This window comes from Hypanus sabinus, unplaced genomic scaffold (genome assembly GCF_030144855.1).
Source record: "Hypanus sabinus isolate sHypSab1 unplaced genomic scaffold, sHypSab1.hap1 scaffold_942, whole genome shotgun sequence".
Taxonomy (NCBI): Eukaryota; Metazoa; Chordata; class Chondrichthyes; order Myliobatiformes; family Dasyatidae; genus Hypanus; species Hypanus sabinus.
In genome coordinates, this window is record NW_026781796.1 from 55,561 (window position 1) to 126,848 (window position 71,288).

General features: G+C 52.9%; 2 protein-coding genes across 3 annotated transcripts in view; one reads left to right on the forward strand and one right to left on the reverse strand.

Moving 5' to 3' along the window:
• The first annotated feature begins 9,475 nt into the window (after positions 1–9,475).
• Positions 9,476–41,844, forward strand: LOC132390522 (UDP-glucuronosyltransferase 2C1-like). The gene is made up of 3 exons (XM_059963139.1): positions 9,476–9,738; positions 10,787–10,904; positions 40,228–41,844. The coding sequence occupies exons 1-3, from the start codon at positions 9,476–9,478 to the stop codon at positions 41,842–41,844; spliced, it is 1,998 nt and encodes a 665-aa protein (XP_059819122.1).
• A 15,630-nt stretch (positions 41,845–57,474) lies between these two features.
• The window catches only part of cenpk (centromere protein K), a 20,649-nt gene continuing 6,835 nt past the window's right edge, over positions 57,475–71,288 (reverse strand). For both annotated transcript variants that reach the window (XM_059963140.1, XM_059963141.1), the window contains 10 exons: positions 70,223–70,249; positions 69,454–69,591; positions 68,513–68,572; positions 66,516–66,588; positions 64,799–64,845; positions 62,594–62,676; positions 60,791–60,889; positions 60,246–60,378; positions 58,358–58,414; positions 57,475–58,146 (listed from right to left, as the gene is read on the reverse strand). In XM_059963140.1, the coding sequence (XP_059819123.1) occupies positions 57,988–58,146; positions 58,358–58,414; positions 60,246–60,378; positions 60,791–60,889; positions 62,594–62,676; positions 64,799–64,845; positions 66,516–66,588; positions 68,513–68,572; positions 69,454–69,591; positions 70,223–70,249 (876 nt within the window). In that variant the 3' untranslated portion in view covers positions 57,475–57,987. The remainder of the gene's footprint in view (positions 58,147–58,357; positions 58,415–60,245; positions 60,379–60,790; positions 60,890–62,593; positions 62,677–64,798; positions 64,846–66,515; positions 66,589–68,512; positions 68,573–69,453; positions 69,592–70,222; positions 70,250–71,288) is intronic.

The following is a 71,288-nucleotide window of genomic DNA, read 5'->3' on the forward strand; positions in this document are numbered from 1 at the left end:
AAACTCCCTCCAAACTGTCCCATAACACACTTTCGGGGTCAGACAGAGAGTAAATCTCCCTCCACACCGTCCCATCTCACACTCCCGGGGTCAAACACAGAGTGAAACTCCCTCCACACCATCCCATCACACACTCTCGGGGTCACACACAGAGTGAATCTACCTCTGCACCGTCCCATCACACACTCCCTGAGTCAGACACAGAGTGAAACTCCCTCCACACTGTCCCATCTCACACTCCCGGGGTCAGACACAGATTGAAACAACCTCCACACCGTCCCATCTCACACTCCCTGGGTCAGACCCAGAGTGAAACTCCCTCCACACCGTCCCATCACACACTCCCGGGGTCAGACACAGAGTGAAACTCCCTTCACACTGTCCCATCACACACTCCCGGCGTCAGACACAGAGTGAAACTCCCTCCACACCGTCCCATCACACACTCCCGGGGTCAGACACAGATTGAAGCTCCCTCCACACTGTCCCATCACACACTCCCGGGGTCAGACACAGAGTGAAACTCCCTCCACACCGTCCCATCACACACTCCCGGGGTCAGACACGGAGTGAAGCTCCCTCCACACCGTCCCATCACACACTCCCAGGGTCACCACAGCGGCCTTGGAGGAGTTTCGAGACCGTTGGGCTCCGCGGGGTGTAAATGCCATCGTGGATAGGGATGGCAACATTCTGGTGTAATGTCTATTGTCTATTTGTAGTGCAGTAATTGTGTTTGCCACTGTTTTGTATATATTGTATAGCACCGAAATTTGTAATAAAGGATTTTGTAATAAAAAAAAAGGGGTCAGACACTGAGTGAATCTCCCGCCATAACGTCCCATCACACACTCCCGGGGTCAGACACAGAGTGAATTTCCCTCCACACCGTCCCATCACACACTCCCGGGGTCAGACACAGAGTGAAGCTCCCTCCACACCGTCCCATCACACACTCCCGGGGTCAGACACAGAGTGAAACTCCCTCCACACCGTCCCATCACACACTCCTGGGGTCAGATACAGAGTGAAACTCCCTCCACACCGTCCCATCACACACTCCCGGGGTCAGACACAGAGTGAAGCTCCCTCCACACCGTCCCATCACACTCTCCCGGGGTCAGACACAGAGTGAATCTCCCTCCACACCGTCCCATCACACACTCCCGGGGTCAGACACAGAGTGAATTTCCCTCCACACCGTCCCATCACACACTCCCGGGGTCAGACACAGAGTGAAGCTCCCTCCACACCGTCCCATCACACACTCCCGGGGTCAGACACAGAGTGAAGCTCCCTCCACGCCGTCCCATCACACACTCCTGGGGTCAGATACAGAGTGAAACTCCCTCCACACCGTCCCATCACACACTCCCGGGGTCAGACACAGAGTGAAGCTCCCTCCACACCGTCCCATCACACTCTCCCGGGGTCAGACACAGAGTGAATCTCCCTCCACACCGTCCCATCACACACTCCCGGGGTCAGACAAAGAGTGAAGCTCCCTCCACACCATCCCATCACACACTCCCGGGGTCAGACACAGAGTGAAACTCCCTCCACACTGTCCCATCACACACTCCGGGGTCAGACACAGTGAAGCTCCCTCCACACCGCCCCATCACACACTTCCGGAGTCAGACACAGAGTGCATCTCCCTCGACACCGTCCGATCACACACTCCGGGGTCAGACATAGAGTGAAGCTCCCTCAACACCGCCCCATCACACACTTCCGGAGTCAGACACAGAGTGAATCTCCCTCCACACCGTCCCATCACACACTCCCGGGGTCAGACACAGAGTGAATCTCCCTCCACACCGTCCCATCACACACTCCCGGGGTCAGACACAGAGTGAAGCTCCCTCCACACCGTCCCATCACACTCTCCCGGGGTCAGACACAGAGTGAATCTCCCTCCGCACCGTCCCATCACACACTCCCTGAGTCAGACACATTGTGAAACTCCCTCCACACTGTCCCATCTCACACTCCCGGGGTCAGACACAGATTGAAACAACCTCCACACCGTCCCATCTCACACTCCCGGGGTCAGACACAGAGTGAAGCTCCCACACACCGTCCCATCACACATTCGCGTGGGTCATACACACAGTGAATCTCCCTCCACACCGTCCCATCACACACTCCCAGGGTCAGACACAGAATGAAACTGCCTCAACAACTTCCCATCACACACACCCGGGTTCAGACACTGAGTGAATCTCCCGCCATAACGTCCCATCACACACTCCCAGAGTCAGACACAGAGTGAAAATCCCCCCATACCGTCACATCACACACTACCGAGGTCAGACACAGAGTGAAACTCCATCCACACCGTCCCATCACTCACTCCCGGGGTCAGACACTGAGTGAATCTCCTGCCATAACGTCCCATCACACACTCCCAGAGTCAGACACAGAGTGAAAATCCCCCCATACCGTCACATCACACACTCGCGGTATCAGACACAGACTGAAACTCCCTCCACACCGTCCCGTCACACACTTCTGGGGTCAGACACAGAGTGAAACTCCATCCACACCGTCCGATCACAGACTCCCAGGGTCAGTCACAGAGTGAAGCTCCCTCCACACCATCCCATCACACACTCCTGGGTTCAGACGCAGAGTGAAACACCCTCCACACCGTCCCATCACACAATCCCGGAGTCAGACACAGAGTGAAACTCCCACCACCCTGTCCCATCGCATTCTCCCGGTGTCAGACACAGAGTGAAACTCCCTCCACACCGTCCCATCTCACACTCCCGGGGTCAGAGACAGAGTGAAACTCCCTCCACACAGTCCCATCACACACTACCGTGGTCAGACACAGAGTGAAACACCCTCCACACAGTCCCATCACACTCTCCCTCCTTCAGACACATAGTGAATCTCCCTCCACACCGTGCCATCACACACTCCTTGTGTCAGACGCAGAGTGAAGTTCCCTCCACACCATCCCATCACACTCTCCCGGGTTCAGACTCAGGGTGAAACTCCCTCCAGACCGTCCCATCGCACCCTCCCGGGGTCAGACACAGAGTGAAACTCCCACACACCGTCCCATCACACATTCACGTGGGTAATACACATAGTGAATCCCCCTCCACACCGTCCCATCACACACTTTCGGGGTGAGATACAGAGTGAAGCTCCCTCCACACCGTCCCATCACTCACTTTCGGGGTCAGACAGAGAGTAAATCTCCCTCCACACCGTCCCATCTCACACTCCCTGAGTCAGACACAGAGTGAAGCTCCCTCCACACCGCCCCATCACACACTCCCGGGGTCAGACACAGAGTGAAACTCCCTCCACACCGTCCCATCACACACTCCCGGGGTCAGACACAGAGTGAATCTCCCTCCACACCTCCCCATCACACACTCCCGGGGTCAGACACAGAGTGAAGCTCCCTCCACACCGCCCCATCACACACTCCCGGGGTCAGACACAGAGTGAAACTCCCTCCACATCATCCCATCACACACTTCCGGGGTCAGACAGAGAGTAAATCTCCCTCCACACCGTCCCATCACACACTCCCGGGGTCAGACAGAGAGTAAATCTCCCTCCACACCGTCCCATCTCACACTCCCGGGGTCAAACACAGAGTGAATCTCCCTCCACACCATCCCATCACACACTCTCGGGGTCACACACAGAGTGAATCTACCTCCGCACCGTCCCGTCACACACTCCCTGAGTCAGACACAGAGTGAAACTCCCTCCACACTGTCCCATCTCACACTCCCGGGGTCAGACACAGATTGAAACAACCTCCACACCGTCCCATCTCACACTCCCGGGGTCAGACCCAGAGTGAAACTCCCTCCACACTGTCCCATCACACACTCCCGGCATCAGACACAGAGTGAAACTCCCTCCACACCGTCCCATCACACACTCCCGGGGTCAGACACAGATTGAATCTCCCTCCGCACCGTCTCATCTCACACTCCCGGGGTCAGACACAGTGTGAAACACCCTCCACACCGTTCCATCACACACTCCCTGAGTCAGACACAGAGTGAATCTCCCTCCACACCGTCCCATCACACACTCCCGTGGTCAGAGACAGAGTGAATCTCCCTCCACACCGTCCCATCACACACTCCCGGGGTCAGACACAGAGTGAATCTCCCTCCACACCGTCCCATCACACACTCCCGGGGTCAGACACAGAGTGAATCTCCCTCCACACCGTCCCATCACACACTCCCGGGGTCAGACACAGAGTGAATTTCCCTCCACACCGTCCCATCAGACACTCCCGGGGTCAGACACAGAGTGAAGCTCCCTCCACACTGTCCCATCACACACTCCCGGGGTCAGACACAGAGTGAATCTCCCTCCACACCGTCCCATCACACACTCCCGGGGTCAGACACAGAGTGAATCTCCCTCCACACCGTCCCATCACACACTCCCGGGGTCAGACACAGAGTGAATTTCCCTCCACACCGTCCCATCACACACTCCCGGGATCAGACACAGAGTGAAGCTCCCTCCACACCGTCCCATCACACACTCCCGGGGTCAGACACAGAGTGAAACTCCCTCCACACCGTCCCATCACACACTCCTGGTGTCAGATACAGAGTGAAACTCCCTCCACACCGTCCCATCACACACTCCCGGGGTCAGACACAGAGTGAAGCTCCCTCCACACCGTCCCATCACACTCTCCCGGGGTCAGACACAGAGTGAAGCTCCCTCCACACCGTCCCATCACACACTCCCGGGGTCAGACACAGAGTGAAACTCCCTCCACACTGTCCCATCACACACTCCCGGCGTCAGACACAGAGTGAAACTCCCTCCACACCGTCCCATCACACACTCCCGGGGTCAGACACAGATTGAAGCTCCCTCCACACCGTCCCATCACACACTCCCGGGGTCAGACACAGAGTGAATTTCCCTCCACACCGTCCCATCAGACACTCCCGGGGTCAGACACAGAGTGAAGCTCCCTCCACACTGTCCCATCACACACTCCCGGGGTCAGACACAGAGTGAATCTCCCTCCACACCGTCCCATCACACACTCCCGGGGTCAGACACAGAGTGAATCTCCCTCCACACCGTCCCATCACACACTCCCGGGGTCAGACACAGAGTGAATTTCCCTCCACACCGTCCCATCACACACTCCCGGGATCAGACACAGAGTGAAGCTCCCTCCACACCGTCCCATCACACACTCCCGGGGTCAGACACAGAGTGAAACTCCCTCCACACCGTCCCATCACACACTCCTGGTGTCAGATACAGAGTGAAACTCCCTCCACACCGTCCCATCACACACTCCCGGGGTCAGACACAGAGTGAAGCTCCCTCCACACCGTCCCATCACACTCTCCCGGGGTCAGACACAGAGTGAAGCTCCCTCCACACCGTCCCATCACACACTCCCGGGGTCAGACACAGAGTGAAACTCCCTCCACACTGTCCCATCACACACTCCCGGCGTCAGACACAGATTGAAGCTCCCTCCACACTGTCCCATCACACACTCCCGGGGTCAGACACAGAGTGAAACTCCCTCCACACCGTCCCATCACACACTCCCGGGGTCAGACACGGAGTGAAGCTCCCTCCACACCATCCCATCACACACTCCCAGGGTCAGACAGAGAGTAAATCTCCCTCCACACCGTCCCATCACACTCTCCCGGGGTCAGAGACAGAGTGAAACTCCCTCCAAACTGTCCCATAACACACTTTCGGGGTCAGACAGAGAGTAAATCTCCCTCCACACCGTCCCATCTCACACTCCCGGGGTCAAACACAGAGTGAATCTCCCTCCACACCATCCCATCACACACTCTCGGGGTCACACACAGAGTGAATCTACCTCCGCACCGTCCCGTCACACACTCCCTGAGTCAGACACAGAGTGAAACTCCCTCCACACTGTCCCATCTCACACTCCCGGGGTCAGACACAGATTGAAACAACCTCCACACCGTCCCATCTCACACTCCCGGGGTCAGACCCAGAGTGAAACTCCCTCCACACCGTCCCATCACACACTTCCGGGGTCAGACACAGAGTGAAACTCCCTCCACACTGTCCCATCACACACTCCCGGCATCAGACACAGAGTGAAACTCCCTCCGCACCGTCCCATCACACACTCCCGGGGTCAGACACAGATTGAATCTCCCTCCGCACCGTCTCATCTCACACTCCCGGGGTCAGACACAGTGTGAAACACCCTCCACACCGTTCCATCACACACTCCCTGAGTCAGACACAGAGTGAATCTCCCTCCACACCGTCCCATCACACACTCCCGGGGTCAGAGACAGAGTGAATCTCCCTCCACACCGTCCCATCACACACTCCCGGGGTCAGACACAGAGTGAATCTCCCTCCACACCGTCCCATCACACACTCCCGGGGTCAGACACAGAGTGAATCTCCCTCCACACCGTCCCATCACACACTCCCGGGGTCAGACACAGAGTGAATTTCCCTCCACACCGTCCCATCAGACACTCCCGGGGTCAGACACAGAGTGAAGCTCCCTCCACACCGTCCCATCACACACTCCCGGGGTCAGACACAGAGTGAATCTCCCTCCACACCGTCCCATCACACACTCCCGGGGTCAGACACAGAGTGAATCTCCCTCCACACCGTCCCATCACACACTCCCGGGGTCAGACACAGAGTGAATTTCCCTCCACACCGTCCCATCACACACTCCCGGGATCAGACACAGAGTGAAGCTCCCTCCACACCGTCCCATCACACACTCCCGGGGTCAGACACAGAGTGAAACTCCCTCCACACCGTCCCATCACACACTCCTGGTGTCAGATACAGAGTGAAACTCCCTCCACACCGTCCCATCACACACTCCCGGGGTCAGACACAGAGTGAAGCTCCCTCCACACCGTCCCATCACACTCTCCCGGGGTCAGACACAGAGTGAATCTCCCTCCACACCGTCCCATCACACACTCCCGGGGTCAGACACAGAGTGAATTTCCCTCCACACCGTCCCATCACACACTCCCGGGGTCAGACACAGAGTGAAGCTCCCTCCACACCGTCCCATCACACACTCCCGGGGTCAGACACAGAGTGAAGCTCCCTCCACACCGTCCCATCACACACTCCTGAGGTCAGATACAGAGTGAAACTCCCTCCACACCGTCCCATCACACACTCCCGGGGTCAGACACAGAGTGAAGCTCCCTCCACACCGTCCCATCACACTCTCCCGGGGTCAGACACAGAGTGAATCTCCCTCCACACCGTCCCATCACACACTCCCGGGGTCAGACACAGAGTGAAGCTCCCTCCACACCATCCCATCACACACTTCCGGAGTCAGACACAGAGTGAATCTCCCTCCACACCGTCCCATCACACACTCCCGGGGTCAGACACAGAGTGAATCTCCCTCCACACCGTCCCATCACACACTCCCGGGGTCAGACACAGAGTGAATCTCCCTCCACACTGTCCCATCACACACTCCTGGGGTCAGACACAGAGTGAAACACCCTCCACACCATCCCATCACACACTCCCGGGGTCAGACACAGAATGAATCTCCCTCCACACCATCACATCATACACCTCCGGGGTCAGACACAGAGTGAATCTCCCTCCACACCGTCCCATCACACACTCCCGGGGTCAGACACAGAGTGAATCTCCCTCCACACTGTCCCATCATACACTCCTGGGGTCAGACACAGAGTGAAACACCCTCCACACCATCCCATCACACACTCCCGGGGTCAGACACAGAATGAATCTCCCTCCACACCATCACATCATACACCTCCGGGGTCAGACACAGAGTGAATCTCCCTCCACACCGTCCCATCCCACACTCCCGGGGTCAGACACAGACTGAATCTCCCTCGACACCATCACATCATACACCTCCGGGGTCAGACACAGAGTGAATCTCCCTCCACACCGTCCCATCACACACTCCCGGGGTCAGATATGGGTCGAAGCCACAAGTCGATGTACGAAACAGAACAAGATAAGCTGATTCCGAGCGGCACATCAGAGACAAACATATGAGGGTAGTGTTATTGTTTTGTAGGGGATTCCCCTGTCGAAGTTGTGTTGATGACAGATTGATGAGCCTTAATTGAAAAACAAGGAGAACAAGCCAGCTGATATGCTTACAAAGGTGTTCAAGCACAGAAACTGCTTTTAATCAACTCGGAATCCTGTTCCCAGAACTTGCTGCCTAACTCTGGGTACTTTGCTTGAGGTTGTCTGGGTTCCTCTTCAAAGCTGTGTCTGTGTGCACTTGCGACCCCCCCCCCCCCTCCCCCACCTACCCCCCAATCTTTGATGCAAAATAATATCACAACCTCCTTCTCTAAATCAATCAAAAGCCAGAGGAGTTCTGGGTGAAAGGCCAGAGGCAGACTGGAGGTCGTGATCAAGTCGTGAAGGCTGGTCGGAGGCCCAGGTCAAGGCCCAAAGCCTGATAATGTTAGGATCTCGGCCTGAAGGCCAATCAGAGGCCCAGATCAAGGCCCGAAGGCTGATAAGAGGTCTAGATTGAGGCCCAAAGTCCAGTCAGCGGTCCATATCAAAGGCCACTAGCTGATCAGAGGCCTAGATCAAATCCTAAAGGTTGATTGGAAGTCCAGAAGTTGTGGCCCGAAGGCTGGAACCTCAGGTCTGTGAATCTCTGCAGCTCAGCCAGAAAAACTGGGGCCCATTCTGTGTGAATCCACAGATTTGCTGGAGGCTGGAAGCTGAAGGAGGCCTGTACAGGGTTAGAGGACTGTTTCTCTGTGTGTGCTGGACAGAGGACTCGTCTGGCTGTTGTTACTTCGTATGTTCTGCATTTGTTGTGCTTGGTGGTGTTTGTCGAGCATTTTGGCACCAGAATGTGTGGCGGCCCTTGGCGGGCTGCCCTCCAGCTCGTCCTTGGGAGCGTTGCTTGCAAACGCAAGTGGTAAACTTCATTCGAGATTCATGCGTGTTGGCATCGGAGCCGACGGGTCTGGGGTCCACAGGCGGGCAATTTTGCGGTGATGAAGGGTTTCGGCCCGACGCGTCGTCTCTACCTCCTCCCGTAGATGCTGTCTGGCCTGCTGAGTTCTGCCAGCATTTTGTGTTTTTATTGGTACACTTCATTGTCAGTTTTAACGCACATGCAATGAATCGCCCGAGTCTGAAACTACCAGGGTGCAGCGAAAAGCCCGTCTTGGGGACCGCTCATGCAGATGAGGTCATTACGCAGAGCAGTGAGGTAGACCAATGAACTACCCGTTGCCCCATGAGAGCCTGGTGCACAGGGACACCCTGATCCCCCCCCCCCCCCCCCCCGCCGGTACAACGACACAACGCAACCTCGCCAAATCACTGGCGTATGCTGTTTTGTGAGAGCAGTGCATGATTTTTAAAAAGACTACGTATTACAATTAAGACATATTCTTTGAAAAAATAAATTAAATAAGGAAGCAACATGGGAGCGCAGTGCAGGCAAGATGGCGACGAGGTAGACCATGAGGTCAGGACTCCGTCCTTGGGCGGCATTTGGTGGAAGTTGTCCGTGAGCCGGGTGGGGCGTGCCAGCAAGGCTTTTGGGAGAGGGGCAGAAGCGGGTGGCATCTTTGAAGGGGGTGGGGGGGGGGGGAGCGGTCGAGGGGACGTTGGGCGTGCCCTGAAGTTGTCTCTGTTACGATCTTGCTGTGAGCGCTCGTTGGAGGAAAATGTCTCTGGTGGCAGGTGAGTTGGAACAAGTCATTCCAGTCATTCCAGTAGTCCTTAAACTACTCAGGGATCAATCTAACCCTTCCCTCCTACATAACCCTCCATTCTTCTATTATCTGTGTGCCTACTTAAGAGTCTCTTAAATGTCCCGAATGTACCTGTCTCCACCAGCACCTCCGGGAGGGCGTTCCTACCACCTTCTGTGTAACGCAAAACCTACCTCGATACTTCCCTTCAACCACCTTAAAACTGGGCTCCCTCGCATTAACCATTTCTGTCCTGGGGGGAAAAATCTCTCTGGCAGTTCACCCTATTGATGCCTCTTACGATCTTGTCAACCCTCAGCCTGCTTTGCACCAAACAGAAAAGCTCTTTTTTTTAAACAAAATACACTTTATTCAAAAATAAAATTAGGTACAATAAACCATTCAATGACTCTCAGTCCTTTACAAATGTTTCCATTGCAGTCTTTACATTCCCACACTTTTGCCACCCACGTGGCCCTCTGTTACTTCATATTTACATACACTTGTTCAGGGGTATACACCCCGCCCCCCTACCCCTCAACTCCCAGTGGAGAAGAACCCTAGACTGTGGTCCTTCCCCACCGGGCCTTCGCAGTGGCTACACCGAGTTTGAGTGCGTCCCTCAGCACGTACTCCTGCAGCCAAGAATGTGCCAGACGGCAGCACTCCGTGTGCTGGTCGACCGTCAAGTTTCAGACAGAAAAGCTCTAACTCGCTCAGCCTGCCCTCATGAAATGTGCTCTCTAATCCAGACAACGTCCTGGTAAATCTCCTCTGAACCCTCTCTAAAGCTTCCACATCCTTCCTGCTGCGAGGCGACCAGAACGCAACACAATACTCCAAGTGTGGTCTGACCAGGCTTTTATAGAGCTGCAACATTACCTCACAGCTCTTGAACTCTGAGCTGTTAGTCAGCCTCTCATCAAATTTCTTGAAGAGTCACACCCCCTCAGTGTAGAGGATTAACAACCTGACAACTCCTTTGCAGAGACTGGATTGGCACTGCTGCTGTTGCTCTCTCTCTCTCTCTGTACCAGGTACGCGACTACTAGTGACTTCTCTGTAACCGCTCATGGATGCCCGGCGACGGGCTCTAAGACACCCGTGGGGTCTGAAGGTGGCAGGGTCTCCGTGTCACTGCCCAGGGCTCTCCGGGTAGGGAGGTGGAGGGTGGTTGGAAGGAGGCAGCGGGTTCCTACCTCATGAGCGGGTCTCCGGCAAGAAGAGGGAACGAGGAGTTGGGTGCGCCACGCTCTCTGACAGTCTGAGCTGTCCATGCAGTCAAAGGAGGCAAGTGGGCTGCACTGAATTTCAATGGGATGGGTAGAGCTGATGCCTCACAGCGCCAGAAGCCCTGATTCCAGCCCAAATTCCACCTCTCACCCTGAGTGTGTGTCTCTCTCTGTCTCACTCTGTGTGTGTGTGTGTGTGTGTGTGAGATTCTTTCTCACTGTGTGTCTGTCTGTCTCACTGTGTGTGTGTGTGTGTGTGAGATTCTTTCTCACTCTGTGTTTCTGTCTGTCTCACTCTGTGTGTGTGTGTGTGTGTGATTCTCTCTCACTCTGTGTTTCTGTCTGTCTCACTCTGTGTGTGTGTGTGTGTGTGTGTGTGATTCTCTCTCTCACTGTGTGTCTGTCTGTCTCACTCTGTGTGTGTGTGTGTGTGTGTGTGTGTGTGTGAGATTCTCTCTCACTGTGTGTCTGTCTGTCTCACTGTGTGTGTGTGAGATTCTCTCTCACTCTGTGTTTCTGTCTGTCTCACTCTGTGTGTGTGTGATTCTCTCTCACTCTGTGTTTCTGTCTGTCTCACTCTGTGTGTGTGTGATTCTCTCTCACTCTGTGTTTCTGTCTGTCTCACTCTGTGTGTGTGTGTGTGTGTGTGTGTGTGTGATTCTCTCTCTCACTGTGTGTCTGTCTGTCTCACTCTGTGTGTGCGTGTGTGTGTGTGTGTGTGAGATTCTCTCTCACTGTGTGTCTGTCTGTCTCACTCTGTGTGTGTGTGTGTGTGTGTGTGTGAGATTCTCTCTCACTGTGTGTCTGTCTGTCTCACTCTGTGTGTGTGTGAGATTCTTTCTCACTCTGTGTTTCTGTCTGTCTCACTCTGTGTGTGTGTGTGTGATTCTCTCTCTCACTGTGTGTCTGTCTGTCTCACTCTGTGTGTGTGTGTGTGAGATTCTTTCTCACTCTGTTTCTGTCTGTCTCACTCTATGTGTGTGTGTGTGTGTGTGTGATTCTCTCTCTCACTGTGTTTCTGTCTGTCTCACTCTGTGTGTGTGTGTGTGAGAGATTCTCTCTCTCACTGTGTTTCTGTCTGTCTCACTCTGTGTGTGTGTGTGTGTGTGTGTGATTCTCTCTCTCACTGTGTGTCTGTCTGTCTCACTCTGTGTGTGTGTGTGTGTGTGTGTGTGATTCTCTCTCTCACTGTGTGTCTGTCTGTCTCACTGTGTGTGTGTGTGTGTGTGTGTGTGTGAGATTCTCTCTCACTGTGTGTCTGTCTGTCTCACTGTGTGTGTGTGTGTGTGTGTGTGTGTGTGTGATTCTCTGTCTCACTCTGTGTGTGATTCTCTCTCTGCCTCACTTTCTCTCACTCTGTGTGTCTGTCTGTCTCACTCTGTGTCTGTGTGTGTGTGTGATTCTCTCTCTCTGCCTCACCCTCTCTCTCACTCTGTGTCTCTCTCTGCCTCACTCTCTGTCACTGTGTGTCTGTCTGTCTCACTCTGTGTGTGTTTATGTGTGTGTGTGTGATTCTCTCTCTCTCTCTGCCTCACTCTCTCTCACTCTGTGTGTCTCTCTCTGCCTTACTCTGTGTGTGTGTGTGTGTGTGTGTGTGTGATTCTCTCTCTCTCTGCCTCACTCTCTCTCACTGTGTGTCTGTCTGTCTCACTCTGTGTGTGTTTATGTGTGTGTGTGTGATTCTCTCTCTCTCTCTGCCTCACTCTCTCTCACTCAGTGTGTCTGCCAGCGTGTTTCTATGTCACTGTGTATGTGTCCGCCTCTCTCTGAGGGTCAGACCGGACGATACGTTCACGCTGGGTACACAACATTAAAGTTCTCTTCAGGCGGAACTCGGCCGATGCAGGAATCCGAAACACAGTGCACACGCTCGCCTGGCGGCTGAGTTCGTCCAGCCCGTTCTCCCCCTCTGCCCGGATCGGGTTCGCTCAGACAGCCCCTCCCCGTCTCCTTGGGCAATGCCCAGCCGTCGCTCACAGTCTGACCCGCCAGGACAGGCTCGGGAGATCTCTCCCTCTTCCACGGATGAGAGTGGGGAAGCTCAGACCGGATACCAGAGAACAGAATGAGGCCATTTGGCCCATCGGGTCCTTTCTGTCTTCAGGGCTGATTTGGTCATGAGGGATAATATTCTCCCTGTAACCTTTGAAGCCCTCACTAATCAATAACCCATCAACCTCCGATTTTAAAATACCCAAAGACTTGGCCGCCTGTGACAGTGACTTCCACAGATTCCCCTCCCGGTGATGCCTCTAGATTTTCTTTGACAGCTAGCAACATTGCACGGGCCAGGAAATTTTTACACGGCTTGGAAACTGGGTGGGGGAGGGGCAACTTTCAATGATTTTCTTTGTGATATGCATATCATGATTATTGAGAATGAAAATTAGAAAAAAAATTCATCAAAGGGTATGGTGAAATACAGGGCAACCAAGAAATCTTACATGTTCCAAGAACCCTTTTCTCGTCCGTCTTCATTCCAGCAACAAAGGCGACGTGCACGGGAGCACTTCAGTTACTGCGCTACCGCGCACCCACAACTCATCTGCCTAAAGAAATGTCCCCCTTATCTCCTTTCTAAAGGGATGTGCTCCTGTTCTGAGGCTGTGCCCTCTGGTGCTGGACTCCCCCCAACTATCGAAAACACCCTCTCCACATCTGCTCTGCCCAGGCCTTTCAATGTTCAATATGTTTCAACACCCCCCCCCCACCCCCAGCTCTTCTGAACTCCAGTGAGTACAGGCCCAAGCCCATCAATGGTCCTCAAATGTTAACCCCTTCAGTCCCGCGCACCTCCTCTGGACCTTCTCCAAGGCCAACACATCCTTTCTCAGACAAAACCTGGGGAAATCCACTTAAGAGGGGGAACAGGGGTATGACTAGAGACCCAGCTCCGTGTGACCCTGACCCTGTGTGACCCCTGCCCCTGTGACCCCTGCCCTGCGTATCATTTAAAAAAAACTAACGATTGGTCGCGCATACATTGAAACACCGCACGAACCGTGAAGCGCACCATTTTGCGTCAATGCCCAACACAGTGCGAGGGAGGGGGGTGGCAGCCTGCGACTGTCACCACCATTCACCAATGGGCATGTCTCCGGACTGTGCGGGGGAGACGGGGGCACCCGGAGGAAACTCACGCAGTCACGGGCAAGAGCGGACAGACTCCTCAGTTGGGGCGGCGGGAATTGAACCTGGGTTGTGCTAACCGTGCCGCCACATCCCGGCTCCGAGGGTTATATGGTTCCCCTGGTGTGTGGCTGGGAGCCAGAGAGGGCAGTGGAACTGAGGCAAATGTAGAGAAGCTTTAAGATGAGATTGGATGGTCTGGGTGTCTGGTAACATTACTGGGGATTTGGATGTACTGGTGTGCCTGGGATTCGGAGAGTGGCAGGGTGGTGCTGAGGGGTTTACAGACAGAGAGGGTACTATAGGGGGCTACAGATATGGGGATGGGTGTGGGAACTGAGGGCAGTCTCAGAGACAGTGAGGATTGTAGGGGAGACAGGGTTACAAAGACATGGAGGGTTATGGTGAAAGAAGGGGTTACAGAAACTGTGGGGCGTATAAAGAAGGTGTTACAGAGACTGGGAGTGGTGTAGGGAGAGAGGGTTACAATGACAGGGAGGGGTGTTACGGAGAGGGGGGTTACAGACATGTGGAGGGGTGTAGGTACTGGAGGAGGTTACAGAGATGGGGAGGGGTGTAGGGAGAGATTATGGAGGGGTATGGGGAGGGGGTTACATTACAGACAGGGAATGGGTAACAGATAGGAAGGTCCCTTCTCCAGGCAGAGCCCCAGCTTTATTCACCCTCGGTGTGGAAACTGTCAATGCCTCCCAAGCCTCACCCTTTCCCGGGCAGCCCGGTCTCCCTGAATGGTCCTAATGGTTGACTTCCTAAGACCTCCTCACCCCAGGATCGTCCTGTGCATGGGAGGTGGGAAGAACAAGGTGATAGCTGTGGGGAAGGGCCACTGACCTTCCTTGCCCTCCACCCAGCCTCTGTACCCCTTCCGAGAAGTACATTCCTTGGCCCACACCCTATTGCCTCGGTGGCCAGCCTTATCACCCCCATCATCTGAGAGGAGTGTCTGTGTCGCCAGTTGGCCGGGATTGTGGAATCTTCACCTCTGCCTGAACCTGCATTCCAGTCCTCCAGCCCCGACACCCACCTCCGCGTCCTCCAGAAACCCTCCCTTCTCTCATCAGCCCTTCTCCCCCCGCCTGCCGGCTGAGATGGACCCCGGCTAGCCAGGCATTCCAGCTCCCTCTCCCTCTCGCCCTCGTCCCCCATCCGCCACTCAGCGAGGCACCTCATCACTGCCTTCCTGCGTGGACCTCACTTCCCCCACAGAATCCAGAAGGTTCGGTCACTGAGATCCACAGTAAAGCTACAGCCTCTCAGTGCCAGAAATCCCAGTTCGATCCTGACCACTGTCTCTGTATCTGTCTCTCCCTCTCTCTCTGTAACTGTCTCTCCCTCTCTCTGTATCTGTCTCTCCCTCTCTCTCTGTAACTGTCTCTCCCTCTCTCTGTAACTGTCTCTCCCTCACTCTCTGTAACTGTCTCTCCCTCTCTCTCTGTAACTGTCTCTCCCTCTCTCTGTAACTGTCTCTCCCTCACTCTCTGTAACTGTCTCTCCCTCACTCTCTGTATCTCTCTTCCTCACTCTTTGTAACTGTCTCTCCCTCTCTCTGTAACTGTCTCTCCCTCACTGTAACTGTCTCTCCGTCCTCTCTGTATCTGTCTCTCCCTCTCTCTGTATCTGTATCTTCCTCACTCTCTGTAACTCCCTCACTCTCTGTAACTGTCTCTCCCTCACTCTCTGTATCTGTCTGTCTCTCTTTGTATCTGTCTCTCCCTCACAATCTGTATCTGTCTCACTCTCTCTGTATCTGTCTCTCACTCTCTCTGTATCTGTCTGTCTCTCTCTGTGTAACACTTACCCAAAAGGCTGGTATATGTCTCGGGGAAATGGAGTTCCAGCCACTCACCAATCCACTTCCCGTACACGCAGGTGCTGTGAGAATCGAGTTTATGCCTCGCGCCCGCCAACAGTATCAAACCCACAACAAATACTGTTATGAAATACACTTTAAAGAGTTTACTAAAATTAAAAGAGTAGTAGGCAATACAATATATGTATATATATATAAAAGGAAAAAAACAAAAGGCGCCAACATATCAAAGTTCAGTCTGTTTTGTGCACTCGTTGGAGCTCAATCAACGAACCATTCGACCCATCCGGCCGTCGCACCTGGGACCACCCCGGTGGTCTTACGAGCAGTCCAGCGCACGTCCACCTTCCTCGGCGTCTTCCTCGGCCTCCCCCTCACACCAAAAACCTGCGAAAACCCCTCCCCCAAGTTCCCAGCCTCTCAAGACACAATGACATTCCCCATTGATTAACAAATGAATGCAATTACCATATCAGCCATTCTGAAGCAAAACGACGGCGAGAGAAACACTTATCCGACAAAGAAGCATTCCTGCTCGAAACAAACCAAAGAAGCCATTTTGAGTAACATACACAGGACATTGTACATTCTCTCCCCACCAGCAAATGACATGCCCTCATGGCATTACCAGAGTTCCCCAACGCTTCTTGCAACACACAAAACCCAACCCAGGTGCAGAAAGCAGTGACATAACTACCCAGAGCAGTAGAAATCACACTCGATTCTCCCGGTACCACATATGTCAACCACTCCGGGGGGCGCCTAATCCTCTGAGATCTCCATACCCCTTCTGTCTCACTGGGCTCCCTCGTCACCTGCGACCCCACTGTCTCGGACACCCCAGGTTTACCTGACAGACCCGCACCCCCTTCCTCACAGGGGTCCTGCCTCACCTGAGATCTCTCCGGCTCACGCTCGGGTTCCACCCTCTCTCCCACCAATGTAGGCTGCCTCTCCATCTGACCCTCAAGACCTTCCCTCCTCTCACCCAATTCAGTATGGGAAGGGCCAGGAGTCTCCTCTCCTGGTACTGGAGCACCAGCGAATGGGAACAGGGCCCACTCATCTGACTCGTCCTCCTCTGAATCGGTAGCCATTCCCGGGTGAGGGACCCGTCCCCGCTCTTCAGCAGCGGGCTCTTCCCGTTCTCCGCGCCCTCGCAGAGTCCTTGTACTGGGCGTAACCTCCCACTCGGGCTCCTTATCCACCTGCACTGCTTGACCCAGTGGCAGCAGGTGATTCCTATGGAGTACCTTGATAGGCCCTTTTCCATCCTCGGGTTTCACCCGGTAAACTGGCAGGTTCGGCATCTGGCTCTCTATTACATAGGGGCTGGCCGCCCATCGATCTGCCAACTTGTGCTTACCAGGGAGTCCCAAATTCCGTAAAAGGACCCGGTTGCCCGGTAATAATTGGACAAGCTTCACCTTTCGATCATACCGCATCTTATTCCTCTGATTTTGTTTGGTAGCCGTCGCCTCGGCCAACTCGTACGCCCGCTGTAACTCCCTCTTCATGTCGGACACGTACTTTAGATGGGACTTCCCGGGAAATTCACCCACTCCACCTCCAAAACACACGTCAATGGGCAACCTCGCTTCCCGCCCGAACATCAGATAATAGGGCGAGTACCCTGTAGCATCATTGCGAGTACAATTGTAACAGTGAACCAATTGTCCAAGATGACGACTCCACCTGCTTTTCTGCCCAATCTCCAGCGTCCCGAGCATATCCAACAGGGTCCTGTTGAACCTCTCTGGCTGAGGATCTCCCTGTGGGTGGTAAGGGGTAGTCCTGGATTTCTCAACCCCAAGCATAGTCAGTAATTCATGGATAAGGCGGCTCTCAAAGTCCCACCCCTGATCACTATGGATTCGCCTGGGAAGCCCGTAATGCACAAAATACTTCTCCCATAACACCTTCGCCACTGAGGTCGCCGCCTGATCCTTGGTGGGAAATGCCTGAGCATAGCGAGTGTAATGATCGCTGATGACTAAGACATTCACGGTGTTGTTGGTGTCAGGCTCAATCGACAGGAAATCCATACATACCAGGTCCAGAGGTCCCGCACTCTGCAAGTGCGATAGTGGAGCCGCCAACGCTGGCAGGGTCTTCCTCTGGATGCAACGACGGCATCCCCTACAGTATTCTTCGACGTCCCCCCTCATCCGGGGCCAGTAGAACCGGTCTTTGAGTAATCCATAGGCCTTTTTCACCCCCAAGTGTCCAGAATCATCATGTAAGGCCTGGAGTACAGCCTGGCGATACTCCTCCGGCAGGACCAGTTGCCAACAGCGGGGTTGGTCCGGAGGCGTCGTTACCCGGTACAAGATTTTGTTCTTTAACTTCAACCGAGACCACTCCTTCAACAACAGAGACACGCATGGGTGTTTCGCCTTCTCAGCCAACGCCCCATCCCCCTTCTCGACCGCTCTCCACACTGTGCCAATGCCCGGGTCATTTTGCTGAGCAGTTGCCACTTCCCCCGGACTCAGTTCCGGCAACAGTTTAGTCCCCAGTGCGGTCAGGTCACAGTAAACTAGGGGTATGGCGTCATCAAAAACCCCCAAATGGTCCACGGCTCGTTCCAGCCTCCCTCTTCCCTCGGCCTTCACGGTGATAACAAACTGACACATCGCCTTCACTCCAGGGGCAGGGACACTCTCCCACTCCTCGTCCCTCTCCTCCTCCCCCGGCTCCCGACGAGACAATGCATCCGCATCGATATTCTTGCTTCCGGGGCGGTACCTCAGGCTGAAATCATATACCGACAAGGCCGCCAGCCACCGATGTCCTGTGGCATCCAGCTTCGCCGAAGTCAAAATATAAGTGAGAGGATTGTTATCCGTTCTCACCTCAAACTTGGCTCCGTACAGGTAATCGCCCAGCTTGTCCACCACCGCCCACTTCAGCGCCAGGAACTCCAACTTGTGAGTGGGATAGTTTCTCTCCGATGGCGACAAGCTTCGGCTGACAAAGGCTACCGGCCTCAATGCTTTGCCACGCTCCTGGTACAGAACAGCCCCGAGACCCTCTCGGCTGGCATCCGTGTGCAGCACATATGGCTTCTGGGGATCGGCAAAAGCCAACACCGGGGCCAGGGTCAGTGCCCATTTCAAAGATCGGAACGCCTCTTCACATTGATCATCCCATCTCGAGCCAAAAGGTTCCGCCGGGTTCCAGTATCCTCCAGTGTCCTGCCTCTGGTTCCCCGTCCTCTTCTTCCCCACCGGGGGATAGCCACACAACAGCTGAGTCAACGGGTGACACACTTTGGCGTATCCTTTCACAAATCGCCGGTAATACCCACAGAACCCCAAAAATGAGCGCAGAGCACCCACTTTCTGGGGTCTCGGCCAGGTGGTCACGGCCTCTATCTTGGTTGGATCAGTAGCCACTCCCTCTCGCGAAATGATATGGCCAACGTAGCTGCCCGACGACTTGCAGAACTGGCATTTGAAAACTTCAACCCTTCTTCATTAAGCCGGCCCAACACCTTCAACAGCCTCTCCTCATGTTCCTCCAAAGTCGATCCAAACACTATCAAATCGTCCAGGTACACCAGCACCTCCAACAGATTCATATCCCCCACAGTTCTCTCCATGAGCCTCTGGAAGGTGGCTGGGGCTCCGGATATGCCTTGGGACATTCGTTCGAACTGAAAGAACCCCAGGGGCAGATAAAAGCGGTCTTCTCTTTATCGGCCGCACTCATCGGGATCTGGTAATACCCACTTCTTAAATCCAGCACACGGAACCACTTCGCACCGCTCAGGCAGGCCAACGCATCCTCGACTCTTGGGACAGTATATTGATCAGGGACAGTTCGCCGATTCAACGTCCTGTAGTCAACACACATGCGCACTCGCCCATTCTTCTTCCATGGAACCACTATTGGGGACGCATAAGGACTTCGAGACTCAGCTATGATTCCGGCCTCTTTCAACTTGCACAAGTGCTGTCGCACGTCCTCAACATCTGCCGGAGCCAGCCGCCGGGATCTCTTTCGGAACGGGGTGTCCTCCATCACCCGGATGGTGTGGCGAGTGCTTTTGGCGCAGACAACATCAAACTCGCCCCGAGATAAAAACAGCTTCCATCTTCAGCATCTTCTCCACTAGCCGGTGTTTCCACTCCGGCGACACAGGGGAATCCCCGAAGTTAAAGGCTTCAGCGGTCAGCTCCCTTCGATGCTCCGATCCCTCCCCGTTAGGGGTCCTCACTGGTGCGCTAGACATTACCGTCACCGGGAACAGATGTGCCAGCGGCATTCCCCTCTTAAAGGTGATTTCTCTTGCCGTGGTGTTCCTGACACTTATAGCTATACGCCTCGCATGTACCACCCCTGGTCTTTTGCACTTTGGGCCTCACCAGCGCCCCCGCTGGAAATCGTGTCACCCCTTCAAGATCGCCTGGGGTGTCTACTAACAGGGCTTCTCCCGTCGGCACTCCTGGGAATCTGGGGGTTCCCATCACTAGGGCTACCTCCCCGGGTCGGATCACCTTGGGCCTCGCCTGCGTACACCACACCGTCCCTCGTTTACACTCCGGGTCCAGCCCTTGGGAGGCAACCCCTTCTGCGAACACTGCTCGAAACACTGGATGCACCGAGAGGGTCTCCAGAAAGTCTTCCCCCCTTTCTCCTTACAAGCTCCCAGGAGCCGTCGCACAGCTGGGGAGTTAGTCCCCACCAGGAGGGCAGCACCACCGGTTTCCACCGGGTCAGGACACACCAACACCAACGTCTCAATAGCTTCCGACACTCCCACATCGCCCTCCGAGAACTCCAATCTCACCGATAGGTACCCATCGTACGGGTAGTCGCCCTCGCTCACACCCCAAATCTGCAGGGCGTCAAATGGCGTTACAGGCAAATGCGTTAGATATTGGTTGTAGAAAGACCGGTACAATAAAGTCACCTGCGATCCCATATCAAGAACGGCTTTTGCGTAAATTCCCTCTATCCGTAGACCCACACTGGCACGGGGTCCTACCAGCCCATCCGGAATAGAGGCGTGGGCACCCGGTGGTCTTCCGGCTGATCTCTGGGAACGTGTCCCTCCAGAGGCTCCAGTCCGTTCCCTCACTGAGCCTCTCCTAAGTTTCCCGACACCTCTCCCTTTTTAGTCATAGGGGGGCTTGTCCTCCGCGGGATTCCTTGTCTCTCACAATCCCACCTAAAATGTCCCTCCTCTCCACAGCTATAGCACACCCTCGGCCTTCCACAGTCCCACCTGAAATGCCCCTCTTTCCCACAGTTAAAGCACACGCTGCCGGCCGCCCCTCCTCTTCCAGGACGGCTCCCGCTCCCTACCCACTGCACTGATCGCCCCTGAGAGTAGGAACCTCCCCTGTCCCTCCCCTCCAGAGGGGGTTCCCTACTTCCCGGGGGGGGTTGTCATTCCTACACCCAGCCACCACTTCCTGTATCGCTGAGGATCGCTCCTGTAGGCCCGCGCCCCTTTTCCGCCCCAATGCTCTCTCTTCCTCTCGCACCTCTCTAATCAGTTGCCCAAAGGATGGAGGGGGACCTTTCCTATAAGCTTGCCGGATAGTCCTCCTCCAGAGAGCCACTGAATATCTGACTCATCCTCACGCTAGCCATGTCAGTCGCCTTCACTACCCCCCAGCGCCGCAGCCCCGAGAGCATCCCCTCCATCCTAAATATGTACTCGGAGAGCTTTTCCCCTCTCCATTGTTCCAGGCGTTGAAACTCTGCTAAAAGCAGCCAGGGTTCCCCTGACAACCCAAACGCTCCCTCCAAAACTTCCATGCATTCCTCCACTGAGGCCCCAGGCTTCTCAGCTTTCAACTCCCGGACGGTTTTGGCTCCTAAACCCCTCAAACTTCCCACCAATTGCTGCCTCTTCTCCTCCTCTGAGCCTGGCCACTCCTCTAACATCAAAGACGTATGCTCGATCCAGGTCTCATAGTCCACCTCCCCATCCAGAGTAGACTTGGCTCCAGAAAACACCCCCAGCTTCAGCCGTGGCCTCTCGGCCACCCCCACCAGGGAATTAAGTGCGGCTGCCAGCTCTCCTGGGGAGCGGGGCTTAGTCACGGATCCCTCCTCCCTCCTCACTTTACTAGTGCCGGCCACATCTCGGGGGTCCAGCTCTAGCTCTAACTCCTCCTCCGATGTCTCCTCAGCCTCATCCTTGTAGAAGTGGAGCCCCCACGTCCCCTCCTCCCCCGGTACACTGACCGTCGCCGGCAGTTCCTCTGTCCTGACGTCAGCACTCGTACGAACCAACACCCAGATAGACTCCACCTCTTTACCACACCATCTAGCTACCAATTCTACCTGCCCAATACCCATCACCGAACTTAAGCCCCGCGCTATCGCGTCACCCGAAACTCGAACATCCACTCCGCTCACTACACATGTGTACTGTACCGGTACATCTTCAAACTGGCACCAACAAAAAAAATCTTATCTCTGTCCATTCCTCTTTGCTGCCTGCGCGATTCCACAGCCCCTGACAATCCAATCCGGGACGAGCCCCCACAAATGTAACACTTACCCAAAAGGCTGGTATATGTCTAGGGGAAACGGAGTTCCAGCCACTCACCAACCCACCTCCCGTACACGCAGGTGCTGTGAGAATCGAGTTTATGCCTCGCGCCCGCCAACAGTATCATACCCACAACAAATACCATTATGAAATACACTTTAAAGAGTTTACTAAAATTAAGAGTAGTAGGCAATACTATATATATATATATATATAAGGAAAAAAACAAAAGGCGCCAACTTATCAAAGTTCAGTCTGTTTTGTGCACTCGTTGAAGCTCAATCAATGAACCATTCGACCCATCCGGCCGTCGCACCTGGGACCACCCCGGTGGTCTTACGAGCAGTCCAGCACACGTCCACCTTCCTCGGCATCTTCCTCGGCCTCTCCCACCAAAAACCCGCAAACCCCCCCCCCCCCCCCGTTCCCAGCCTCACAAGACACAATGACATTCCCCATTGATTAACAAATGAATACAATTACCATATCAGCCATTCGAAAGCGAAACAATGGCGAGAGAAACACTTATCCGACAAAGAAGCATTCCTGCTCGTAACAAACCAAAGAAGCCATTTTGAGTAACATACACAGGACATTGTACATCTGTATCTGTCTCTCACTCACTATCTATATCTGTCGCTCACTCTCTGAATCTGTTTGTTTCTCTCTACATCTGTCTCTCCCTCACTCTGTATCTGTCTCGCACTCTGTATCTGTCTGTCTCTCTCTGTATCTGTCTCTCCCTCACTCTCTGTATCTGTCTCTCTCACTCTCTCTGTATGTCTCTCACTCTCTCTCTGTATCTGTCTCTCTCACTCTCTCTGTATCTGTCTCTCCCTCACTCTCTGCGTCAGCCTCTCCCTCTCTCTCTATCTGTCTCTCACTCTCTCTGTATCTGTCTGTCTCTCACTGTATCTGTCTCTCCCCCACTCTCTGTATCTGTCTGTCTCACCATCACTCTCTGTATCTGTCTCTTTCTCTCTCTCTAACTGTCTCTCTCACTGTATCTGTTTCTCTCCCACTTTCTGTATCTGTCTCTCCCTCTCTCTACATCTGTCCCTCACACCCTCTGTATCTGTCCGCCTCTCTCTCTCTCTCTGTGTATCTGTCTCTCCCACACTCTCTGTATCCGTCTGACATTTTTTGTATCTGTCTCTCCCTCACTCTCTGCATCTGTCACTCCCTCTATCTGTATCTGTCTCTCACTCTCTCTGTATCTGCCTCTCCTTCACTCTGTATCTGTCTGTCTCTCTCTCACTCTCTGTACCTGTCTCTCACTCTCGCTGTATCTGTCTCTCCCTCTGTATCTCTCACTCTCTGTATATGTCGCTCCCTCACTCTGTATCTGTCTCTCACTCTCCTGTATCTGTTTCTCCGGCACTCTGTATCTGTCTGTCTCTCACTCTCTGTATCTGTCTATCTCTGTATCTGTCTCTCAATCACTCTCTTTATCTGGCTCTCCCTCACTCCCGGTAGCTGTCTGTCTCTCTCTCACTCTCTGTATCTGTCTCTCACTCTCTCTGTATCTGACTCTTTCTCTCTCTATCTGTCTCTCTCCCACTCTCTGCATCTGTCTCTCCCTCATTCTCTTTATCTGGCTCTCCCTCACTCTCTGCATCTGTCTCTCCCTCTCTCTGTATCTGTCTCTCACTCTATATCTCTCACTCTCTGTATATGTCACTCCCTCACTCTGTATCTGTCTCTCACTCTCCTGTATCTGTTTCTCCGGCACTCTGTATCTGTCTGTCTCTCTCTTACTCTCTGTACCTGTCTCTCACTCTCTCTGTATCTGTCTCTCAATCACTCTCTTTGTATCTGTCTTCACTCTCTCTGCATCTGTCTCTCTCTTCTCTGTACCTGTCTCTCACTCTCTCTGTATCTGACTCTCTCTCTCTATCTGTCTCACTCCCACTCTCTGCATTTGTCTCTCCCTCATTCTCTTTATCTGGCTCTCCCTCACTCTCTGTATCTGTCTCTCCATCTCTCCCTGTAGCTGTCTATCTCTCTCTCACTCTCTCTGTATGTCTGTCTCTCTTTGTATCTGTCTCTACCTCATTCTGTCTTTCTCTCACTCGCTTTGTATCTGTCTCTCCCTCACTCTCTGTATCTGTCTCTTACTCACTGTCTGTATCGGTCTCTCCCCCACTCTCTGCATCTGTCTGTCTCTCTTTGTATCTGTCTCTCTGTCATTCACTATATCTGTCTCTCCCTCACTCTCTTTGTATCTGTCCACTCTCTCTGTATCTGTCTCTCGCACACTCTGTATCTGTCTGTCTCTCTTTGTATCTGCCTCTCCCTCTCACTCTATATCTATCTCTCCCTCACCATCTTTCTCTCATCTCTTTGTATCTGTGTCTCCCTCACTCTCTATATCGGTCTCTCACTCTCTCTGAATGTCTCTCTCTCACTCTCTGTACCTGTCTCTCCCCCACTGTCTGTATCTCTGTCTCACTCTCACTCTCTGCATCTCTCTCTCTCTATCTCTCTCTCTGTATCTGTCTCTCCCTCACTCTCTTTGTATCTGTCTTCACTCTCTCTGCATCTGTCTCTCTCTTCTCTGTATCTGTCTCTCCCTCATTCTCTTTATCTGTCTCTCTCTCTCTCTGTGTACCTCTCTCCCTCACTCTGTATCTCTCTTCACTCTCTCTGTATTTGTCTCTCCGTCACTCTCTGTATCTGTCTCTCCCTCATTTTCTTTATCTGGCTCTCCCTCCCTGTAGATGTCTATCTCTCTCTCACCCTTTGTATATGCCACTCTCTCTCACTCTCAGTATCTGTCTCTCTATATCTCTCTCTCTCTGTATCTGTCCCTCCCTCAGTCCCTGTAGCTGTCTGTCTCTCTCTCACTCTCTGTATCTGTCTCTCACTCTCTCTGTAAGTCTGTCTCTCTTTGTATCTGTCTCTACCTCACTCTATCTTTCTCTCACTCGCTTTGTATCTGTCTCTCCCTCACTCTCTGTATCTGTCTCTTACTCACTAACTGTATCGGTCTCTCCCCCACTCTCTGCATCTGTCTGTCTCTCTTTGTATCTGTCTCTCTGTCATTCACTATATCTGTCTCTCCCTCACTCTCTTTGTATCTGTCTTCACTCTCTCTGTATCTGTCTCTCGCACACTCTGTATGTCTGTCTCTCTTTGTATCTGCCTCTCCCTCTCACTCTATATCTATCTCTCCCTCACCATCTTTCTCTCATCTCTTTGTATCTGTGTCTCCCTCACTCTCTATATCGGTCTCTCACTCTCTCTCTGAATGTCTCTCTCTCACTCTCTGTACCTGTCTCTCCCCCACTGTCTGTATCTCTGTCTCACTCTCACTCTCTGCATCTCTCTCTCTCTATCTCTCTCTCCCTCTCTCTCTGTATCTGTCTCTCCCTCACTCTCTTTGTATCTGTCTTCACTCTCTCTGCATCTGTCTCTCTCTCCATATCTGTCTCTCCCTCACTCTCTTTGTAAGTCACTCCCTCACTCACTCTGTGTCTGTCATCACTCTCTGTATCTGTCTCTCACTCACACTATCTGTATCTGTCTGTCTCTGTATCTGTCTCTCCGTCACTCTCTGTATCTCCCTCTCTCTGTATCTGTCTCTCACTCTCGGTATCTGTCTCTCCGTCACTCTCTGTGTCTGTCTGTCTCTCTGTTTATCTCTCCCTCTCTCTTTGTATCTGTCTGTCTCACTCTGCATCTGTCTCTCACTCACTCTGTATCTGTCTCTCTCTGTCTGTCTCTCACTCTCTGTATCTGTGTGTCTCTCTCTGTATCTGTCTCTCCATCACTCTGTGTATCTGTCTCTCCCTCACACTCTGTATCTGTCTCTCACTCTCTCTGTATCTGTCTCTCTCTCACTCTCTGTATTTGTCTGTCACTCACTCTTTATCAGTCTGTCTCTCTCTGTATCTGACTCTCCCTCACTCTCTGTATCTGTCTGTCTCTCTCTGCATCTGTCTCTCCCTCTCACTCTCTGTATCTGTGTGTCTCACTCATTATCTGTCTCTCCCCCTCTCTCTGTATCTGTTGGTCTCGGTATCTGTCTGACTCACTCTGTATCTGTCTCTCTCTATCTGTCTCTCCCTCTCTCTGCATCCGTTTCTCGCTCTCTGTATCTGTGTGTCTCTCTCTGTATCTGTCACTCCATCACTCTCTATCTGTCACTCCATCACTCTCTGTATCTGTCTCACCCTCACTCTCTGTATCTGTATCTCAGTGTATCTGTCTCTCCCTCACTCTCTGTATCTGAATCTCAGTGTATCTGTCTCTCCCTCGCTCTCTGTATCTGTCTCTAACTCTCTCTGAATCTCTCTCTCTCTTTGTATCTGTCTCTCACTCTCTGTATCTGTCTCTCTCTCACTCTCTGTATCTGTGTGTGTCTCTCTCTCTGAATCTGTCTCTCCCTCACAATCTGAATCTGTCTCTCCCTCACTGAATCTGTCTCTCACTCTCTCTGTATCTGTCTCTCCCTCACTCTCTGTATCTGTCTCTCACTCTCACTCTGTATCTGTTGTTCTCGGTATCTGTCTGACTCTCTCTGTATCTGTCTGTCTCTCTCTCCGTATCCGTCTCTCACTGTATCTGTCTCTCCCTCATTCACTGTATCTGTCCATCTCTCTCTCTTTCTCTGTGCGTATCTGTCTCTCCCTCACTCTCTCTCTGTATCTGGCTCTCCCTCACTCTGTATATCTGTCTGTCTCTCTTTGTATCTGTCTCTCCCTCACTCTATATCTATCTCTCTCTCACTCTATCTTCCTCTCATCTCTTTGTATCTGTCTCCCTCACTCTCTGTATCGGTCTCTCCTCTCTGTATGTCTCTCCCTCACTCTCTGTACCTGTCTCTCCCCCACTCTCTGTATCAGTCTGTCTCACCCTCACTCTCTGCATCTTTCTCTCTCACTCTCTGTATCTGTCTCTCCCTCACTCTCTGTATCTGTCTGTCTCACCATCACTCTCTGTATCTGTCTCTTTCTCTCTCTCTAACTGTCTCTCACTGTATCTGTCTCTCTCCCACTTTCTGTATCTGTCTCTCCCTCTCTCTACATCTGTCTCTCACACCCTCTGTATCTGTCCACCTCTCTCTCTCTCTCTCTCTGTATCTGTCTCTCCCACACTCTCTGTATCCGTCTGACATGTTTTGTATCTGTCTCTCCCTCACTCTCTGCATCTGTCTCTCCCTCTATCTGTATCTGTCTCTCACTCTCTCTGTATCTGCCTCTCCTTCACTCTGTATCTGTCTGTCTCTCTCTCACTCTCTGTACCTGTCTCTCACTCTCGCTGTATCTGTCTCTCCCTCTGTATCTCTCACTCTCTGTATATGTTGCTCCCTCACTCTGTATCTGTCTCTCACTCTCCTGTATCTGTTTCTCCGGCGCTCTGTATCTGTCTGTCTCTCCCTCACTCTCTGTATCTGTCTATCTCTGTATCTGTCTCTCAATCACTCTCTTTATTTGGCTCTCCCTCACTCCCGGTAGCTGTCTGTCTCTCCCTCACTCCCGGTAGCTGTCTGTCTCACACTCACTCTCTGAATCTCTCTCACTCTCTCTGTATCTGTCTCTCACTCTCTCTCTATCTGTCTCTCTCCCACTCTCTGCATCTGTCTCTCCCTCATTCTCTTTATCTGGCTCTCCCTCACTCTCTGCATCTGTCTCTCCCTCTCTCTGTATCTGTCTCTCACTCTGTATCTCTCACTCTCTGTATATGTCACTCCCTCACTCTGTATCTGTCTCTCAATCACTCTCTTTGTATCTGTCTTCACTCTCTCTGCATCTGTCTCTCTCTTCTCTGTTTCTGTCTCTCACTCTCTCTGTATCTGACTCTTTCTCTCTCTATCTGTCTCTCTCCCACTCTCTGCATCTGTCTCTCCCTCACTCTCTGTATCTGTCTCTCACTCACGCCCTGTAGCTGTCTGTCTCTCCCTCACTCTCTGTATCTGTCTCTCCATCTCTCCCTGTAGCTGTCTATCTCTCTCTCACTCTCTCTCTGTATGTCTGTCTCTCTTTGTATCTGTCTCTACCTCATTCTGTCTTTCTCTCACTCGCTTTGTATCTGTCTCTCCTGCATTCTCTGTATCTGTCTCTTACTCACTAGCTGTATCGGTCTCTCCCCCACTCTCTGCATCTGTCTGTCTCTCTTTGTATCTGTCTCACGGTCATTCACTATATCTGTCACTCCCTCACACTCTTTGTATCTGTCTTCACTCTCTCCGTATCTGTCTCTCGCACACTCTGTATCTGTCTGTCTCTCTGTATCTGTCTCTTTCTCTCTCTGTATCTGTCTCTCCCTCACTCTCTTTATCTGGCTCTCCTTGTAGCTGTCTGTCTGTCTCTCACTCTCTGTATCGGTCTCTCACTCTCTCTGTATCTGTCTCTTTCTCTCTCTGTATCTGTCTCTCCGTCACTCTCTGTATCTGTCTGTTCCCCCCCCCCCCCCTACTCTCGGTATCGGTCTCTCCCTCACTCTCTGTATCTGTCTCTCTCTTCTCTGTTTCTGTCTCTCACTCTCTCTGTATCTGACTCTTTCTCTCTCTATCTGTCTCTCTCCCACTCTCTGCATCTGTCTCTCCCTCATTCTCTTTATCTGGCTCTCCCTCACTCTCTGTATCTGTCTCTCACTCACGCCCTGTAGCTGTCTGTCTCTCCCTCACTCTCTGTATCTGTCTCTCCATCTCTCCCTGTAGCTGTCTATCTCTCTCACTCTCTCTGTATGTCTGTCTCTCTTTGTATCTGTCTCTACCTCATTCTGTCTTTCTCTCACTCGCTTTGTATCTGTCCCTCCCTCACTCTCTGTATCTGTCTCTTACTCACTGTCTGTATCGGTCTCTCCCCCACTCTCTGCATCTGTCTGTCTCTCTTTGTATCTGTCTCTCCGTCATTCACTCTTTCTGTCTCTCCCTCACTATCTTTGTATCTGTCTTCACTCTCTCTGTATCTGTCTCTCGCACACTCTGTATCTGTCTGTCTCTCTTTGTATCTATCTCTCCCTCTCTCTCTATATCTATCTCTCCCTCACTATCTTTCTCTCATCTCTTTGTATCTGTGTCTCCCTCACTCTCTGTATCGGTCTCTCACTCTCTCTGTATGTCTCTCCCTCACTCTCTGTACCTGTCTCTCCCCCACTCTCTCTCTGTACCTGTCTCTCCCCACTCTCTGTATCTGTCTGTCTCACTCTCACTCTCTGCATCTCTCTCTCTCTCTCTGTGTATCTGTCTCTCCCACACTCTCTGTATCCGTCTGACATTTTTTGTATCTGTCTCTCCCTCACTCTCTGCATCTGTCTCTCCCTCTATCTGTATCTGTCTCTCACTCTCTCTGTATCTGCCTCTCCTTCACTCTGTATCTGTCTGTCTCTCTCTCACTCTCTGTACCTGTCTCTCACTCTCACTGTATCTGTCTCTCCCTCTGTATCTCTCACTCTCTGTATATGTCGCTCCCTCACTCTGTATCTTTCTCTCACTCTCCTGTATCTGTTTCTCCGGCACTCTGTATCTGTCTGTCTCTCCCTCACTCTCTGCATCTCTCTCTCTCTCTCTCTCTCTCTGTATCTGTCTCTCCCTCACTCTCTTTGTATCTGTCTTCACTCTCTCTGCATCTGTCTCTCTCTTCTCTGTATCTGTCTCTCCCTCATTCTCTTTATCTGTCTCTCTCTCTCTCTGTGTACCTCTCTCCCTCACTCTCTTTGTATCTCTCTTCACTCTCTCTGTATTTGTCTCTCCGTCACTCTCTGTATCTGTCTCTCCCTCATTTTCTTTATCTGGCTCTCCCTCCCTGTAGATGTCTATCTCTCTCTCACCCTTTGTATATGCCACTCTCTCTCACTCTCAGTATCTGTCTCTCTATATCTCTCTCTCTCTGTATCTGTCCCTCCCTCAGTCCCTGTAGCTGTCTGTCTCTCTCTCACTCTCTGTATCTGTCTCTCACTCTCTCTGTAAGTCTGTCTCTCTTTGTATCTGTCTCTACCTCACTCTATCTTTCTCTCACTCGCTTTGTATCTGTCTCTCCCTCACTCTCTGTATCTGTCTCTTACTCACTAACTGTATCGGTCTCTCCCCCACTCTCTGCATCTGTCTGTCTCTCTTTGTATCTGTCTCTCTGTCATTCACTATATCTGTCTCTCCCTCACTCTCTTTGTATCTGTCTTCACTCTCTCTGTATCTGTCTCTCGCACACTCTGTATGTCTGTCTCTCTTTGTATCTGCCTCTCCCTCTCACTCTATATCTATCTCTCCCTCACCATCTTTCTCTCATCTCTTTGTATCTGTGTCTCCCTCACTCTCTATATCGGTCTCTCACTCTCTCTCTGAATGTCTCTCTCTCACTCTCTGTACCTGTCTCTCCCCCACTGTCTGTATCTCTGTCTCACTCTCACTCTCTGCATCTCTCTCTCTCTATCTCTCCCTCTCTCTCTGTATCTGTCTCTCCCTCACTCTCTTTGTATCTGTCTTCACTCTCTCTGCATCTGTCTCTCTCTCTGTATCTGTCTCTCACTCTCTCTGTATCTGTCTCTCTCTCACTCTCTGTATCTGTGTGTGTCTCTCTCTCTGAATCTGTCTCTCCCTCACAATCTGAATCTGTCTCTCCCTCACTGAATCTCTCTCTCCCTCACTCTCTGTATCTGTCTCTCACTCTCACTCTGTATCTGTTGTTCTCGGTATCTGTCTGACTCTCTCTGTATCTGTCTGTCTCTCTCTCTCCGTATCCGTCTCTCACTGTATCTGTCTCTCCCTCATTCACTGTATCTGTCCATCTCTCTCTCTTTCTCTGTGCGTATCTGTCTCTCCCTCACTCTCTCTCTGTATCTGGCTCTCCCTCACTCCGTATATCTGTCTGTCTCTCTTTGTATCTGTCTCTCCCTCACTCTCTATATCTATCTCTCTCTCACTCTATCTTTCTCTCATCTCTTTGTAACTGTGTCTCCCTCACTCTCTGTATCAGTCTCTCCTCTCTGTATGTCTCTCCCTCACTCTGTACCTGTCTCTCCCCCACTCTCTGTATCTGTCTGTCTCACCCTCACTCTCTGCATCTGTCTCTCTCTCTCTCTGTATCTGTCTCTCTCTCTCTGTATCTGTCTCTCCCTCACTCTCTGCGTCTGCCTCTCCCTCTCTCTCTATCTGTCTCTCACTCTCTGTATCTGTCTGTCTCTCTCTGTATCTCTCTCCCTCTCTCTCTTTATTTGGCTCTCCCTCACTCCCTGTAGCTGTCTGTCTCTCTCTCACTCTCTGTATCTCTCTCACTCTCTCTGCATCTGTCTCTCCCTCTCTCTCTGTATCTGTCTCTCCCTCTCTCTCTGTATCTGTCTCTCACTCTCTCTGTATCTGTCTCTCCCTCTCTCTCTGTATCTGTCTCTCACTCTCTCTGTATCTGTCTGTCTCTCTCTGTATCTGTCTCTCCCTCACTCTCTTTATCTGGCTCTCCCTCACTCTCTATACCTATCTCTCCCTCACTCTATCTTTCTCTCATCTCTTTGGTTCTGTGTCTCCCTCACTCTCTGTATCTGTCTCTCCCACTCTCTCTGTATCTGTCTCTCATTCACTCTCTCTGTATCTGTCAGACTCACTCTGTATCTGTCTCTCACTGTATCTGTCTCTCCCCCGCTCTCTGTTTCTGACTGTCTCACCCTCACTCTCTGCATCTGTCTCTCCCTCTCTCTCTGTATCTGTCTCTCACTCTCTCTGTATCTGGCTGTCTCTCTCTGTATATGTCTCTCCCTCACTCTCTTTAACTGGCTCCCCCTCACTCCCTGTAGCTGTCTGTCTCTCTCTAACTCTCTGTATCTGTCTCTCACTCTCTCTGTATGTCTGTCTCTCTTTGTATATATCTCTACCTCACTCTATCTTTCTCTCACTCGCTTTGTATCTCTCTCTCCCTCACTCACCCTCTGTATCTGTCTCTTGCACACTCCGTATCTGTCTGTCTCTCTTTGTATGTCTCTCCCTCACTCTCTGTACCTGTCTCTCCCCCACTCTCTGTATCTGTCTCTCTCTCTCTCTCTGAATGTCTCACCCTCACTCTCTGCATCTGTCTCTCTCTCTCTCTGTATGTCTCTCCCTCTCTCTCTGTATCTGTCTCTCCCTCACTCTCTGCGTCTGCCTCTCCCTCTCTCTCTATCTGTCTCTCACTCTCTCTGTATCTGTCTGTCTCTCTCTGTATCTGTCTCTCCCTCTATCTTTCTCTCATCTCTTTGGTTCTGTGTCTCCCTCACTCTCTGTATCGGTCTCTCACTCTCTCTGTATGTCTCTTCCTCACTCTGTACCTGTCTCTCCCCCACTCTCTGTATCTGTCTCACCCTCACTCTCTGTTTCTGTCTCTCACTCACTCTCTCTGTATCTGTCAGACTCACTCTGTATCTGTCTCTCACTGTATCTGTCTCTCCCCCGCTCTCTGTATCTGTCTGTCTCACCCTCACTCTCTGCATCTGTCTCTCTCTCTCTCTCTCTCTCTCTGTATCTGTCTCTCACTCTCTCTGTATCTGGCTGTCTCTCTCTGTATATGTCTCTCCCTCACTCTCTGTATCTGTCTCTCACTCACTCTGTATCTGTCTGTCTCTCTTTGTATGTCTCTCCCCCACTCTCTGTATCTGTCTGTCTCACCTTCACTCTCTGCATCTGTCTCTCTCTCTCTCTGTATCTGTCTCTCCCCCACTCTCTGTATCTGTCTGTCTCACCCTCACTCTCTGTATCTGTGTCTCCCACTCTCTCTGTATCTGTCTCTCACTCACTCTCTCTGTATCTGTCAGACTCACTCTGTATCTGTCTCTCTCTGTACCTGTCTCTCCCCCACTGTCTGTATCTCTGTCTCACTCTCACTCTCTGCATCTCTCTCTCTCTATCTCTCTCTCCCTCTCTCTGTATCTGTCTCTCCCTCACTCTCTTTGTATCTGTCTTCACTCTCTCTGCATCTGTCTCTCTCTTCTCTGTATCTGTCTCTCCCTCATTCTCTTTATCTGTCTCTCTCTCTCTCTGTGTACCTCTCTCCCTCACTCTGTATCTCTCTTCACTCTCTCTGTATTTGTCTCTCCGTCACTCTCTGTATCTGTCTCTCCCTCATTTTCTTTATCTGGCTCTCCCTCCCTGTAGATGTCTATCTCTCTCTCACCCTTTGTATATGCCACTCTCTCTCACTCTCAGTATCTGTCTCTCTATATCTCTCTCTCTCTGTATCTGTCCCTCCCTCAGTCCCTGTAGCTGTCTGTCTCTCTCTCACTCTCTGTATCTGTCTCTCACTCTCTCTGTAAGTCTGTCTCTCTTTGTATCTGTCTCTACCTCACTCTATCTTTCTCTCACTCGCTTTGTATCTGTCTCTCCCTCACTCTCTGTATCTGTCTCTTACTCACTAACTGTATCGGTCTCTCCCCCACTCTCTGCATCTGTCTGTCTCTCTTTGTATCTGTCTCTCCGTCATTCACTATATCTGTCTCTCCCTCACTCTCTTTGTATCTGTCTTCACTCTCTCTGTATCTGTCTCTCGCACACTCTGTATCTGTCTGTCTCTCTTTGTATGTCTCTCCCTCACTCTCTATATCTATCTCTCCCTCACTCTCTTTCTCTCATCTCTTTGTATCTGTGTCTCCCTCACTCTCTGTATCAGTCTCTCACTCTCTCTGTACCTGTCTCTCCCCCACTCTCTCTCTGTATCTGTCTCTCCCTCACTCTCTGCATCTGTCTCTCACTCACTCTGTATCTGTCTCTCTCTCTCTCTCTGCATCTGTCTCTCACTCACTCTGTATCTGTCTCTCTCTCTCTCTCTGCATCTGTCTCTCACTCACTCTGTATCTGTCTCTCACTCACTCTGTATCTGTCTCTCTCTCTCTCTGCATCTGTCTCTCACTCACTCTGTATCTGTCTTTCTCTCTCTCTGTATCTGTCTCTCCTTCTCTCTCTGTATCTGTCTCTCACTCACTCTCTGTATCTGTCTGTCTCTCTTTGTATCTATCTCTCCCTCATTCACTCTTTGTATCTCACTCACTCTCTGTATGTCTCCCCCTCTCTCTGTATGTCTCTCACTCTAAGTATCTGTCTTCACTCTTTCTGTATCTCTCTCACTCTCTGTATCTGTCTCTCCGTCACTCTCTGTGTCTGTCTGTCTCTCTGTTTATCTCTCCCTCTCTCTTTGTATCTGTCTCTCCCTCACTCTCTGTATCTGTCTCTCATTCTCTCTGTATCTGTCTCTCTCTCACTCTCTGTATCTGTCTCTCTCTCACTCTCTGTATCTCTCTCTCTCTCTCTCTGTATCTGTCTCTCCCTCATTGTCTGTATCTGTCTCTCACTGTGTATGTCTCTCCTTCACTCTCTGTATCTGTCTGTCTCTCTCTCTCTCACACTCTCTGTATCTGTCTGTCTCTCACTCTCTCTGAATCTGTCTCTCTCTTTGTATCTGTCTCTCACTCTGTGTCTGTCTCTCACTCTCTGTATCTGTCTCTCTCTCTGTATCTGTCTCTCCTTCTGTCTGTATCTTGCTCTCCCTCACTCTGTATCTCTCTCACTGTGTATACCTCTCCATCACTCTCTATATCTATCTCTCCGACTATCTTTCTCTCATTCTCTTTGTATCTCTGTCTCCCTCACTCTATCTGTCTCTCCCTCACTCTCTGCATCTGTCTGTCTCTCTCTGTTTGTTTGTCTCTCCCGCACTCTCTGTATCTTTCTCTCACTCTCTCTGTATATGTCTCTCCTTCACTCTCTGTATCTGTCTCTCCGTCTCTCTGCATCTGTCTCTCACTCTCTCTGTATGTCTCTCCCTCATTCTGTATCTTTCTCTCACTGTCTCTGTATCTGTCTGTATCTCTCTGTATGTCTCTCCATCACTCTCCGTATCTGTCTCTCTCGCACTCTCTCTGTATGTCTCTCCCTCACTCTATCTTTCTCTCAATCTCTTATCTGTCTCTCCCTCTCTCTGTGTATCTGTCTCACACTCTCTGTATCTGTCTGACTCACTCTGTATCTGTCTCTTACTCACTTTATCTGTCTCTCCCTCACTCTCTGCATCTCTCTCGTTTTGTATCTCTCTCCCTCACTCACTCTCTGTATCTGTCTGTCTCTCTGTTTATCTGTCTCTCCCTCTCTATCTGTCTGTCTCTCTCTGTATCTGTCTGTCTCTTTGTATCTGTCTCTCCCTCACTCTCTGTATCTGTCTGTCTCTCTGTTTATCTGTCTCTCCCTCTCTATTTCTGTCTGTCTCTCTCTGTATCAGTCTCTCACTCTGTATTTGTCTCTCCCTCTGTCTGCATCTGTCTCTCACTCTCTCTGTATGTCTCTCCCTCACTTTGTATCTTCCTCTCACTGTCTGTCTCTCTCTGTATCTGTCTCTCCCTCACTCTCTGTATGTCTCTCACTCTCTCTGTATCTGTCTCCCCCATTGTATCTGTCTCTCTCTCTTTCTGTATCTGACTCTCCCTCACTCTCCGTATCTGTCTCTCTCACTTTCTCTGTATCTGTCTGTCTCTCTTTGTATCTGTCTCTCCCTCACTCTCTGTTTCTGTCTCTCCCTCTCTCTCTGTATCTGTCTGTCTCTCTTTGTATCTGTCTCTCCCTCTCTCTCTGTATCTGTCTGTCCCTCATTCTCTGTATCTGTCTGTCTCTCTCTCTGTATGTCTCTCTTTATCGGTCTCTCCCTCACCCTCTGTATCTGTCTGTTTTTTCCCAGAAATCCCAGTCAAATCCTGACGCGTGTGTGTTTGTGTGTGTGTTTGTCTCTCTCTCTCTCTCTCTCTCTCCCCCACATTGTTCGCCTCTCTGTCCCTCTATCTGTTTGTCTGCCTGCCTGCCTGCCTATCACTCTCACTTTCGCTGCAAGCTCATCCTCTGACATCCCAATATGCTTGTGGGTGTTAGGTACAATCATATGGGCGAGGGGTGGGGAGAACTGGTTGGAACATGGAGAGAATGAATTGGATCAGTACAGGATGTGCTAGCATGCACCCATTGGCTGAAGGGCCTTTTTCATATTGCCTCAAATTCTCCCTGGTTGTCATTAAATGTAAGTTCAATTCAACATTACCACTGTGGCTGGGGAGTATGCACAAAGTCTCACCAACACTGCCCTGCAAACCCCCACCCCAGGCGCCCCATGGTCTGCCCTTGGCTGGTGGCAATGACTAGCACTGAGCCCACCAGAACCAGGTGAGATACAGGAATATTCTCTCCACCCAAATGCCAGGCAAAGGCCACCTCCCTCCAGAGGGGCGGCCACAACCTGCACCCACCAAACCCACTGCCCAGTCCTTTTCACTCTCCAGTTCTGCCAGAAGGTCTCATCCCAAAACGTCAACTGTACTTTGTTCCAGAGGTGCTGCCTGGCCTGCTGAGTTCCTCCAGCATTTTTGTTTGGATCTCCAGATGTTTCTCCTGTTGTGCCAAGTCTTCCAACCACACTGTAAATGTTATGAAAACAACTGGACCTGTTGGGGAGCAATTTGCCCCCCCCCCACCCTTTCATCTACAAGCCATGTCAGGAGTGTGGTGTCCCTGGGTGGAGTTGTTCCATACACTCCCCATTGTCTCTCCCCCATCTACAAGTCAGGAGTGTGAGGGACACTCCCCATGTCCCTGGATGGATTTAGTCCATGCACTCCACATCCGCCACATTACCCCTTCCCCCATCTACATCAGGAGTGTGAGGGTCACTCCCCACTGGCTTGGCTGGAGTTAGTCCATGCACTCCACATCCACCACATTACCCTTTACCTATCTACATCAGGAGTGTGAGGGTCACTCCCCACTGGCTGGAGTGGAGTTAGTCCATGCACTCCACATCTGTCACATTACCCCTTCCCCCATCTACATCAGGAGTGTGAGGGTCACTCCCCACTGGCTTGGGTGGAGTTAGACCATGCACTCCACACCCGCCACATTACCCCTTCCCCCCATCTACATCAGGAGTGTGAGGGTCACTCCCCACTGGCTGGAGTGGAGTTAGTCCATGCACTCCACATCCGCCACATTACCCCCTCCCCCATCTACATCAGGAGTGTGAGGGTCACTCCCCACTGGCTGGAGTGGAGTTAGTCCATGCACTCCACATCTGTCACATTACCCCTTCCCCCATCTACATCAGGAGTGTGAGGGTCACTCCCCACTGGCTTGGGTGGAGTTAGACCATGCACTCCACACCCGCCACATTACCCCTTCCCCCCATCTACATCAGGAGTGTGAGGGTCACTCCCCACTGGCTGGAGTGGAGTTAGTCCATGCACTCCACATCCGCCACATTACCCCCTCCCCCATCTACATCAGGAGTGTGAGGGTCACTCCCCACTGGCTGGAGTGGAGTTAGTCCATGCACTCCACATCTGTCACATTACCCCTTCCCCCATCTACATCAGGAGTGTGAGGGTCACTCCCCACTGGCTTGGGTGGAGTTAGACCATGCACTCCACACCCGCCACATTACCCCTTCCCCCCATCTACATCAGGAGTGTGAGGGTCACTCCCCACTGGCTGGAGTGGAGTTAGTCCATGCACTCCACATCCGCCACATTACCCCCTCCCCGATCTACATCAGGAGTGTGAGGGTCACTCCCCACTGGCTTGGTTGGAGTTAGTCCATGCACTCCACATCCACCACATTACCCTTTACCTACCTACATCAGGAGTGTGAGGGATACTTCCCACTGGCTTGGGTGGAGTTAGTCCATGCACTCCACATCTGCCACATTACCCTTTACCTATCTACATCAGGAGTGTGAGGGATACTCCCCACTGGCCTGGAGTGAGTGTTGCCTTCAACAATCCTCAGTGTGCCCAACACCATCCAGGACAGTGGCTTGTTCAAACGGAACCCCACCCAACACTCCCTCCCTCCAGCACCAGCGTACAGAGGCTGCCCTGTGCACCATGTTTTAAATGCATCGCAGTTATTCACTCAGAATAACTCTGGCATTTACTCCTGAATCTCCCACCACTCCCAACAAAGGGAAAAGAAAAGGGAGAGAGAACATATCCCTCATCCCCAGAAATGGTTCTTCCTCGTCCCCCACACTTCAATGAACATAGTAACACGTACATTAAAATGTACCCCGAACAGCGACATTTAACATCAATATCGAACACAGTCCGAGGATGTCACAACTCTTCTGGTGCAGACACACTGTCCCACCACACACTCCCGGGGTCAGACACAGAGTGAAGCTCCCTCCACACCATCCCATCACTCACTCCCGGGGTCAGACACAGAGTGAATCTTCCTCCACACCGTCCCATCATACACTCCCGGGGTCAGACACAGAGTGAAACTCCCTCCACACCGTCTGATCAGAAACTCCCGGGGTCAGACACAGAGTGAAACTCCCTCCACACCGTCCCATCACACACTCCCGGGGTCAGACACAGAGTGAAGCTCCCTCCACACCGTCCCATCACACACTCCCGGGGTCAGACACAGAGTGAAACTCCCTCCACACCGTCCCATCACACACTCCCGGGGTCAGACACAGAGTGAATCTCCCTCCACACCATCCCATCACACACTCCCGGGGTCAGACACAGAGTGAAGCTCCCTCCACACCATCCCATCACACACTCCCAGGGTCAGACACAGAGTGAAACTCCCTCCACACCGTCCCATCACTCACTCCCGGGGTCAGACACAGAGTGAAACTCCCTCCACACCGTCCCATCACACACTCCCGGGGTCAGACACAGAGTGAAACTCCCTCCACACCGTCCCATCACACACTCCCGGGGTCAGACACAGAGTGAAACTCCCTCCACACCGTCCCATCACACACTCCCGGGGTCAGGCACAGAGTGAAACTCCCTCCACACCGTCCCATCATACACTCCCGGGGTCAGACACAGAGTGAAACTCCCTCCACACCGTCTGATCAGAAACTCCCGGGGTCAGACACAGAGTGAAACTCCCTCCACACCGTCCCATCACACACTCCCGGGGTCAGACACAGAGTGAAACTCCCTCCACACCGTCCCATCACACACTCCCGGGGTCAGACACAGAGTGAATCTCCCTCCACACCATCTCATCTCACACTCCCGGGGTCAGACACAGAGTGAATCTCCCTCCACACCGTCCCATCACACACTCCCGGGGTCAGACACAGAGTGAAACTCCCTCCACACCGTCCCATCACACACTCCCGGGGTCAGACACAGAGTGAAACTCCCTCCACACCGTCCCATCACACACTCCCGGGGTCAGGCACAGAGTGAAACTCCCTCCACACCGTCCCATCATACACTCCCGGGGTCAGACACAGAGTGAAACTCCCTCCACACCGTCTGATCAGAAACTCCCGGGGTCAGACACAGAGTGAAACTCCCTCCACACCGTCCCATCACACACTCCCGGGGTCAGACACAGAGTGAAACTCCCTCCACACCGTCCCATCACACACTCCCGGGGTCAGACACAGAGTGAATCTCCCTCCACACCATCTCATCTCACACTTCCGGGGTCAGACACAGAGTGAATCTCCCTCCACACCGTCCCATCACACACTCCCGGGGTCAGACACAGAGTGAAACTCCCTCCACACTGTCCCATCACACACTCCCGGGGTCAGACACAGAGTGAAACTCCCTCTACACCGTCCCATCACACACTCCCGGGTTCAGACACGGAGTGAAACTCCCTCTACACCATCACATCACACACTCCCGGGGTCAGACACAGAGTGAATCTCCCTCTACACCGTCCCATCACACACTCCCGGGGTCAGACACAGACTGAAGCTCCGTCTGCATTCTCTCATCCACACACTCTATCCCATCACAGTGCAGTGGGAACGTAATGAACTGGGCACAAGCTAACTAATTCTCTTCTTCGCTCTCTCTAGAACCCTGGGATGAGGACTGCGGGCAACAGCCTGCTGGGCCTGGCCGGCCTCCTGCTGGCCGTATTGGCTCCCGGAGCGGCGTGTGCCAATATCCTGGTGGTGCCAGTGGACGGCAGTCACTGGATCAACATGCGGATCCTGATGCAGGAGCTCCACGCTCGCGGGCACTCCCTCAGCGTGCTGCACTCCTACTCCAGCTGGTACATCCAGGAAGATGCTACCCTGTACCGCTCCATCATTGTGCCCACCGCAGAGAAGCTGGGCATCGTGGAGGACAGGGAGATGCTCTCCAACCTGGTGCTGCAGACCTTGGAAGTCTTCCGGGACGGCTACTCCCTCCGGGCCTTCCTGCACAATAACCGCAACCTCCACCGCATTCTCACCAAGACTCACGAGGCCGTACAGAGCTTCATCACCCTGCTGTTCGAGGACCAGCAGCTGATGGCCCAAATAAAGGAGGGTGGGTTCCAGCTGGTTCTGGCAGACTCACTGATCCCCACTGGTGCCATTCTCGCCTGGCACCTGGGCCTCCCTCTGGTCTACAATGCCCGCTGGATCACCAGCGGCGACTGCCACCAGCTGCTGGCCCCCTCGCCCACCTCCTACGTGCCGGTGGTGGGAAGTCGTCTGACTGACAGCATGACCTTCAGCCAGCGCCTGCTCAACACCGTCCTGTACTTCGTGAGCACCACCTTCTTGGGCATCATGGTGGAGAGTGGCTATGAGGAGATCTGCCAGCGGTACCTGGGGCCGGGCACCAGCCTACGGCAGGTGACGCTGGCCGCCGAAGTGTGGCTGATGCGGGTGGACTTCGTGCTGGAGTTCCCGCGGCCCAGTGTCCCCAACATGGTCTACGTGGGCGGCTTCCAGTGCCAGCCAGCCCAGCCCCTCCCTGCCAAGCTGGAGGAGTTCGTGCAGGGTGCTGGTGAGCCCGGCGTGGTGCTGGTCTCGCTGGGGACTCTGGTGACCCATCTCCCCGACTGGCTCTCTGAGACCATGGCGACAGCCTTCAGCCGGCTGCCCCAGCGGGTAATCTGGCGCCACCAGGGTGCCCGGCCCCGCGGGCTGGGCAATAACACCCTTGTTGTTGACTGGCTGCCCCAGAACGACCTGCTGGGCCACCCCAAGGTCGTGGCCTTCGTCACCCACGGGGGCACTAATGGCCTGTACGAGGCCATCTACCACGGGGTGCCGGTGGTGGGGCTGCCCCTCATCTTCGACCAGTTCGACAACATGGCCCGCCTGAAGGCCCGGGGGGCCGCGCGGGTGCTGGACGTCCCCAACCTGCAGGCCGACGAGCTGGAGGCCGCTGTGCGGGACGTGGTGGCGGGCCCGGGCCTCTCGTACCGCCGCCACATGCGTCGCCTCTCCGCCCTGCACCGCGACCAGCTGCAGTCGCCGCTGCAGCGTGCCACCTACTGGGTGGAGTTCGTGCTGCGGCACGGCGGCGCCCCCCACCTGCGGCACGCCGGCCTCGACCTGCCCTGGCATGTCTACCACGGGCTGGACGTGGTGGCCTTCCTGGGCGCGCTGGCCGCTGGCGGGCTCTTCTTGTCCGTCCTGCTGATCAAACGGCTCTGCAGGGCCCTGAGAAGAGGCAAGTGGAAACGGGACTGAGGGTGGAGAATCATGTGAGGGGTAGCCACATAGAACAGCCTACAGTATGGGGCAGCTGAGAAGAGCACTGCCGGCTCTCAAGGGACTGAGATAAAGGGGGAGGGTGGATAGACTTGGATTTTGTCCTTTAACGTATAGGAAAATGTCGGGTGACCATACAGAAGTGTATAAATTTATCGTGGGGGGGGGGTTGGCATGGAGATGGTGAATGGTCTCAGGGGGTAGGAGACTGAGGGGTGACTATATTAAAACATCAAGGAATCAACCTTTACACATATGGTGGATTCTGGTTAATTGGGACACTTCGGGGCCAGTGCATTTTGGCTGTCCAAATTAGCCAAAGTTTCATGGAAATAGTCAAGAATGTATTAAGCAGGACAAACTGAGTATCAAATTATGTATTTAAATATGGAAGGAATGAAAACACTACCAATTCTACTACAGCACTGTGTATTAGTTCCTAATAGTTATCAATGGAGAAATTCATCCAATGTACTCAATAAAAGGTGTAGACACCTACATCAGCCTTCATACAATACTTTCAACAATTGCATACACTCCAAATCTTCATATTCAGGTTGATTGTGGCTATTTTCAAATTCTTAGTAGTTCCTAACTTGTTGAAGTAGTGAAATCATTTCATTTTCACTCCTGGCTGTTCCTGCCATCTCCAAGCCCGAATGCTTGAAAACTGCAGAGAGCAGAACAGTTCCCAGTTGGCTTGACGCTTATTTCTCGCCAACTCTGTGACAAGAGTCACAAGCACGCACAACTGATGCTATTTAAAAACTGGTCACTCTTTAAGCCGAGCGTAGTGTCCAACGGCCACGCAAGTTTCTCGACGGTTTTCATTCCTTAAGAGTTCTCCCCAAGTAAGCACCTGCTCTGATGAACTGTTGGCGTAATGAACCAGAATTTACTGTAATAGGAATTGCTGTGGTGTGTTGGCAGGGCACAATTAACAACAATAAACAATATCCAACCTCATAGATAGGGTGAAGGCGCTCGGACCTTTTTCACTCCTCCCCAGAATTGGGGGGGTGTGGGGGGAGGAGTGAAACACTAGAGGCCGCAGCTCGAAGGCGAGAGGGGGCAGGTTGAGTAGGAACCCGAGGGGGGTAATCGTTGACGAGAGGGTGGAGTAAGTGGCTGGTTCAGAGGACTGTCTTGAAGGTACAGTCCTGATGAAGGATCTGGGCTGTTTATTCCCCTCCGTTAGGGGAATAATATACTGCCCGACCTGCTGATTTCTGTCAGCATTTTGAGGGTGTTGGGAAAGGCAACGGATAGGAGATGCTCAGAGGGATACAGGGGACAATGGGGTGGGGGCATCCTGGCCAGCATGGACCAGTTGGGCTGAAGAGCCTAATACCATACTAACTCCATGACCAGGACAGGCCATTCAGCCCACTAAATTTGCAGTGAAGACTATACTGGATCAAACCAAACCTCTTCCACCCATGTATGATCCACATCCCTCTATATCAGCCACTCTATATATTGTTCCTGCCAACCACAACCTCCCCCCCGCCCGCCCATGCTATAGGAGATAGAGAGGCTCACATCTTCTCCACACTCCTCCCCCAACACTCTGCTCGACCCACTGACTTCCTCCACATCTTTACCCCTGTCCTCCAGCCCTTTTGTAACGAAGCCCTGCGTACCATTTGCCTTCTAAATCGTTCACTGCTCCCAGGGGGGGGGGGGGGGCCTGGCCTGTAAGGGCTCCCTGGGTCCTTGACCTGCCATCTCAGAATCAGAATTAGGTTTAATATCATTGACAGAGGTCATGAAATTTGTTGTTACAGTGCAATACATAATCAAAAACAAATTACAATAATGTACCTATTTAAATAAGTAGAGCTAAAAAAACATATTGAGGTAGACTTCATGGGTTCAATGTCCATTCAGAAGTCGGATGGCAGAGGGGAAGAAGCTGTTCTTGAATCGTTGTGCGAGTCTCTTCAGGCTTCTGTACCTCCTCCCTGATGGTACCAATGAGTAGAGGGCATGTCCTGGGTGTTGGGGTCTTTAATTCTGAGGCATTGCCTTTTGAAGATGTCCTGGATACCGGGGAGGCTAGCGCCCACGGTGGAGCTGGCTGAGTTTACAACTTTCTACAGCTTTTTCCGATCCTGTGCTCCAACACATACATTTCCCTCCTTTAACTGGCACCTGCCGTGGTTTGGCCCACCCCTCCATGTGCCCGTGTCTCCTGCGTTCTCTCCTGAATCTGTCCAGTTTTCTGTCATCGACAGACTCTGGGGGAAATAAAAATCACATCTGGGACCCTCACTGAACGTGGATCAGTATAAGTCATAGCAAGTCAGCCCTGAGTCAGTCCATAAGACATAGGAGCAAAATTAGGCCATTCAGCCCTTCAAGTCCACTGCAACATTCCATCATGGCTGATTTGTTATCCCTCTCAACCCCATTCTCATGCCTTCTCCCCATAACCTTTGACACTGACTAACTAAAGAAACTATCAACCTTTGCTTTAAATACATCAAATGACTTGGCCTCCATAGCTGTCTGTGGCAGCGAATTCCACAGATTCACCACCCTCTGGCTAAAGAAATTCCTTCTCACCTCCATTCTAAATGGACGTCCCTCTACTCTGACTCAGTGCCCTCTGGATCTAGACTCCCCCACCATAGGGAACATCTCCAAGTCCACTCTATCAAGACCTTACAAAATTTGATAGGTTTCAATGAAGTTCCACACCGCTCCCCCCCCCCCTCATTTTTCTAAACTCCATCAAGTGCACCCCAGAGCCATCAAACGGTCCTCGTACATTAACCCTTTCCCCTGCTCAAAGAAACTTGCCGGAGACGACCTGCCAAGGCGCTAGAACATTGAACACGACAGCACAGCCCATGATGTTGTGCTGACCATTACACCTACTCCAAGATCAATCCAATCCTTCCCTTCCACATTCTACCCTCCGTGCACCATCACCCCCCTGGCAGGGAACACCATGCACGTACCACACTGTAAAAAAAACCCCTACATCTGACATTTTCCTTAGAAATATGCCCCCTCATTGCAACCTGGGGAGAAGTCTCTAGGGGTCCATCTGACACTCGCCCCTTACCATTTTGTATATCTGCATCGTCAGCTCTCAGCCTCTTTTGCCCCAAAGAGAAAAGCCTTTGCTCAACCTCTCCTCATAATCCTGGTAAATCTCCTCTGCATCCTTTAATGAGGCGACCAGACTGAAAACAATGTACCAAGTACCCTGTCACTCGACCAGACGACCTTACTGAACAGACCTCCTTGCAGGGTGGGGGTAAAACACGACCTGTGCCGGCTGCAGTCCTGACTTGGGGAAAATCCACTCAGGGGCCACAATATTAGACCCCACTCCTGTACCTCATGAAGAGGCCACAGAGTGTATGTTCCCGGTCTTCTGCTGCTGTAGCCCGACCACTGCCAGGTTTGACGTGTTCTGTGTTCAGAGATGCTCTTCTGCGCACCACCGTTGTAACGTGTGGTTATCTGAGTTGCTGTCACCCTCCTGTCTAGCCGTTCTCCTCGCTCATTAACAGAGCGTTTTCACCCAGAGTACTGGATTTTTTTTCTTCATTTTTCGCACCAAATCTCCATAAACTCTAGGGACTTTTGTGCGTGAAAATCCCAGGAGATCAGCAGCTTCTGAAATACTCAAACCACCCGGCCTGGCACCAACGATCATTCCACAAAGTCACTTGGGTCGCAGTTCTTCACCAGGGCTGAAATGGCTAGCACCAGAGGGCAAAGGTTTAAGGTGCTGGGGAGTAGGTACAGAGGAGGTGTCGGGGGTAAGTTTTTTACACAGAGTGGTGAGTGTGTGGAATGGGCTGCCGGTGACAGTGGTGGAGGCGGAAACAATAGGGTCTTTTAAGAGACTCCTGGATAGGTACATGGAGCTTAGAAACATAGAGGGCTGTGGGTGAAGACTCGGTCGTTCCAAGGTGGGGTCATGTTCTGCACAGCTTTGTGGGCCAAAGGGCCTGTGTTGCGCTGTATGTTTCTAATCTGATTGGTCTGAACAGCTGAACCTTTCGACCATGTCTGCCGCTTTTATGCATTGAGTTGCTACCACGTGATTGGCTGATGAGTTATTTGTATTAACGAAGTGCAGCTAATAAAGTGGCCACTGAGTGTACATTCCTGTCTTCTGGCAACCTGACGGCGACTATCTCTGCTCCTTGGCCATTGCCGGGTCCGTACCTCGTAATTCTTACCTCGCCGCTGCCCTGGAAGCCCCTTCCCCACGCAGACTGCGGCAGCTCAGCCCCACCTTCTTCGGGGCAGGGAGTACCCAGGGATACCAGGGTCAGAGGAAGGATATCAGGAAGGATGGCAGTGGCCATCTGTCCATTCATTCAGCCCACTCAGGGTTTGTCTGGGGGGGAGTGGGTAGTCCAGAACTTGTGCTGTCTCTCGTGTTCGTCACTCGCTGTTTCTCAATAAAACTGTGATATTAATGAGCCCTAAATACACTCCACCAGCCACCCACGACCCAAGGTCAGCATGGTAGCATAGCAGTCAGTGCATCACGAGGGACCCCGGTTCAATTCCCGCTGTTGCCTTTATAGTTTGTACACTCACTGTGACCGTGTGGGTTTCCACCGGGTGCTCTGGTTTCCTCCCACATTCCAAACATGTATGAGTTAGTAAGTTAATTGGTCGCATGGCTATAACTTGGCAGGCTCATTGGGGCTTGTCGCTGTGCCGTTTCACGGGGGAGAGGGTCTTCATGGGTTGAGCCTGCCTACTTCTCACTTCCTCGCCCTCGTCTGCCATCTCATAGAGTCGTAGAGCACAGCAGCACAGAAAGACCCTTTGGCCCATCCAGTCTGTGCTGGGACTGTTAATCCGCCTCGCCCCAGACCCCTCCCGTCCATGTACTCATCCAAACGTCCCTTACATGTTGCAATCGAAATCTTACCCACCACTTCTTCTGGCAGCTCATTCTTCACTGAGTGAAGAAGTTTCCCTCTGGTGGTCCCCTTAAATACTTCAACTTTCACCCTTAACCTATGACCTCTATTTGGAGTCTCAGCCAACTTCAGCGGAAAAGCCTTTCGCATTCACCCTGCTTATACCCCTCATAATTTTGCATATGTCTATCAAATCCTCCCTCATTTTCCTTTGCTCCAGGGGATAAAGTCTTAATCTATTCAACCCTCCCCTGTAACTCAAGTTGACCAGCGCCAGTAACATCCTTTTAAATTTTCTCTGCACTCTTTCAACTTTATAGATATCCTTCCCGTAACTAGGTGACCAGAACTGCACACAATATCCAAATCAGACCACAGCAACACCTTCTACAAACATCCTAACTCCTGTACAGAACTATTAATGAAGGCCAATGTGCCAAAAAGCTTTATGCCCCTACCTCCCTGTGATGCCACTTTCAACGAATTATGGACCTGTATTCCTTTCTCCTACTGCACTTCTCAGTTCTCTACCGTTCACATTATAAGACCTACCCTGGTTGGTCTTACTGAACTGCAAAACCACACATTTGTCTGTGTGTGATGGGACAGTGTGGAGGGTGATTCACTCTGTGTCTGACCCCGGGAGTGTGTGGTGGGACGGTGTGGTGGGAGTATCACTCTGAGTCTGTCCCCGGGAGTGTGTGATGGGTCTCTGTGGAGGGAGTTTCACTCTGTATCTGACCCCGGGAGTGTGTGATGGGACAGTGTGGAGGGAGTTTCACTCTGTGTCTGACCCCGGGAGTGTGTGATGGGGCGGTGTGGAGGGAGCTTCACTCTGTGTCTGACCCCGGGAGTGTGTGATGGGGCGGTGTGGAGGGAGCTTCACTCTGTGTCTGACCCCGGGAGTGTGTGATGGGACGGTGTGGAGGGAGTTTCACTCTGTGTCTGACCCCGGGAGTGTGTGATGGGACGGTGTGGAGGGAGTTTCACTCTGTGTCTGACCCCGGGAGTGTGTGATGGGACGCTGTGGAGGGAGTTTCACTCTGTGTCTGACCCCGGGAGTGTGTGATGGGACAGTGTGGAGGGAGATTCACTCTGTGTCTGACCCCGGGAGTGTGTGATGGGACAGTGTGGAGGGAGTTTCACTCTGTGTCTGACCCCGGGAGTGTGTGATGGGACAGTGTGGAGGGAGTTTCACTCTGTGTCTGACCCCGGGAGTGTGTGATGGGGCGGTGTGGAGGGAGCTTCACTCTGTGTCTGACCCCGGGAGTGTGTGATGGGGCGGTGTGGAGGGAGCTTCACTCTGTGTCTGACCCCGGGAGTGTGTGATGGGACGGTGTGGAGGGAGTTTCACTCTGTGTCTGACCCCGGGAGTGTGTGATGGGACGGTGTGGAGGGAGTTTCACTCTGTGTCTGACCCCGGGAGTGTGTGATGGGACGCTGTGGAGGGAGTTTCACTCTGTGTCTGACCCCGGGAGTGTGTGATGGGACAGTGTGGAGGGAGATTCACTCTGTGTCTGACCCCGGGAGTGTGTGATGGGACAGTGTGGAGGGAGTTTCACTCTGTGTCTGACCCCGGGAGTGTGTGATGGGACGGTGTGAAGGGAGTTTCACTCTGTGTCTGACCCCGGGAGTGTGTGATGGGACGGTGTGAAGGGAGTTTCACTCTGTGTCTGAACCCGGGAGTGTGTGATGGGACGGTGTGGAGGGAGTTTCACTCTGTGTCTGACCCCGGGAGTGTGTGATGGGACAGTGTGGAGGGAGTTTCACTCTGTGTCTGACCCCGGGAGTGTGTGATGGGACGGTGTGAAGGGAGTTTCACTCTGTGTCTGACCCCGGGAGTGTGTGATGGGACGGTGTGAAGGGAGTTTCACTCTGTGTCTGAACCCGGGAGTGTGTGATGGGACGGTGTGGAGGGAGTTTCACTCTGTGTCTGACCCCGGGAGTGTGTGATGGGACAGTGTGGAGGGAGTTTCACTCTGTGTCTGACCCCAGGAGTGTGTGATGGGACGGTGTGAAGGGAGTTTCACTCTGTGTCTGACCCCGGGAGTGTGTGATGGGACGGTGTGGAGGGAGTTTCACTCTGTGTCTGACCCCGGGAGTCTGTGATGGGACGGTGTGGAGGGAGTTTCACTCTGTGTCTGACCCCGGGAGTGTGTGATGGGACAGTGTGGAGGGAGTTTCACTCTGTGTCTGACCCCGGGAGTGTGTGATGGGACAGTGTGGAGGGAGTTTCACTCTGTGTCTGACCCCAGGAGTCTGTGATGGGACAGTGTGGAGGGAGTTTCACTCTGTGTCTGACCCCGGGAGTGTGTGATGGGACGGTGTGAAGGGAGTTTCACTCTGTGTCTGACCCCGGGAGTGTGTGATGGGACAGTGTGGAGGGAGTTTCACTCTGTGTCTGACCCCAGGAGTCTGTGATGGGACGGTGTGGAGGGAGTTTCACTCTGTGTCTGACCCCGGGAGTGTGTGATGGGACAGTGTGGAGGGAGTTTCACTCTGTGTCTGACCCCAGGAGTCTGTGATGGGACGGTGTGAAGGGAGTTTCACTCTGTGTCTGACCCCGGGAGTGTGTGATGGGACAGTGTGGAGGGAGTTTCACTCTGTGTCTGACCCCGGGAGTGTGTGATGGGACGGTGTGAAGGGAGTTTCACTCTGTGTCTGAACCCGGGAGTGTGTGATGGGACGGTGTGGAGGGAGTTTCACTCTGTGTCTGACCCCGGGAGTGTGTGATGGGACAGTGTGGAGGGAGTTTCACTCTGTGTCTGACCCCAGGAGTGTGTGATGGGACGGTGTGAAGGGAGTTTCACTCTGTGTCTGACCCCGGGAGTGTGTGATGGGACAGTGTGGAGGGAGTTTCACTCTGTGTCTGACCCCAGGAGTCTGTGATGGGACGGTGTGGAGGGAGTTTCACTCTGTGTCTGACCCCGGGAGTGTGTGATGGGACAGTGTGGAGGGAGTTTCACTCTGTGTCTGACCCCGGGAGTGTGTGATGGGACGGTGTGAAGGGAGTTTCACTCTGTGTCTGACCCCGGGAGTGTGTGATGGGACAGTGTGGAGGGAGTTTCACTCTGTGTCTGACCCCAGGAGTCTGTGATGGGACGGTGTGGAGGGAGTTTCACTCTGTGTCTGACCCCGGGAGTGTGTGATGGGACAGTGTGGAGGGAGTTTCACTCTGTGTCTGACCCCAGGAGTCTGTGATGGGACGGTGTGAAGGGAGTTTCACTCTGTGTCTGACCCCAGGAGTCTGTGATGGGACGGTGTGGAGGGAGTTTCACTCTGTGTCTGACCCCGGGAGTGTGTGATGGGACGGTGTGGAGGGAGTTTCACTCTGTGTCTGACCCCAGGAGTCTGTGATGGGACGGTGTGAAGGGAGTTTCACTCTGTGTCTGACCCCGGGAGTGTGTGATGGGACAGTGTGGAGGGAGTTTCACTCTGTGTCTGACCCCAGGAGTCTGTGATGGGACGGTGCGGAGGGAGTTTCACTCTGTGTCTGACCCCGGGAGTGTGTGTTGGGACAGTGTGGAGGGAGATTCACTCTGTGTCTGACCCCGGGAGTGTGTGATGAGACGGTCTGGAGGGAGCTTCTCTGTGTCTGACCCCTGCTTTATACTATTATTACAAAATCCTTTATTACAAATTTCGGTGCTATACAATATATACAAAACAGTGGCAAACACAATTACTGCACTACAAATAGACAATAGACATTACACCAGAATGTTGCCATCCCTATCCACGATGGCATTTACACCTCGCGGAGCCCAACGGTCTCGAAACTCCTCCAAGGCCGCTGTGGACTGCGCGTGTTCTTTTTCAATAGTTACTCGGGCATGAACATACCCCCTAAACATCGCCAGGCAGTCTGCCCGGGGAGATCCTCCCGCCACCCGTTTCCAAGACCCACAGATGGCGGATTTTGCCAGCCCCAGGAGCAAGTTGACTATGACATCCTCATCCCTCCATGCCCCCTTCCTTACTGGATGACCATATATAAACAGGGTGGGACTAAAATGCAGCCAGAAGGTGAGAAGCAGCCCACGCAAATATGCAAAAAGAGGCTGCAGCCTCACACACTCCATGAACATGTGGTACACGGTCTCCTCCAGCCCGCAGAAGTGGCATGCGGGTGGGAAGTCCATGTACAAACTGAAAAACTTATTGCAGGGCACCGTTCTATGCAGTACCCTCCAGGCGAAATCCCCCTGGTGCATGGGAAGAACCCCTGCATAAAGGGACTTCCAGTGGGGACCCTCCTCACCTCTGGGTGGAAGGACCGACCGCCATGGCATGTTGGGACGGTGTACAAGGGCAAGGAAGTGGAGGATGTGGAGTAGCAGCCCATACAGATACCTCCTACTTGCATCCCTGAATGGGACTGTGGGTATCGATGAGAGACGGCTCAAGTTGTGCGGACACGGCTCCTGGAGAAGATTGCGGGGTCTGGGCCCGACCAGCAGCTCGGCCTGAGTTGGTCCACACCATTGAGCCACACCGACAGCCACTGAGGTAGGGCAAGGGTCGGCCAGGACCCCGACCTCCACCAGAGGAGGGGATTCCCGGCCTGAGGCGACCATGTTCCAGACTCTCAGTAGGTCCTGATAGAAGCCGGGCAGACTCCGCAAAGCAGTACGGCTGACACCCGCCGGTGGTAGCCGCATGTCTTCATGAAGACAGCAGCCCCTCCGGAGGAAGAAAGTCGCCAACACGTGCCACCTGGGAGGGTGCTCGGCGTACAGGAATCTCTGCAGAGTCCTGAGGCGGAGAGCCGCCAGCTGCGTTCGGACGCACACCAGCGACTGTCCGCCCTCTCCCACTGGGAGACTCAAGACCGCTGCAGAGACCCAGTGTTTCCTGTTGCCCCAGAAGAAGTCCACTAACTTCCTCTGCAGTCTTGCAACAAACGGGGCAGGAGGGGCTAAGGTGACCATCCGATACCACAACATGGAGGCCACCAGCTGGTTTATGACCACCACCCTGCCTCGATAGGAAAGCACCCTGAGAAGGCCTGACCAGCGCCCCAGCCGGGCCATGACTTTCATCTCCAGGTCCTGCCAGTTCGCCAGCCAGGTCTCCCCAGAAGGACTCAGGTAGACTCCCAGATAGAGGAGTCGCCTAGTACTCTACTCAAAAGCTCTCCTCTCCTCCGGCAGGGAGTCCACCTGCCACTGACCTACTAAGAGTCCGGAACATTTCGCCCAGTTGATCCTGGAGGAGGATGCCGCCGAGAAAACATCTTGGCACTCGTGCATCTTCTGCAGGTCATTGGGATCTGTCATCATGAGGAGTACATCATCGGCGTAGGCCGAGAGGATGACCTCCATGTCCGGTTCATGCAGAACCAGACCTGTCAGCCTTCGCCGTAGGAGGCTCAGGAATGGCTCGACACAGATCGCGTACAATTGACCGGACATGGGACACCCCTGACGTACTCCTCTCCTGAAGGGAATGGGCGCTGCCAGTGATCCATTGACCTTAACAAGGCACTCTGCGGCAGAGTATAGGAGCCGAACTCGGGCCACAAAGTGTGGTCCGAGCACAAAGGCCTGCAGAGTGCCCACCAGGAAACTGTGGTCTACCCGGTCAAACGCCTTCTCCTGGTCAAGAGAAAGAAACGCTGCCCGGCACCCAGTCTCTTGCCGCAGGTGGATCAGGTCCCGTACTAGGTGGACATTGTCCTGGATGGAGCGGCCCAGGACCCAGTCTCCTGGTGCAGGTGGATCAGGTCCCGTACTAGGTGGACATTGTCCTGGATGGAGTGGCCCGGGACCCAGTCTCCTGGTGCAGGTGGATCAGGTCCCGTACTAGGTGGACATTGTCCTGGATGGAGTGGCCCGGGACCCAGTCTCCTGGTGCAGGTGAATCAGGTCCCGTACTGGGTGGACATTGTCCTGGATGGAGCGGCCCGGGACCCAGTCTCTTGGTGCAGGAGGATCAGGTCCCGTACTGGGTGGACATTGTCCTGGATGGAGCGACCCGGGACTGTGTAAGATTGGTCAGGATGAATCACCTGTCTCAGTACTGAACCAAGACGGTTGGCCATTGCCCGGGCGAAGATCTTGTAGTCCACGCACAAGAGAGAGACCGGGCGCCAGTTCTTTAGCAGGCGAAGGTCTCCCTTCTTGGGCAGCAGGACCACGACAGCTCTCCGCCATGAGAGGGGCAATTCCCCGGTGGCTAGGCTCTCCCCTAGAACAAGGCTGTAATCGACCCCCAGGACATCCCAAAAAGCCTGATAAAACCCTACACAGACCATCTAAGCCAGGGGATTTACCCCTCCGGAGTTGCCGAAGGGCAGCAGACAGCTCCTCCCCAGTCAGGGAGGCGTCCAGACACGCTGCGTCTTCTGGGCTGACCTTTGGCAAATCTTCCCAGACCTCACTGCACGCCCCCGCATTTGACGGATCCGGTGAGAATAAGGACCGATAGAAAGTGCGGACTTCTTTGATAATTTCGTCAGGATCCGTGATGGAGGAGCCATCAGCAGCCAGTAGCTCCACCAGCTGCTTTTGAACTCCCTGCCACTTCTCCAACGAGTAGAAGAAGGGTGAGCCGCGGTCCAAATCTTGCAGCATTTGGATCCGCGACCTCACATAAGCACCACGGGACTGCTGAAGCTGCAGATTCCTGAGTGCGTCCTTCTTCTCCTGGTATTCCTGTCACGTTTGATGGTCTCCACTGGTCGGACCAAGACGGGACTCCAGGTCAAGCAACGCTCTCTCAAGCCGCTCAATCTCAGAGCCCCGCCTCTTTGTCGACCCCCTCGTGTACTCCTGACAGTTGAAGTCTCCCCTGAGGACGACGCAGTCCCCCGGGTCGATGGAACTCAGCAAGGTGGACAGCTGACAGAATAGGAGCTTCTGCATCACCCCGCACCTTGGAGCGTACACGTTGACAAAATGTAACGGTACTCCATCCAGGCGCACAGCCAGGTGGAGCAGATGGCCGGGCACAACATCTTGGACTCCTACGATTTCTGGCCGGAAGGTTGGGGCCAACAGGATCGCCACCCCACTAGAGTTGGAGCTAAGGTGACTCATGTAGACCCTGCCCTGCCACTCCAGGAGCCAAGCGGACTCGTCTCCCGGGGTGGTATGGGTTTCCTGCAGGAAACTCACTGCGTATCTCCCATCCCCGAGGACTGAGAGACTGTTATACCTGCGGAGAGAGCCCCTGCTACCGTTTCCATTGAGACTAGCTATGGTAAGCTTCATGTCGGAAGCACACTAGGCCTCAGCACCAGTCCCTTCCCACTGAGAGCGATGGCACCCTCAGCCGCTCTATCCCGAAGAAAACCAAGAATATCCTTTGCTTTCCGGGCCCGACTGCTACCATCGCTACCCTGTGACCCACCATCTCCCGAAGGAGCGAGGCTGCTTTTCATCCTGATGTCCCGCACCAGGTCATCCAGGAAGGATTTCAGCTGCCGCCTGTCATTCACTGACACAGCATTCCCCTTCCCCTTCCGTCTGAGGATGACCCTCAGGGACTTCACCAGCCTCGGCATGCTAGGCCAGCGAAGCGAGGCTAGTTTAGGCCGATGCTTTGCACTCACGGAGGAGTGAATACTCTCTGATCTCCTCCACAGGTATCAATGGGGATTTCTCTGGAAGGGTGAGGATGTCCATTGTCTCGCTATCAAATGAATCCCCTTCTAAACCCTCACTGCAGACAGATCCCCCACCGTCCTCCTCAGGTGGTGTATAAGGTGGCTGCCCCTGTAACCTACACTGCACAGCGGGTACCTCCCCCATACCTTCCCGCTCCACCGACGCAGCAGTCTTACCCACAGTTGCGACGATGGAGGGAAAATCCCCAGGGACTCCCTGCAGGCCATTAGTTGATGGGGTCGGCATGCAGGTTACATCACCCTCCCCAGGAGACAGGTATGAAGGGGACCCCAGCAGCTCTGGTCCAATAGATTCACTGGCAGCCTGATGCTGACTGTGAGAGAGCCTGGTCTCCTCTCCACCTGTACTACTTAATACATTTGCCTCCAGGGAGGCGCTGACTGCTAAGTCCTGGGTGGAGGGCTCCAGGTCTGTTTTAGGTGCGCAAACAGGCCCAGCACTAGCTTCATGCACAACCACACCACCCACCCCAGGACTGGTGTCTACATCTGGGGATTCAGGGTAAGACACATCTTCCACCCGGATCCCCACCCCTTTCTGGGACTCCCCCTCATCTGCATTCTCTGCCCTCTTGGGGGAACAATCCCATCTCCTCTTCAAGCCGGAGGAGCACACAGGTGCGGAATTCACCGACAGCGCGGTACTCTCCGCTCCTATCGCCCCGTCCAAACGTACGCTTCCCCGAGCCTCCCTCTCCACCTCAGGGCAAATGGGCGTGAGCTCTGCGGTCTCGGGGGCCGACTTCTTCACGTGTTTCAACTTCTTCCTCGCTTTCTTGCCCCGCCCGGACTCCACCCCGTCCCCCGCCCCGCACGTAGCCCCAGGATCACCCGCCTGAACCACAGGGGTAGGAGCAGAGACTGGAACAGACGTAGGAATAGGGACAGGGTTAGAGACAGGGTCAGGGGCAGGAGCAGGGGCCGGCACAGGTGTAGGAGCAGGAATGGGATCATGGGCAGAGTTAGCTGGGGCACTGGTTCCCGAAGTGGACTCCCTGGGTTTTTGGGCGCTAGGACAGTCCCTCCGAAAGTGCTCCACCTCCCCGCACGCATGGCACCGTGGGCACTCAGAGCTCCAATACACCTGATAATCTACCCCCTCGTGCCGGACAGTAAACCGGCCCTCAACTTTGTCCTCCTTTCCAGCTTCATGAATACCTGTCGCCAGAAAGAGATTACGGTCTGGAGTGTGCGCCTCCTGAATTTGTGCCTGATGGCAGTTATTTCTGACCATACTTGCCCCAAGCGGGCCAATGCGGGAAGCAGGTCCTCGTTGGGGATGAAAGGCTGTACGTGACCGAGGACGATGCGTTGTGGGAGCTGTCACTAGCTCCATCTGTAAAAAGATGTTCTCCACCGTGATCCCTCTACTGAGGGTCCGATACACCAACTCATCATTCCTCAGATAAAACACCGCCTTCCCGAACTCTTTCTCAGCGGCCAAAACACCATCTCTCCCCAACAAGTCCTCCATGGCCTCCGCGCACTTTTCCAGGGTAGTTCCAGTTCGCAAAATACATTGCACCCCGCGTTCAACTTTCACCGTCCGAAACAGGGCGTTGTCCGAGGCCGGAGAGGCAGCCGCCTTTGCATAACTCCCCGCAGGCCTGCGACTCCCTGCAGACTGGTCCGGCATGTTACTTGTGTGTCCAAATCGAGAATGATACGGTGGTGCTGGTTATAAAGTCTCGGAGTGAGTTGAGTAACTGGCGGGAAAAGTTTGTACTCGACGGTACCTTGCTGGCTCCGCGCCAGAGATTCCAACGCCAGGAAAGGCTCCGTTAGTCCTGTAGAAACTTCCAGGCCGTGAGAGGTCGAGACGTCTCAAACGACGGTTCGGCTCCAACACCGAACGAGAATCCCGACGATAGAGATGGAAGGAGGGTGCCCCGATGTCAGTGGGGACAAACAACGTCGTTTGCCTCCGGATTTTGGAGCGAACCTGCTTCCCGGCGAGTTGCCCCCAGCCACAGCTGGATGCTACGCAGTTCGAAGCCGTCAACGAACCCCATCCAAACTGGCAGAAAAACACCAAACGAAGCTTCCACTCTAAACCAGCCGCTCACTGAGATGTTCAAGGGACGTTTCAAACCAATTTCCAAGTAACTCAAGACCTTCATACAGCAGTTTTTCCTCGATTTCTCCCAGCGCAATCAGAACAGCTCCACTCTGTGTCTGACCCAGGGAATGTGTGGATAGAGCTTCACTCTGTCTGACCCCGGGAGTGTGTGATGGGACGGTGTGGAGGGAGTTTCACTCTGTGTCTGACCCCGGGAGTGTGTGATGGGACGGTGTGGAGGGAGCTTCACTCTGTCTGACCCCGGGAGTGTGTGATGGGACGGTGTGGAGGGAGCTTCACTCTGTGCCTGACCCCGGGAGCGTGTGATGGGAAGGTGTGGAGGGAGATTCACTCTGTGTCTGACCCCAGGAGTGTGTGATGGGACGGTGTGGAGGGAGCTTCACTCTGTGTCTGACCCCAGGAGTGTGTGATGGGAAGGTGTGGAGGGAGCTTCATTCTGTGTCTGACCCCAGGAGTGTGTGATGGGACGGTGTGAAGGGAGATTCACTCTGTGTCTGACCCCAGGAATGTGTGATGGGACAGTGTGGAGGGAGATTCACTCTGTGTCTGACCCCAGGAATGTGTGATGGGACAGCGTGGAGGGAGATTCACTCTGCGTTTGACCCCAGGAGTGTGTGATGGGGCGGTGTGGAGGGAGCTTCACCCTGTGTGATGGGACAGTGTGGAGGGAGTTTCACTCTGTGTCTGACCCTGGGAGTGTGTGATGGGACGGTGTGGAGTGAGTTTCACTCTGTGTCTGACTTCGGGAGAGTGTGATAAGACTGTGTGGATGGAGCTTCACTCTGTCTGACCCCAGGAATGTGTGATGGGACGGTGTGGAAGGAGCTTCATTCTGTGTCTGACCCCAGGAATGTGTGATGGGACGGTGTGGAGGGAGCTTCACTCTGTGTCTGACCCCAGGAATGTGTGATGGGACGGTGTGGAGGGAGCTTCACTCTGTGTCTGACTTCGGGAGAGTGTGATAAGACTGTGTGGATGGAGCTTCACTCAGTGTGTTAAGAAGACCATATTTTATTTACAAAACTAGTATACAATAAAACAATTGTGCCTCCAAATTAACTGACTCCAAACCCTCAGTGAGGAGGTCACCCTATGAATGTCGAAGCAAACCACACAGTTAAATCAAACTGAAACAGTAACAGGCAGACTTCTGCAGGATTTCCCTCTGACAGATATATTTGTGACAGATTCCACACACACAGGGAAATCACCCCTTCTCTCCCCCCTCACTCACAGCTTCCCCTCACCCCTCTCCACACACACTGAACAGTCCTCCCTCTCTTACACACACACACACATACACACACAGTGCTCCTCTCTCTCTCTCACAAACATACACACTCACTCTGCTTGGGCACAAACACTCCCCTCCCATTCGCACTCTCCCATAGGGACAGATCATTGTGTGGGGACATCTCTGAAGTTCCCAGTCAAGCACCCGGTCTCATTTGCTCCCAGTGGACGGGGTAGGGCGCAGAGGAGAAGTGGGAACCTCCTCCATTCCTTGGCTACTCGCAGAAATCCTCCAGGCGGATGCGGTGGGGGTCCTGGGGATCTCGCAGAGCCACCCCATAACGCAGGAGCGCCTCCACATACGGGGGCCAGTACGTCTCGTCCAAATCCACGTAGGGGTCATGGGGGCTTCTCATCATCTGGGTCATCAGGCGCTGCCGGAGGGAAAAAAGAGGAGTGACTGTTAGATCACTGACGAGGAAAGGGGGAGAGAGGGAGGGAGTGGGGCAAGGGGGGTAGGGGAGTGGAAAAAAGGGGTAGGGGAGAGAGGTGGGGAAGGGGTAGATGGGCAGGGGAGGGGAGAGGGTGTGAGTGGGGAGAAAGTGGGAGTGTGGGAGGGGAAAGGGGCACCGAAGATCTCCTCACCTCAAGCATTTCATGGAAAGTGATGAGTTTCAAAACCTTTCCAGGATGGGGCAATCTCTGCACAGGACGGAAGAACAAGCCGAGTTAATACTCCCACCCTGGGACTGAGACAGCCCCAGATCCCACCCATCACCCCTCCAGTGTGGCTCCCCATCCACAGGGAAGCCTCCTTTCCCACATCACAGCAATCCCCAACCTCCTCCCACTGTTAACCTCACTCCAGCCCTCTGCCCTCCATCTCCTGTCTCCTCTCCCCTGATCCTATCTTAAACCCAAATAACCTCCAATTTCCTCCCCTTTCCTACCCTGTAACCACTCATCGCTGCCCCTTAACCTCTACCCCTTGCCCTCTGGGAGCATAACGGCCAGTGTGAAGTTATTACAGGGTCGGAGTTCGGCGTTCAATTCCCGCATCCTGTCTAAAGGGTCTGTACGTTTTTCCTGTGGAACGTGTGGGTTTCCTGCCCACAGTCCAAAGATATTCTGGTTAGTAGGTTAATTGGTCATTGTAATTGTGATTAGGGTTAAATCGAGTGTGTTGGGTAATGCTGGGCGGTGCAGCTGAAAGGGCCGGAAGGGCTTTCTCCATTCTGTCTCCCTCAATAAAACAAATCAGCTCAAACCTCTTCCTCCTGCAGCTGCGCCACTGAACACCCGCAAAGGACTAGTGAGATGGCAGGAATGATGAGGTGAGACAGAGGCAGGCACATGACATAGCAGTTAGTGTGACACTTGCACAGTGCCAGTAACCTGGGTTCAGTTCCTGCCACTGCCTGTAAGGAGTTTGTACGTTCTCCCCGTGACCGCGTGGGTTTCCTCCCACAGTCCAAAGACATACGGGAAAGAGTTAGTGAGTTGTGGGCTTGCTAAAATGGTGCCGGATACTTGCAGGCTGGTCCCAGCACATTCTCGGATTGTGGTGGTCGCCGTTGACCCCAAATTAAACATTTTACGATCTTTAGTCATTTATTTACTTAGAGACACATCGCAGAACAGGTCCTTCCAACACAACGAGCTGCAATGACCAGCAATCCACCTATTTAACCCCAGCCTAATCACGGGACAATTTACAGTGACCAATTAACCTACCAAATGGTACTCCTTTGGACTGTGAGAGGAAACCTGGGCACCTGGAGGAAACCCATGTGGTCAGGGGGAGAACGTACGAACTCCTTACAGGCAGCGATGGTATTGAACCCCGCAATCTCGAACGTCCTGAGCCGTGATATCACCACACTAACCGCTAAGCCATTGTGGTACCTGATGTTTTATGTACTCTTCACAAGTGTAGGGCTCTCAGTACCAATGGTTTCACTGTATTGTTATAATGAAATGGGTTCTCTGTAATGTTACTTAATGCTGTAACGGGTTTCTGTAGCTGGAATGTTTGGGTTATAACTGGAGATAAGAGGGGAACCAACCAATTGTTATGCTATCTTGTACATGTGAGTGAGCGGGAGTTCGTGGGCTTTTTTTAGGGAGGTGAGTGAGGAGGACAGACGTGTGAGGAGCAGACAGCGGATACTGGAAGTTGGTGGTTCGTGACGGTGGCCAAAGGTCGTTGTGGATGGAACTGGAGGCGAGAGCACCAACGTATTAAAATATTATGTGCACATACTGATGAACTTTAGGTTATCTGTTCCTACTAACCCATCACTAAGAAATAACTAAAGTTGTAATTATTTATTTGCCTTTGGTGTATTGTCTGATATTTGTGTTGTGTGTATTGGGGAGGGAGGCATTACACCGCAGTATTACACTTTTGGCGGGGCGACAGCAGTTCACCCTAGGCGAGCGGGGGTAAACTGGGGGCACAGATGCTACACAAGTAAAGCTGATCTTTTTAAAATCTCTCTCTCTGGCCACAGGCCCTCGAGCCTCCACCTACCTTCTTTCTGCCGCCAGTCTCTGCCACATTGGGGGGAGGGTAGTGCACGTCCAGGAAACTGCCCAGGGTGTTCAGCAGCCTCTCCTTCAGCACGGTCAGTCTCTCCAGGTCTCTCCTCATCTTCTGCAAGGCACTGGGTATGAGAGTGGCAGAGGGGAGGGTCATGCCACATTTCCCTCTCCGGCACCTCCCTCCTCCTCGTTCCCTCCCTCGCCATGTCACTCCTTCCCTGCTGCCTTTCCCTCCTCACCACCCCACCCTCCTTCTCCTCCTGCCCCTCAACTTTGCCACTCTGGCAACCCTGCCCCTTCTCCTCAAAGCCACTCCCTCTAACCTTTCTGCCCCTGGATCTAGACCCCCTCCTCAGGAAGCTACCTCCTTGCTTCCTTTCTTGCAGCACTACATCCCTGAACCTCGCCTCCCTCCATTTGCCCCTCTACCCTCCAGCAATGCTCTTGATGCACCCCACCCCTCTGCTTTTTGCAGCACTCCTGTCCTGTTACCCCTCCCACCTCACCCGCCCCGGCACCCCACCCTTGCCTCACCTGTTCTCCGAGAGACTGTGGAAGACAGTCTGGCGTTCCTCGTCTCGCTCCTGCAGCGACTTCGCAATCTCCTGCTGCTCTTCCAGCCACTTCTGCTCCCTGCATTGCGGCCACAAGAGAAGAGGACATGGGAGCAGAGTGAGGCCATTCAGTCCATCAAATCTGCTCTGGCATTCCATCATGGCTGATGTATTATCCCTCTCCACCCCATTCTCCTGCCTTCTCCACGTAACCTTTGACATTCTGACTAATCACTAGAGCTTAAGAGGGATCATGGCGCCTAACGGCGACTCCTTTGCTTGCATCTTCAGAAACAGCTCTAGTTCTACCTTTAATATCTTTATTTTTCCCTTTCAGGGTTCTTTTGAAGACCCTGACCTGGAGTTACATGCAGGCTTTGGTTCTTTGCAGGAATGGGACCTGTTCTCGGGTCTCCACGACTGGCTGTTATTTGACATGTCAAGGGTCTGGCCTGAGAATCTCGATCGTGTTCGGAAGCCTGAGATCTCGGGGCTCTGGAGATGGATGGATCGAGGGTCGGTGTCACAGCAGGAGACTGTGTCATTGGGGAGGCTGGAAAATCTTTCACTGTGGGCCCGAAGACCCGAGGTCTTTGCGATCTTTGGACACAGAGCTCAAAAAAAGCCACAAAACGAACTTTTAAGATCGTATACCTGTTATGTCTCACGCTCGCTGTGAAAATGGGGACACCTTGCCAGGGAGAGAGAGAACCTATGGTTTGTCAAATTTTGGATGAAATGCGAAGCTTTTGGGGCAACTTTGGTCTGTGTCTTTGCTATTGCTTAGCACACACTTGGGCTCGGTGATGATACCAATGTGCGTTTTTATTCGCTGGTGGGGGGATCATTGTTTGCAGCCGCTTACGCGTGGGAGGGGCAGCTGGGGGGTACTTTGGGGTTCTCACGTTTAACTATCCTTCATTCTTTAGGGCACTTCTCTGTTTTCGTGGATGTTTGCGAAGAAAAAGCATTTCCGGATGTATATCATATACATCTTTCTGACATTAAGTTTGACCTTTGAACCTTTGAATCAAGAACCTATCCACCTCTGCTTTATATGCAGAGTTCTAAACTTGTCCACAATAGGAAACATTCTCTCTATCAAGGCCTTTCAATATTTGATAGATTTCTACAAGATCCCCCACCCCCCATTCTTTTAAACTCCAGTGAGTATAGGGTCAGAGCCATCAAACGCTCCTCATATGTTAAAGTAGCATCATCCTTCTATTCTGAGGCTGTGCCTTCTGGTCCAAGGCTCCCTCACTGGAGGAAACAGCCTCTCTATATCCACTCGATCTCTGACTCCTAACTCTTCTCTCTGTCCCTATAATCTAAAACGAATTATAAAAAAACAAACCCCAGCCACAACTCAATCGGGGTTCACAGCTCAGTGACATCTTGCAGTGATAAGACCAAGGTTTTGAGTTCAAAGACACAGGGGTCAAGGTTAGGGAGTTGGGGGCATGCGAAATTGGCGGTGGAAAAATGGCGACATTTGCAGGCTGTCCCCACCACTAATCTCACCGATTTAGCTTGATGTAAACGTGTATCACTGTGTTTGATACGCAAATAAAAATAATAGTTTAATTACATATAAGACAGAAAATGAGTGGCAGGGGAGGGAGACCAATCAAGAACCTATAAACCTCTACTTTAAATATACCCAATGACTTGGCCCCCACAGACGGCATTCTGTAAACTTGGAGAGGCATGGTTTGACAGATGGGAGAGTAGGAGAGGTGGGTCAGAGTGGCGGCTGGGATTCGATCCCCAATCAACATACCTCTCCAAGCGCTCTTGCAAGGATTTCTTACGGGCACGAACGCAGGACAGAATCACTTCCAGCTGCTGACCAGTCGACTGTAGCTGAGAGAGAGAGAGAGTCAGGTACACTCTACACATTGTCAAACACTCTGTTTGATAGAGTAAAACTCCCTCCACACCGTCCCATCACACACTCAATCAAGCACAGTGTGAAGCTCTTTCTAAACCATGCCATTACTTATTCCAAGGATTACACAGAGAATGAAGCTCCCTTAACACTGCCCCATAACAAATTCCTGGGATCAGGCACAGAGTGAAACTCCCACCACACTGTCCCATCACACACTCCCGGGGTCAGACACACAGTGAATCTCCCTCCACACCATCACATCACACACTCCCGGGATCAGACACAGAGTGAAACTCCCTCCACACCGTCCCATCACACACTCCCGGGGTCAGACACACAGTGAAGCTCCCTCCACACCGTCCCATCACACACTCCCGGGGTCGGACACACAGTGAAGCTCCCTCCACACCGTCCCATCACACACTCCCGGGGTCGGACACACAGTGAACCTCCCTCCACACCGTCCCATCACACACTCCCGGGGTCAGACACAGAGTTAAGCTCCCTCCACACTGTCCCATCACACACTCCTGGGGTCGGACACAGAGTTAAGCTCCCTCCACACCGTCCCATCACACACTCCTGGGGTCAGACACAGATTGAATCTCCCTCCACACCGTCCCATCACACACTCCTGGGGTCAGACACAGAGTGAAGCTCCCTCCACTGTCCAATAACACATTCGTTGGGTCAAACACAGAGTAATGCTCCCACGAGACCTCCCCATTACACACTCCCAGAATTAAACACAGAGCGAAGCTCCCACCACAAAATACTGGGGTTTGTACACAGAGTGAACACCCTACCACAAAATTGCACCACACACTTCCAAGGTGTAACACAGCGAAGCTGCCACCACACACTCTCAGGGTCAGACACAGAGTGGAGCTCCCCCCACACTTTCCCACTGCACACTCCTGGGGTCAGACACAGAGTGAAGCTCCCTCCACACCGTCCCATCACACACTCCCGGGGTCAGACAGAGTGGAGCTCCCTCCACACCTTCCCATTACACACTCACAGGGTCAGAAACACAGTGAAACAAGTTCCACACTGTCCCATCACACACAGAGTGAAACTCTCTCCAGACTATTCCAACACACACTCCCTATCTGCTGTGATTTTGAATGGAAACTTGCAGGCAATCATGCTTTATTTAGAAAGTGGGACAACAGCATCCTCTGCTGTCTCCACCATGAAACTGCAACTGTGAATCTGGACCCAGTTTCCTTTTTCAATGTTTCTCTGTGCATACATTCAACCAATAGAAATAAAGAGTTTGCTGAAATAAAGTGGACTAGACACAGAGTGAAACTCCCTCCACACCGTCCCATCACACACTCCCAGGGTCAGGCAGAGAATGAAATTCCGTCCACACCGTCCTAGCACACACTCCCAGGGTCAGGCAGAGAATGAAATTCCGTCCACACCGTCCCATCACACACTCCTATGGAGACTTAGAGTGAGGCTTCCTCGACACAAGCCCATCACAATCTCCTGGGGACATGTTGTGAAGCTCCCTACATACCATCCCATGGCACATTCCTGGAATCAAACACAGAATGAAGCTCTCTCACCCTACCATTCCATCACACATTCTCAGGGTCAGACACAGAGTCAAACTCCCTTTGCACCATCTCATCACACACTCTCGGGATCAGACACAGAGTGAAGCTCCCTCCACAACGTCCCATCACACACTCCCGGGGTCAGACACAGAGTGAAGCTCCCTCCACTCCGTCCCATCACACACTCCCAGGGTCAGACACAGAGTGAAGCTCCCTCCACACCGTCCCATCACACACTCCCGGGGTCAGACACAGAGTGAAACTCCCTCCACACCGTCCCATCACACACTCCCAGGGTCAGACACAGAGTGAAGCTCCCTCCACACCGTCCCATCACACTCCCGGGGTCAGACACAGAGTGAAGCTCCCTCCACACCGTCCCATCACACACTCCCAGGGTCAGACACTGAATGAAACTCCATCCACACCCTCCTAGGTTCGATGGGATGGTAAGCTCCCTCCATGTCCTCCCACAGTACAGCAAGCTTGGAATAGGGCAAGGAATTTTCTGAAGCAGATTCCTTACCTCTTGCTTTCCCAAGCAGGTGAGCACCTCCTTGTTGACAGGCAGGGCTGTGAAGATATAGGAGGTTTGACTGTTGCCAGCAGAGATTTGGGATGTTTCGCAGGTAGCAGCTGCCCTAACTAATGCCCTAGGGCAATGTGGGATGGGAAGGAAATGTAGGGGGCAGTGGGAGAGCACTCACCAAATCTCCACTGGTGTGCACAGTCCCTATCCCAGCCTTGGTTTGCAGAGGTCGAAAGCACAAAGGGTAAGAGTGCAGCGGAGAGACGGTGGGCCAGAGGTGACCCATTCAGTCAGTGAAGTTTTATATGGCCGCAGACAGCATGTACTACCAGGCTCAAGTACAGCTTGATTTTTCCCTCCCCCTTCCCGCTCTGACCTCCTACCTGTTCTCACCTGCCTATCACCTCCCACTGGTGCCCCTGCTCCTTCCCTTTCTCCCATGGTCCACTCACCTCTCCAGCCTGTTCCCTTTTCTGCCAATCACCTCCCAGCTTCTTACTTCATTCCCCCCCCCACCACCCACTTGACTTCACCCATCCCCTCCCCCACCTTCCTATTCTGGCTCCTTCAACCTCTCTTTCCGGTCCTGATGAAGGGTTTTTCCGCCCACAATGTTTATGGATGCTGCCTGAGTTACCTGAGTCGCAAGGTGGCCTTATAATCTACCTCGTTGTGATCCTGTACCTTACTGTCTGCCTGCACTGCCCTTTCTGTTAAACTTTATTCTGCATTCTGGCATTGTTTTACCTCAATGCACTGAGTAATGATCTCACCTGAGGCATTCAGGACAAAAGTACATTCCCGTGTTTGTAGTCACGATGAATGTCAATGGTCTGATCATAGCTCACGTTCTCGATTACCCTATTAAAAAAAACAAACAACTCCCTAACCCTAACCCAATTCTGCTTCACATCCCCCGTTGTCACTATCTGCCGACTAAATTGAGATCCTTAGGAGACCTGTCCTAAGTGAGAAAGACGATTTGTCCAATACCCGTACCCCGACAGAACTGTATTTGTCAACGTGGAGCGGGGAGGGAATTTGTAAATCTGGCAGGAATGAAGGACGTTGGGGACGGTGAGGGTCGAGCACCGAGGGAGTGATGTGGGACAAATCGCAGAGGAGTGCTGGGGTGGGGAGTTGGTGCAGGTGCAGACACGTCCAGCCCTGAGACACCAGGCAAGGTCATTACTGAATTTCTCCCTGGTGCTTCCCGCTCCCTTCCCTTTCTCTTCCCCTTTTCCCAGCCATGACTCCCCCTCTACTGGCCTCCTTCCCACTCTCAGTCCACAATCAAGACCCATAGCTATGGTCCAGGTGTGGGTCAGTGGGACTTGGCAGATTAACAGCTTGACACGGAGTAGATGAACCGAAGGGCCTGTTTCTGTTCTGAAACCGCAGGCGAGACGAGCTTTTCACCATAAATTAATCCGACAGACGGGAGGGACTCCGGACATGCCCCAAGCAGTGTCTCACAGAGAAGAGCTCCTGGATTCTCTGTGCTAAGAGGGATTCCGGACACATCCCAAGTGGTGTCATGGGGAGGGGAGCTGAAGGGGTTTTGGACATACAGAGGGAATCCCCGGAAAGCCCTAGGGGTGAAAGAGGGAGGAGGGGAGTTCGGAGGTTGCCGCTCACGGGGGTCTCGGCCAACTGGGGAGGCACCACGGTGGCCAGGGCGAAAACGCGAGGAGGGAGCGAGGCCGCTACTCACGCTTGGGGTGCCTGTTCTTCTGAACGTTCAACTCCGCCAGCAGAACCCTCTCTCGAGCAAACAGCACGGCCAGCTAGCAGGGTGGGGAAGGAGGGTAAAAAGAGGCAAAGTCATTGGTGGGGTGGGACGGTGGGGAAAATCTCCTTCCAGCTCAGCAGTGTGGGAACAGGCCTCTCAGCCCATGCGTGCTGACTAGAACACAATGGGAATCTGGTTATTTGTTTAGAGATACTGTGCAGAACTGGCTCGTCCAGTCGCCCACTGATTTAACCCTGACCTAATCATTGGATGATCTACAATGACCAACATTTCTCACGGATGCTGCCTGGCCTGCTGTGTACGTATTCTTTGATCCACAGCATCTGCAGTTGTATTTTTGTGCTACAATGACCAATTAGCCTACAAACTGTTCCAGTCTTGGGACTGTGGGAGGAAACCAGAGTACCCAGAAGAAACCTAGGCGGCTTTCGAGGAGCACTGAATGGCATCGGGTTTGAGCTTCGAATCCCGACACCCCGAGCTGTACCAACATCGCGCTAACCGCCACCGTGCCGCCCCCACCTAATTGGTCACTGCTGCCCCAGGATGGTCTGTAGCTCCCGGTCCCTGGGTCTCTGAACAACAGCGGGTGAGGGCAGGGACGACACCAGAGGTCAGGATCTAACCTGGCTCTCCGGCCCCGCGAAGAGGGGGCTCGGCAAACTCCCTGATGTCACCAGAGACCTGAGTTCAGTCTGGGCCTCTGACCGCCTGCGCGCAAATCCTCGTGTAGGGTCCCGACATTCTCTGCTCCATTGAGCGGATACCCTATTCCTCCCCCGCCCCCCACTCCTGTCCCGCATCCCACAGATGGTGTACGAGTTGGTGGGTAAATCACCCCAAGTGAGGGGTAGAACTTTCAGGAGAAGTTGACAGGAACATGGAGGATAAAACCACCCACAAGACATAGGAGCAGAATTAGGCTATTCATGACTGATTTATTTTCCCTCTCAACCCCATTCTCCAAGTGACCTTTGACTCATTAAGACTCTACCAACCTCCGTTTTAAATTGGTCTCCATAGCCACCTACAGCAATGAATTCCACAGATTCACCAGACCCTGGCTGAAAAAACTCCTCCCTGTATTCGCTGGGATCTCTCCACCCCCTCTAACTGCCACAGCCACTCATCCACCCTCCTCCCTCATAACTCCGAACCCCAGCTGGGCGAGGCAGTGGGGGGAGGGGGAGGGAATGGTGGCTGGATTAGTGCAGAGCGAGATTAGAAAGTGAATTGAACAGAGGGAGAAGGACAAATGTCATTGCGCACCTCCTCTAACCCCTCCCCACCCCAAACCCCTGAATCAAAACTGAATTTGTCAAGAGATACAGCCCAGTTTCAGGCTATAAGGTCCACTGAGCCTACTGATCCACCCCTCCCCGCCAGCCATATCAGCCCCCTTTCTCAGCAGTTTCAGGCCCCATATCTAAGAAAGGAGGTGTTGGCATTGGAGAGGAGGCTCATGGGAATGAAAGGGGGGGGTGGATCTTATTGAAAACTATTGAATATTGGAAGGCTGCGACAGAATGGATGTGGAGAGGATGTTTCCTATAACGGGGAAGTCTAGCACCAGAGGGCAAGGCCTCAGAACAGGATATCCCTTTGGAACAGAGGTGAGGAGGGATTTCTTTAGCCCCAGGGTGGAGAATCTGTAGAATTCAGGCCAAGTCACTGGGTGTATTTAAGGCAGAGGTTTTGAATTGGAGAGGACATTAAAGGTTACAGAGAGAATGGGGGCAAAATAAAACAAAAATCAGCAGTGATTGAAGGTAAGGGTGATCACTTGATCGGCTGAGTCATCTAATTCTGCTTCTGTAGCTTAAGGACTTGCCTTTCCGATTCAAGCCTCGCACCACCCCCACCCCCCACCCCCCCCCAACGTCAGGAATGAGCAATAAGTGGTGTCCCGGGGAGGGGGGTTCATTCACCCTCCCCAGTCTGTCGTGGCACTCACTCACCGGGTTCTCCGAGTCCTGAACCTCCGGCCTCGGGTCGCACAGGGTCAGCTTGTCCTGAAACTGATCAAGTGGGAAAGTTAGGGTGACCAAGGCCACTGGGAAACGGAAGCACAAACTTCCACAAGCGCTGCCCACTGCCCCCCCCCCACCCGTCCCTGTCCCATCAGGAAATTCAAAACAACCTTCTTTCCCCAGGATGGGAATGTCGGACTGGTATCCATAGGATAGAGAACATAAGACAAACCCTTACTAGCCAAGAACCTATCAACCTCTGCTTTAAATGTATCAAACAGTTTCGCCTCTATTGGCATCTGTGGCAATGAACTCCACAGAGTCACCACCCTCTGACTGAAGAAATTCCTCCTCATCTCAGTTCAAAATGGATGTCCTTCTATTCTGAGGTTGTGCCCTCTGGCCCTAGACTGCCCAACTGTCGGAAACATCCTTTCCATATCCACTCTATCTCAGTCTTTCATTATTCAATAGGTTTCAATGAGATCTCTGCCCCCACCCCATTTTTCTAAACTCCAGCGAATACAGGCCCAGGGCCATCATACGCTCCTCATGTTATTAACCCTTTCATTCCTGGTTATGCGAACACAGACGCTAGGCATACAATCTCTGATAATGGCTGGGGTCACCCTTCTTACTGCCCAGAAGGTAAACCACTCTGTTGAAGGATTTGCCAAGAACAACCACAGTCATGGAAAGGCCACGACTGCCATGTCATACGATGCGGCACCAAGTGTTGGCCTTCATTGGTCAGGGGACTGAGTTCATGAACCGCCAGGTAACGTTGCAGCTCTATAAAACCCTGGTCAGACCACTTTTGGGAGTATTGTGCTCAGTTCTGGTCACCTCATCATGAGAAGGGGGGAGGGCTGGTTTCAGGAAGCAACAGTAAGGGAAGAGGGATGAGGAGGGTTTGGGCGGATTCTTACCTCACCCAGCTCCCTCCAGGCCTGGTTGCACTCATCAAGGACCAGTTCCTCTGCCAATGACGAGACAGACGACTCTGCGGTCAGTGGTGGGGGCAGGCAGCTCTGATACAGTGCTGAACGCCTGGCCAAATCCCGTGCCTGCCAGGATTCAACACAAAATTAGGACCTGGCATTCGGGGGAAGCTCAGTGAATCACTCCCTTCTTCTACCCACTTAACTCCCTTCCCAACACCCCTCCACTCCCCTCACAGTACTCCCTCATCCATGCCCTCCCAACCCCCACTGTGCTCTTCTCTTCTGTGGTATGGCATTCCCTGCCCAGCATAACCCCCCCACAGCGCTCCCTCTTGTCCCCCTGCAGCACTCACTCCTTGCCTAAACCCCCGTGCCCCTCTCCCTTGGTGCTCCTTCCTCACCCAACCTCTCCTCCTGCAGTACTCCCTCCTCAAATAAACCCACCTCCTCCTTCCGCAGCACTCCTTCATTCTCTGGCGGAGGCTTCCTCCTCATTTGACCCCGCTCTGCTCACAGGGCGATGCCCCCTGACCCGTGCCCAGACAGCACTGACTCTTTGCCTGAACACCCCTCTCTCCCGCAGTGGTCCCTCCTCACCTGCGCTGCCCCCAACCCCCGCCTGTCCTCCCGTGGCGCTCCCTCCTCGACCCCCTCCCATCCTCGCACAGCGCTCCTTCCTTGTCCACCCCCTCCACCGTGTAGTAGGTAGGGTGAGGGAAAAGAAGGGTCGAAGCGAAGGGAACAAACCTCTCACCTCCTTGAGGAGTTGGTCCTGGAGTTCCTGGGCAAAGAGAAGAGAGAGAGGAGAGGTCGTCATACAGAGCACGCAGTTCTGCAGGGTGGCAAGCCATTCCACCCAGCTAAACCACACACAAGATGCTGGTCAGGCTGCGTCTATTATAGGCCAAGACCCTTCGTCAGGACTGGAAAGAAAGTGGGGAGAAGACAGAACAAAAAACTGGGGGGGTGAGGAGGAGTATAAGCTGGCAGGTGACAGGTGTGCGGGAAGGTGGGTGGGTGGATGGAGGACAGAGGAGGGAAGAGGGAGGAGCCTCTAACTGATTGCATAAACATCAATTTCTCCATCTTCCAGCAACTTCCCTTTCTCTCCTTTCCCATTCTCCATTCTGCATCCCCTCTCACCCCTTCTCCTCCTCACTTCCCTCTGGTGCCTCTCCTCCTTCCCTTTCTCCTACGGTCCACTCTCCTCTCCTATCAGATTCCTTCTTCAGCTCTTTATAATTTTCACCTGTCACCTCCCAGCTTCCTTCTTCCTTCCCCCCCTCCTCTTCCACTCACCCACTCTTCCCCCTCACCTGGCAGACTGTCCTTCCCCTCTCCCCACCATCCTAATCTGGCTTCTGCCCCCCCCTTCCTTTCCAGCCCTGATGAAGGATCACAGCCCAAACCGTTCACTTTTTCCATAGGTGCTGCCCACTGCTGACCTCCTCCAGCATTTTGTGTGTGTTTCTCTCAAATCTATGACTTGCCACTGCTAGTTAAATAGATTCCCCTGCATCAAAGAAAAAGGGGCTGTCAGTCAGGGCTGGGGAACGTGAAACTGTGGCGTAAATCTTCGAACATTGAATGCTCCCCCAGAAAGATAGGCCCAGTCCACGTTTGGCCACCAGGCTGAATTCTGGGATCAGGATCAGAATTTCGCTGTACACTCATGGCCATTTCATTCACTACCTCCTGTACCTGATAAAGTGGCCACGCAATCTATGTAAGGTTACACTCTCCCTGTGAATATATGGGCTCCCAACAGGGTGTCCTGGTTTTCTGCTATGTAGAACAGGGTACCACAGTGCAGAAACAGG

What these genes read in the sequence shown, in the direction of transcription:
- LOC132390522 (XM_059963139.1), top strand. Translation starts at nt 9,476, where the DNA reads ATGGGAGCGCAGTGCAGGCAAGATGGCGACGAGGTAGACCATGAGGTC. An exon ending in GAAAATGTCTCTGGTGGCAG is followed by an intron (nt 9,739 to 10,786) that starts GTGAGTTGGAAC and finishes TCTCTGTACCAG; the next exon opens with GTACGCGACTACTAGTGACT. An exon ending in CACTGCCCAGGGCTCTCCGG is followed by an intron (nt 10,905 to 40,227) that starts GTAGGGAGGTGG and finishes CGCTCTCTCTAG; the next exon opens with AACCCTGGGATGAGGACTGC.